The 50,952-nt window shown below is 47.7% G+C and overlaps 1 protein-coding gene across 1 annotated transcript; it reads right to left on the bottom strand.

Moving 5' to 3' along the window:
* Nucleotides 1-20,662: 20,662 nt before the first annotated feature.
* Nucleotides 20,663-46,820, bottom strand: LOC142579971 (arginine kinase Cal b 2.0101-like). The gene is made up of 5 exons (XM_075690663.1): nt 46,413-46,820; nt 38,325-38,551; nt 35,761-36,087; nt 31,437-31,641; nt 20,663-20,887 (listed from the first exon to the last, which is right to left on the bottom strand). The coding sequence occupies exons 1-5, from the start codon at nt 46,579-46,581 to the stop codon at nt 20,742-20,744; spliced, it is 1,074 nt and encodes a 357-aa protein (XP_075546778.1). The 5' UTR covers nt 46,582-46,820; the 3' UTR covers nt 20,663-20,741.
* Between the last annotated feature and the right edge of the window lie 4,132 nt (nt 46,821-50,952).

The following is a 50,952-nucleotide window of genomic DNA, read 5'->3' as shown; positions in this document are numbered from 1 at the left end:
ATTAAAAAATTCACAACGCAAGGTGTCACCCTTAAAAGGAAATTCATGAAGTTTCAAGGCATGGTCCCTTCTACGCGAGATATACGACACTAATGTAATATATTTGCTCCTGTCAATGCCTCTTTTAGAATGGTAAACACTGTGAAAAAATTTGAGCCTGAGGCCCCTTCTTCTGCTCTTTAGATCCTGCCAATGAAGTCTGCGCTTGCTTTCGCTGATACTGAGGTTTTTGTTGTAATTCCCAGAATCAATCGAATCACCCTATTCTGAATGTTTTTCAAGCAAATCGACTAACTGACACGCATAAGGATCCCAGCACATACACGCGCACTCAAGTACCGAGGAATGCTGGGTGAATTCTCGCGCATTAACTCGGACGATCATGTTGAGATGGCTTCTGCCGGAATTTTAACGCGATAACGTTAAGGGCCTCGCGTCGCAGAAAATTCGGTGTCGGCGGAGTTGTCTGTGAGCGAAGATTCAAACATGTATTTAGGTATATGTATATGCCACGCCTTGCTATATGACATGCGGTATGTGCGGGCTATAGTGCCACACCATTCTATGCGTAAAGTTACTCGTACCTGGTCTTACATTTACGGCAAAGTTATTCCCCGGAATTTCGAGAATGACAGCCCACAAGTAAATGTGCAACGAAACATGGACAGCGCATGCCTTTTTTGTTAAATCTTCTCAGACCTAAATGTTAGAAGTGCGAAACAATAACATAAGCCTGAAAACGATGTAAGTTTTGTGGCTCGGCTGTGCACGACCTCGGGATTGGCTCACGCAAGAGGGGGCCTCCTTCTATCAGAAAGTTCGCCTTCGTACATAGCGTTCGCTGCCAGCGTTCACCGGTAAACATTACGACTACATAAGCTGCAGTTGCCTTGTAGCGTGAGAAGCAGCCATGGGCCTATGAATGTTATCGCGTTCCACTCCTACAGGAGAAGCCTAAGCGTCCTCCAACTTTTCTGCAGAACTCGAACTTGGCTTAGTTGGTATTTACTTCATGACATGTTTACCGCTAAATAAACACGAACAACGATGCGGGCGGTTAGTGTCTGTCTTTCTTTAGCAGTAAACATGTCATGCGTCAGTCTTCCTTCCGTGAAACTGAGAAATAATTTGTTGTCCGTTAGTATTCGAAAGTAACGATTAATGAAGAACTTCGATTAGTGAATTGGCGAATCGAGTACAAGTAGAACAGCAAATACTGCTCAAATTGCATTAGAAACTTGTGGATTCAACGCTTATGGGAAAACAGGAAAGTGAAACATTGTTACAGAAAGAGTCACGTAAACAAGAAAATGAGATTACAGTTTATCCTTGTCCGTAGAGCTGTTGCAGCCGGCCTACGTGCACGACTTCTCGCCGTGCGAGGCGCGGTGGTAAGCGGTCGTTCAGACGGAAACGGCCACATTATCCGGTTCACTCATTCGTCGGATAGCACTTTATCACACATATCATCGCAAAAGAGCCGGTATATAGAGCGTGGGCATGGACGATGGATTTCAGAGAAACATGCCAACCACAACGTCTTGAAGTGAGTGAGTGAAGAAACTTTGTTGTGAACGCCTGCAGAACGGTTAGCCTTCCCCTGTTAGGGAGGCGTTACCGTGACGCGGCCATGACGTCTTCGCGGCGTGTGGCGCCTCTACTTCGGCCGCGGCCGCACTATTTGGTCGACCGCGCCTGCCCCTCTTTTGGGGTGGCAGCCACCCTCCGGTTTCGCTCGGTCGTTGCCTTTCAAGGCCGCCAAGATCTCAGCGTCTTAAAGTTTGTATATTTATAAATGTCGATCTTTATGAATTTTTGCAGCGCGGTTTAGCGAAAACTGGCAAATAACGAAGTCTGTACCAAACACGTGCTGTAGATGGCTAAACCTAATTTCTACTAGTAAGGGCAAAAAAGAAAACAGGCAAATTATGGCGTCGTCTAAGCGACTTTGAACTTACGAAGGGGAGGAAGCGCGACCACATTGTTTCATATACACAAACAATGAGATGTAGAAGCTGTGGATTGTTAAGAAACACCGTCATTTATATTGCCGCATCACTATTTGGGCCAGCTGCAGCCTGACGGTGACAAAGACGACGACCGGGCCGCTCGACAGTACGAGCACGATGAAGAGAAGACAAAGACGTTCTTTTGCGCTGGCCTGCATCCTGCACGTCATTTTCGAGTACAGCGCGTTACTGCGACTTGCCGCAATAAATCCTCTGTGCTTTGTGACCTGCGACACTGGTGGAGGTGCTGGTACCATCGCCTCATGATCTGTACTCCTTCGAGCAGCCCTGCGTCCAGCCCCACAAGACATCCACGCCTCGAGACGCCTGTACACAGCACGAGCCGCCGCCTGCAAGGTGTTAGCCCAGAATTTGGTCTCTTACGAGGATCAGCTCTGTCAACCGCCACTCCAACTCAAGAAATGGCACTTTCAAGCAGCCAAACAGAGGTAATGGTCCAATATCTTCGGATTCCCGACACCTTTCCTGGTGGCGTGCACGAGGATGCGGAAGACTGGATTGAGCAGTATGAACGGGTAGCTAGATCTAATCACTGGCGCTATAACCAGACGCTTTGTATTGTCCATTTCGCCCTTGAAGGCAGTGCAAGGACGTGGTTTCAAAACCGCGAGGGAAGTTCGATGATGTGGCATGCGTTTTTCCGTCGGTTACTCGATAAACTCGGGAACACAAATTGACGTGAATACGCACAACGCCTGCTTGAGTCACGCATTCAACAACCAAATGAAGGTGTCACCATGTTTGTCGAACATATGGTGCGTTTGTTTCGCCGAGCAGATCCCAACACGTCCGAGGCCAGGAAGCTGCGCCATCTCATGCGGGGTGTCAAAGAACAGCTGCTCGCTGGCCTTGTGCGCAATCTGCCGAAAACCATGGACGATTTTATTAAGGAGGCCACGATAATCGAGCGGGCGCTACAGCAACGGTACCAATAGCACGATCGCTTGGTCGCTGGGCCACCGACAGGAGCCGCAGCACTCGCCACGGCCGATGACATCTGCTTACACCAACTGATCCGACAGATTGTGCGCGAGGAAATTGCAAAGGAGAACGCTAGGCAGGTATCATCAGCACATGCACCGCCGCCGCAGGAGTTCATGGTTGCCTCCGTCGCTGAAATGGTGCGCCAGGAACTCCGTCAGGTGTTTGTCCCTTTTGCCTGGGCCCAACGGGAACCTGTAAGGCGACTCCAGCTACGCAAGACCGATATATGGCGCACTGCAAATCGGCGACCACTCTGTTCTAATTGTGGAGAGCCAGGACACATTTATCGTTTTTGTCCTCGTCGTCCAGCTGGCTATCAGGGAAGTCCATATGACGCTACGCGCCGCTTGTTTGATGAAAACCGTACCTTCTTCGAGGATAGCCACGCTGGCCGGCAAGTGAGCCCATCTAATCTACGGTCCCGCAACGCCGTCTCCAGTGCGTTTTTCCTCGCCGAGCAGCTGAAGTTTTACTGACGTCGCCAGAGCTCGGTCTCAGCCCACGGCTGGGAAACTGAAAGCAGAGACATCTGGGGAGAAGGTTGCAAGTCCTCATGTTGCCGAAAGTCCCCCATTGTTGCCGAAAGAAGACAACACCGAAAAAACTGTGACTGCTGACCTCGCTGTAACGATTGACGGGCACGAAGTCACAGCCTTAGTCGTCACCGGCGCGGACTTTTCTATAGTGAGCGAGCCGTTGGCAGTCAAACTAACAAAAAGTCAGAATGGAATGGACGGGCCCTTGCATTCGAAATGCTGGAGGCCAGATAATAACAGCTGCAGGCAAGTGTACTGCAAGGCTAACGATCGCGAACGTAGCTTTTGTCGCCACATTTGTGATTCTACTACAGTGCTGCAAATCACTCATATTATGAATGGACTTCTTAAGAAAATACGGTGCCGTTGTCAACATACGCAACGGCCATGTAACACTTTTTTTCTGAAAAAGACACGACCCATGGCACAGAACCCTAACGCCGAGCCTTACGTGTTATTGTGGAGGACGTCTGCATTCCGCCGCTATCATGTAACAAATAAATTTCACAAACGAACGTGGCCACATAAGTAAAGGCACCGCTGTCGCATACCTAGATGAAATCGACCGCACTCAAGACTATTTTGCCATGCACGAAGAAGCCAAGGCTCGTACAAAACCATGTACACCCGCTGTTGACGTTGGTCCGGGCTTACCGCCAACAGAACAACGCCATCATATGGAACTGCTCGAAGAGTTTAAGGACTGCTTCTCATCTACGTCGCGAGTAGGACAAACACCGCTCGCAAAGCATCGCATCATCACGGAGGACAGCAAGACCCATTCGACAGAAACCGTACCGTGTGGCTCAGAAAGAACGTGAGGTGATACAGAAACAGGTCCAGAAGATGCTACAGGATGATGTAATCCGGGCATCAAAGAGCCGTTTACAAGCACCTGTAGTGCTTGTAAAAAGGAAAGATCGTATGTTGAGGTTCCGCATTGATTATCGCAAGTTGAATCATGTTGCAAAAAATATGTTTACCTTCTACCACGGATCGATGACTCTTTGGACAGGCTACGGCATGCGCGTTACTTCTCTATGGACCTTAAAAGTGGATATTGGCAAATAGAGATTGCCGAGTGCGATTGACAGAAGACTTCTTTTGTGACGTCTGGTGGGCTATACGGATTTAAGGTTCTGCCTTTCGGCTTATGCTCGGCTCCAGCCACGTTTCAAAGGCTCATGGACACTGTCCTATTGGGTCTAAAGTGGAAGATTTGCCTGGTGTAACTCGAGAACGTAATTGTTTTTTCTGCCACTTTATAAGAACACCTGAAACGGCTGCTGTCATTTCTTCAAGCCATACTGTTTTCGGGTTACACTGAAACCATAAAAATGTGGCTTTGCGTTTGAAGAACTTCAGTTCCTAGGTCATGTCGTGAGTCAAGACGGTGTTATGCCTGACCTGGATAAAATTGCAGCCATCTCAACGTTCCCAACGCCAACGAATAAGAAGACAGTCAGACGCTTCCTGGGTCTCTGCGCCGATTACCGGCGATTTATCGCGGATTTTGCGCACCTCGCCTCTCCACTCACTCGCCTCACAAGCAAAGACGTTGCGTTTGTATGGGCAGAGGAGCAAGAAGCGGCATTCAGCGTTTTACAGCAACGTCGACAAACTCCGCTTGCGGTCGCTCACTTTGGCGAGGATTCAACAGCGATCCACACAGATGCAAGCAACGTCGGCCTTGGCGCTGTTCTCGTTCAGTGGCAAGACGGTGCCCAAAGAGTAGTTCTCTATGTGAGCAGAACACTGTCAAGTTCTGAGTTCAACTAGTCAACCACGGAGAAGGAATGCCCTATGGGCAGTCGCGAAGTTTCGCCCGTACTAATACGGCCGCGCTTTTTAAGTCGTAAACGACCACAATTCCCTTTGTTGGTTGACCAATATGAAAGATCCTTCTGCACATTTGGCACGCCTGGACCTCACAGCTTCAAGAATATGGCTCCACAATAGTCTACAAGTCGGGAAGGCAGCACTCAAATGCCGACTGCCTGTCGAGATCACCGACTGCACCGCCGAGCGCCGACGAGGTTGAATACGCAGGTCTCTTAGGAGTTGTTGATGCGGCCGCAATCTCTCAGCAACAGGAAGACGACCCGGAGCTCAACTCACTCATAGAGTTCTTGAAAGGACGAGCTATGAATGTGTCAAGATTATTTTCAAGAAGTCTACCTTCGTTCTGTTGCGTAATGGCATTCTGTACAGGAAGAACTTCTCTTCAACAGGGAAGAGCTATCTGCTAGTAGTTCCCGAAAATCTCCGCCATGAAATCTTGCAAGCCTGCCATAATCAAGCCATCTCAAGCCACCTTGGTTACACGTGAACATTGGCACGAATCAAAGAAACATCCTACGGGCCAAGGCTCGTAGCAGAGGTGAAACATAACGCTCGAACTTGCCGTGAGTACCAGCGACGCAAAGTACCACCGACTAAACCCGTTGGTCTATTGCAGCCCGTTGCCGTACCGGTAACGGCGTTTCCTCAAATTGAAATACACCTTCTCGGCCCTATTCCAATATCTGAAAGCGAAAACCAATGGGTGATAGTCGCGACGGACTACCTCACCCGATACGTGGAAACCAAACCGATTCCGAGCGGCACTGCTTCTGAAACGGCACGGTTCTTTATCGAGAACATTGTCCTGAGACACGGTGCCTGGGCGGTCGTCCTCACCGACAAAGGAACCGTATTCACTGCTGAGCTCTTGTGCATTGTGCTCGCACTCAGTGGCACAGCGCATAGGAAGACGACAGCATATCACCACAAACGAATGGGCTCACAGAACGCCTCAACAAGACTATCTCAGACATGCTTCGCATGTACGTCGATGTGGACCGCAAGAATTGGAACATAATATTGCCGTACGTCACATTGCCATATAGTACGGCACGCCAGGAAACAACCAAAATGGCGCCGCTTGCTTTGATCCATGGCAGAGAAGTCACTACGATGCTTGAAGCTATGCTTCCTCATGACTACAATGATTCACACGAAGATGCCGCAGAATTCACTGAGTGCCCCGAGGAAGCAAGACAGCTCGCACTCGTCAGAATAACTACACAGCAAGAACGCGACGCTCGACGATATAATCACCACCAATTCTTCGCATATACACCCGGGGAAAAATCGGGGTTTGGTATCTGGTACGACACCGAGACCTCTCTGAAAAACTTCTACGCCGATACTTCGGACCCTGCAAGGTTCTGCCCCATTTTATCAACGTGAATTATGAGGCCGTGGGTGACGGTTCATGCAGCTCCAGACGCCGTCAACAGGTGCCTCAGATAGTGCGCGTGGTGCTCATGAAGCCGTATCTGTCTGAGTAATGTGGACACCTACAAGCTGTTTATACAGTCTAGCGACTACCATTTGATGAGCATCGAGACAGTGCTCACTCTGGAGGGAGGGTAATGCCGCGTCACTATTTGTGCCAGCTACATCCTGATGGCGACAAAGACGACATGCTCGAGAGTACGAGCACAAAAAAGGAAAGACAAAGACGTTCTTTTGTGCTGGCCTGCATCCTGCACGTCCATTTCGAGTACAACGCGTTACTGCGACTTGCCGCAATGAAGTCCCTGTACTTTGTGACCTGCGACAATATCAAATAGACCGCCCAAGCACTCGCGCGCGATCAACTATTCTCACGAACTTAGACTCTACCATCTACTCCGACTGGCAAATATCAATCCACTGTTACTACCGATTGATAATAAGGATTGATGCTGTTGGACGGTATAGGTTGCTATAGGTTTGTGAAATATGATACCAACGCAAAGTCGAGAGAGACGAGAAGAACAGGCGTTGGCACAATGGCTGGACTAGAAGTTACATGGGTGTAAGACTGGGAAATGTGTCGTGGAAATCATACTCAACCATTATTTTGTTGTGCACGTATGCCACTTATGCACCACGTTTGTCATACTCGATTGAGTGTGAACATTGCAATTTTGTGCTGTTTCTTTTTTGCAGCTGTGCGAGACCAAGCGGAACGTCACCGATTTGCACTACAACATTGTTGCCGACAATATTCAGTTCGAGGACTTCAACGACGTGTGTGGCTATGGCGCGTACAGCCGCCTTCGGATACTGAAGAGACTGGCTGCCTTCCTGGCGGAGAATTACACTTCACCCGATCAAGAACGCTTTTGCAATTTGGTCACGTAGTTTTCGCGGCCCATTGCGTTTCTACTTTTTTTGTACGATCCCTTATGTGTCACCATGTAGTGTCAGTTTACTGTATGTACATGTTTTTGTCGCTCATTTATATCTCATGATTTTGTAAATTATGTCAGCATTCTTTTCCTTCTGATCGACCGTAATGAAATTACTGTGACATGGATATTCCAGCTGCCTATATGAACTATTGCCGTTGGTTTGTGGTCGACTTGCTTAACCCCATCTACTTAGCACCACGAATCAGCCCGGTTCTCTCTTGCTCTATTTCTGCCCAATATCCAGGACTTTATAGTCCGATTATTAGATAGAGCGCACTTCATAGTCCAAGAATATTTATAAATTTGTGTTTTTTATTGAATAGAGAAGGTGGTGTAAAGCATATACAATATTTAATAGTGATGATACGTCTGCATGCTTACTGAGTACAGAGGATAATAGGAATAAACTTTATTTGTCCAATGGTTATTACTGTTGGCGGCCGGGGCTAGGCTGCCAGGGGTCCGCCGCCCCTGAGTACAGAGAATGCTAGGTAAGCATGAGTAACGTATTGGCATCATTTTCTTCAAATTTATTGTGAGACTAATAGCCATAAAAAGAATTATTGCTAATGAAAAAGATACATGTTCTATATGCGATGCCAGTAACGTGTTTGTTTCACGTGTTTTTTTCAGTTTCGAAGTTGATTTCGATCTCGTGTTCATGAACACTAAACTGTGGCGCTGCTGGCTGGAGTATCTCCATTCCCAGCATCTCACATTGCACAGAATATAGTGATAGTCATAGAAGACGTATCATAGCCGTATCCAAGTCGTTTCCCTCAGGCGGTCACATCGCTCATCAGTCACAATAGTTGTATTTCAGTCATCGTTTGTTCCGTCGTTACAACATCTCTTCAACGACAATGAATCGAAGAGCGGTACGTAAGAAGTGCTTGGTATCCAGTGGCCTCACTTGAACCCGCGTTCAGTTTCGAACGCGGATCGCTAAGCACAGCAGCCTGATGTTCTACTGTTTCGTCGATGAGCTACCCAGTGACCTACACTGGCGTGAAAGAGGCCAGCAGTGGACAGGCGAACAATTGAACAGGCACTTGGCAAAAGTTGACGTTCTCAAAGAATGCCATTCGCATGGAACAACAAAAGCGGAGGCCTATTCAACGTCCCGCGAAAATTTTAGAGGCGAGAACAGCAAACGAAGAGGAACGTCACTTATTATAGCTCTTGGTTCATATTATTAAGAAAATCATTGAATGAATCATTACGCGTTACATTTGATAGACGCTTTAGTACCTGGCTTTCGTGAGTGGAACACATGAGGTAGTTTGAGAAGAAGGCGCGGGGTCGAATTCAGCAGATCATGAACAAGTCAAGTTTCGTGGTGCAATACATGTCCAACATCTCTTTAATTTGGGCAAGCGGTGTCTTTGGGCCGTTACAGCACTTCGCGTTAAATACGAAATTAAAGATTTCTCTGGACTTCTAAGATTTTACTTTACCCAAATGCACCCATAGCCCCTAGAAATGCTGTACGGAAGATTCCACGTGGCCGTTAAAGCATTTTTCAGTCTCCCAGCTAGCTGTTTCATGCAGTTCAGGCTAGTGCATGCAATATTGAATGCCGCGTGCGCAAAGCTGTCAAACCTTGTAATCTTTGCCACACTATGAACATGAAAGCATGAAGCTGGAACTATCAAGCTGGGAGTTCGTTTACAACGGTATAGACTCTTAAGCAAATGTGCACTCTTTGGGGTGTATATTTGCCACACAACAATATTCGTCATCTTTGTTCCTTGCGTTTCCTTTCTTAAATAAGCTGCGCTCGCTACTTTCCTGTCGAGAATGCTCTGTTATGCTGATAACGGGCATGCCGTTCGTGATTTGGAAATACCGGGCTCGCCGCGTTAAAGCAAGGAAATGCGGACAAGACAGAAGACGATTATTGTTGCGTAGCAAAAGGGTTTAATTCTGCTTAAGAGTGTAGCTATAAATACGCTGAGTGTGCTCACTTCCACTGATGTAAATGTCCTTTCGTGTTGCAATTAAAAAGAGCACATAATTCTGAGCACCATTTCCGTGGCCCGTGCTTCAAAGAGTTCGACACAACCTGAGAGAAATAAATGAATATTATTGCTGAAACGATTCCTCTCATACTGTTGTGTATGTATGCCTGTATTTATAGATTATACCTGCCGTGAGTTATCCCTTGAAGGTGTTGAATACTTATGTAGATTCTGAAATCCCCGTAGGTACGGTACAGCTCATTTAGTAAGAAAAGCACGCGTGCAGATACCATGAGCGAAAAGATCTGCGTATTCCAACGTACTGCGGTAATCAACGCAAGCGAAGATTTGTATGCTATTTGCTTTGATTGATGATAATGAGCCGTGATATTGGCGGCGAATGGGCAATTTATTGTGCGTTTAGTACAATACGATATTGGTGAGTTGATATTAAATATTACGTAGCGCACACTGCTGCGGTTTGTTTGCGTAGTCCACAGAACACACAGGCCGGCGTGTTTACTTGAGGCATTGTCTTGCGTCATTGTTCATAACCTCTGAGAGTTGAGCATCATCATTGCCTCAAATGGCACATCGTATCGTGGCAGAAGCGTTAAACTGTAATATAATAATGGGGCTGTACGTAATTCAAAAATTATTATAACATTTTACGTATTCATTGCACACATACATTCGCGGTCTGCGTCACGTTTCTCTGCCTAGCGAAAGCGCTCCTTTCCCGCGCGACGCTTCTTTCGGGCCTGGGTGTCCTCGACGCTTGGTGCACGACTTGGAGCCATTTTGCTGGCGCGTTTCACGTGCCCCTTCTGCATACGCGACAATTGCACGCTGTCGACACGCCAGCTCCAAGCACTCTCTTCAGGCTATGGACAATCCTAAGATTTACGCTGTCATATCCAGCCCGCAACATCCGCAGCCCAGCACCTGTATTCTTCTCGCACACCACGTGACATACGCAGAAACTACGAATCCTAGCCCGCGGCGGCGCCGGCCGGGGTAGATGGATGTTAGGAGCGTCCCCTTGGGAACGGGGTGGTAGGTTGCGCCACCGAGCTCTCGCGACTATATTGAATAATTTTCAACCTATATCAAAAACGAAAAACGTAAAGGACAAGAAAAAAGGCCATGAATTTCCATAATCAAAGTTTTTGAACCCCTATTGTAAACTTTGTTTTGGTACGTCTCCGTTGTTTGTCATTTCCCTACTTTTCTTCCACCAATCCTCCAATCTCTTCCTGCTAATCTCTATTGCGGACATGTTTACTTTTCCCCTGCTCCCCCTGAACCCAAGGGCTTCAAGGAGGCCATTGGTGCCTAAATCGACCGCTAGGTAGACATCTTCACATTCTAATAAAACATGCTCCAAAGTTTCCCTAGCCCTACCGCAGCAAGCACATGCTTGTTCTTCCTTATTATATCTAGCTTTATAGGTGCGTGTCCTAAGGCATCCCGATCTCGCTTCGAAATCTAATGAGCATCATAAGTTATCATATATTTGAGTTATCATAAATTGTTTCTTTCCTGATTTCGTTTCTTCCTCTTAAGTAGTTACTCATGGCGGGTTTCATTTCCATTGCCGCCACACATGACATTATTTCAGCCTGTCTGACTTTCCGCTTGACCTTCTTTGTTGCGGCGTTGCCGTGTTGCCGTGTCACCAAGTGCGCGGAGGCGCACGCCAACTGGCGACGTTGCAAGAAACCCAGCTCCACGTGCGGCAAGACCATCAGAGCACCCGGAAAGTAGGGAGAGGAGGCAAAGAAAGCTTCGCTTTAATAGATACCCTTTCATACAGAATTCTTCTCTGGTGTATGACATCGCTATGCTTTGCTGTTGACACACATATCTTGTGGCTGCTATACAAACGAACTCGCCGTGGTTGCTTAGTGGCTATGGTGTTGGGCTGCTGAGCACGAGGTCGCGGAATCGAATCCCGGCCACGGCGGCCGCATTTCCGTGGGCGCGAAATGCGGCGACAACACCCGTGTACCTAGATTTAGATGCACGTTAAAGAACCCCAGGTGATCCAAATTTCCGGAGTCCCCCACTACTACATGCCTCATAACCAGGGACTGGTTTTGGCGCGTAAAACCCCGTAATTTAATTTTTTTTAGCCATACATACGATTGCCTGTTGGGAAGCTTTTGGTCTTGCAGTCACTTGGTTTCTCGTGAACTACGTCGTTTTTCACTATCGTCCACTCTACCATTCCTTTGACAGAGTAGCGAGCGCGGTAGCGCACTCGCGCTTGACGACGTTGTGGTAGGCACCCGGAAACGGAAGCTGTCAGCAGACAGTGAGTAGCGCCCACAGCCTAACATCAGGTATATCTGCAAAAATGAACTGTTACAGTTTCGTTACTGTTCTTTGTCTGCTAAACAAAGTGGTGTGTCGCAAATGATCAAAATTGAAACAACAACAAACGTTTTCGAAGCAATGCAGAAACAAATTGGTTAATGCAGACTTTTTTTTTTTGGTTTTGCAGCTGAAGCCTACGTGACAACCTGTGATTTTTGGTTGTAGACTGTCACTTAGTCTTACTTTTTTTGGCAACATAGTTATGCATCAGTTCTATCTTTTACACTACAATAAGCGATGTTTTTTTGCAAAGGGTCCTATTACACATGTCTACAGCACACAAGTCCTCCAGCAGCTTCTTTTTTCCACTTCTGATATTTTTTAGGCAACCATTTATTCGGCGCTTATGCAAAGTCAGTCATACCGCAGCCATTCATTCTTGGAAATCTTGTTTCCAACTAGGCAATGAAGATTTTCAGACTATTTGTGCAGTTTTCTTAATGCCCATCGTTTTTGAAATTGATCACCCTGGTAGCCGCCTTTTTTTTTTCGCTAGTCAGAAGGAGTATGGTGCCTAGTTATATCAAAACAAATATTGCTGTTGTAAATATATGAGTCTCCATTTGACTAATCTATATTCGATTCGCATCCAATAAAGCTGATATTCACCTACCTCTAAAAATGTGTGCAAGTAATATGCCAATTAAGAGTTAACATTATAACTTTCTTTATGTTGTCATCGGAACAAAGTAGAAACTTATGAAGACTGATGAAATAAGCGCCAAGTTTACATGCACAGCAGTACGTTAACATGTGTTCCAGCAATGTCCCTCATAGCTGTGTGACATTACCTTCATGTAGTTGTCTTTCAGCCTTGTTCAGATTGCTCGACAGGCCACGTGAATGCAGAGTCTAGCCGTCTCAATCCCCACACGGTAAGCCAAGGCAACATCTTTTATGTCTTGCCCGGATGCCAAGTAGCTGGAATGCAAGTTCGATAAATATTAGTACCCATTTCTCAGTTGTTGTTTGCACATTATGATGACATGACTTTTTCTTGATAATGATTTTCATGGTTATGGGGGCACTCTTTGAGTGACATACGATCGAAGTTTAATTTGTGCAGGTTAAATGCCACCTGCATGTTTCACAAGTTGTGCAAGGTCAAAAGCGCTGAGGTAGCTTTTGTGTGATGCCATTCGGTGGCAAAGTTTTGCAATTAAGTTAACTCATAACTGCTACACTGGTGATGCACTAAGTGCGAAGTTTTAATCGCTGTGATATTATTTTGAAGTGTTCCTTTTATCACATGTATTGTCAGTTGCTTCGTTCTTTATTTTGTCTTGCTTCAATGTTTTGTGACCGTCCCTGCTTTGGCTGTCGAAAGGCAGCTGACAATGTTATGTAAACAAATAAAATAAATCATGCAATTTATGACAAAAAAGTGATGTTTTCTCTTTAGGCCGCACATTCCGCATTCCTTCAATCGCATATTATTTCTGCAGGGGCAACCAGCTTTTACAAACCTCAATGCTATAGCAAGTCGTTCTCCAGGCTCCAGGGGTTCTCAAATGTGGTGCTGCCGTGTGAGGTCCTCTGCTACAAAGCTCAAGAACATGTCAAAAAGCGGCGGCGTCATGCGGAAGAACTTATTGAAAAATCTGTGGTCACCCTGACGCATCCGGTGCATGTGTAAAAAAAAAGGTGCATTATTACCTGAAACAAGGCCCGTGCCCTACCCACATACACACGCAAGTATCAGGAGCTGTACACTTTTAACTGACACACATGCTTAGCCACTAGCCATGATTAACCTCACCCACTGCATTGTTTATACGCTCGAATACAAACAGTGTGTCGGCAAACAGGACAACCAGTGAATGTTAGATTAAACAAAAATTGTGCGGCCGTTGCCGAAAAACTTCCGAAAGCAGTGACATAGCACTCTAACATGCCAGGTCACAATTTAATTACATTAAACTTCATATTCTACAGTCACATTTCTGAGAGGCAGGAACTATAAGGAATCATATCTCATCCACAAGTTTAATATTTAACCAACATGTCTAATTTTTAAAAAGTGCTCTTGAATCCATGTTCTATAATAATGGCACAAATATTACTAGCAGTCCTTAACTTTTTTTGCAAGGGTGCGCAAATACCGAATAGTAGATTTAGAACTGAATATCGAATCGAATGAATAAAAGAAGAGGGTGGATAACGAATAAAATATCGCATAGCAGAAAATTTCGTAAAAAACTTAATCCTTACAAATTTTGTGCAAGAAAGGAGGGTGCTATGCAAGCTCTCTATATACAGTATGGTCTACTGTTAATAAAGAGAGCTGCAAATAAGGATTCCAGCACTGGCTACACCTTAGTTCTAGCGTATGAAGGTCTGGAAAATACTTTTAATTATACATTATCTGTTGAATAGAATCAAGTGCTGCTGCCCCTCTGAAGCTGAAGAATTAGTGAAGGTACGTGCAGTCTGTCTCTGTGCCTGCCTAACCCTTGTAGGCATACGCCTACGAGGGTTACACAGAGAGCTGTTGAAGCGGCGTTAAGCATCGTCACCGCGTATCTAACACGCGATCTGCATGCATCCGGCGGTCAATCAGCCTGATCTTCGCCCATGCTTTATTCGCTTTCCGAAATACGCCATGTTCTTGTCGATCCCTCTGTTCGTGTACGTTACGTTATCGCTTCCATCTGTGCTGTCCACCTGGGCGAACCTTGTACCGACGAAGCGGTGCCGTTCTGGAAATAGTGGCGTTCTCGCGCTGTGTGTGCGACCCCCGCATAACTATTTTAACCTTTTTCACTTGCGTTTCCTATGCGCGCACTTAAAACGCTGGTAAGGAAAGTAACTGCTGTCCTGACAAAGACAAAACTCATGTCTAACGCTGGCTCCTTGTCCTACCACTGTAGATAATCGAAAGGAAAGCGTTTACTCACAGCCGCATAGTAAGGTCCTTCTTTACGCCGTTGAAAGACGGGCCGGAGCCACCAACGTCGCTGCAGGCGCTTTCTGCGCTCCTGCCGCCTTTGTGAGAGCAGCAGCAGCAAAAGCTTCTTTGCAAGAAGAAAAAGCTTCATTCTCATGTCGTACATCACGGACAGAGAACGCTGAAGCTGGCGAAGCAAGCGGATAAGAAAAACCTCAACAGCATCGTCGTGCGTGGTCGTGCGCAGATGGTCAACTGCAGTCGTGGGCGAGCAGACGCTATCGTGCATGCGGATCAGCAGTGGTGATGCTGATCATCGATGTAGCTTTGCTTACCGTAACGATGTGTAGGTAAAACGGCGTACATTTCTTTACTTATAAACAATGTAGCAGATCTAACATCGATAAAATAAATAGAAAGGTTAGTCATAATGATATTAAGGAAATATTTTTCTCAAACCCAAACACAAACGTTTCCGCCGACGTTGGTCTGTCAGCCCTGTGCTGCGCCAAAAGCCACCTAGGTGGCGTTGGCTGCGCGCAGTGAGTCGTGCACGTGTGCGCGTATCGTGTGGCTCGTCGCCCTTCTCTTCATCACCCGCGCACGCGCTCAAAGACGCGTACGCGTAGCGAGACACGCATCCCGTGCTACGTGTGGTTGGGCCTTTAGGAGCAATTTGTTAGGAGCCGGTTCCTACCATTAGCGTCGGCGTAATCGGGCGAACGAGAACAGCGAAAGATGAAAGCGAACGTGCGCGCAACGGGGGATGAAAAAAAAACAGCGAGAGCGGAGAGGCACAAGGAAGGAAAAAATAGCGAAGCGGAGGGTGCAGCGGAACCATGAAGCGGGAAGCGGAGGAGGTTATGGCGAAAGCGTGAGGAGGAAAGTGGAGTGCCGCCGGCGACCAGGCATGCAGCAGACGCACAAACAAAGCGCTGTTGTGGGCTTCAGACCCACTGCGCATGCGCTACCTTGCCTACGGCGCCACTGCAGCCAGAGAAGGCACTCCGCGTGAGCCGCGCGTTTTCGTGTGTACGCCTTCTTTCTTAACAGTGAGCGACGCAACCGGTGCAAATGTTTCGTCTGCCGCCGCTGCTAAACGAGCTGCCCGAGCAGGACCCAAGTGCCGCCACCGAGGGGACCCTGTCGTTCAGAATAAATTATTTGCCACAATGTATCGCGAATTCAAAACACCTAACAGCTGCGCTCAAATTTCGCATTACGGATTATTGTAATCGTTGGTGAACTTTTTAAGCCTGCGATTGGGCGGCGAAGCTTAGCTCGCCCATCACTGCACGCAACTTCTCTGGTAGTAGCTTGAGAGAGGGAGAACACTTCGACCACTCACAGTGGCTTGATCCACGGGGAACACGTCGAACGCTCACAGCCATCAAATTAACAGACCTCAAAGAGATGACGATGTTCTTCATCATCCAAAATCATGATTGCTAAGTACTCTCTAGGCACTCTACTCGCCTCGAACACGAGAAAAGATTGCACAAACACAGTGATCGTGCAAAAACGTCCTCGACGGCCACTTGTTGCGCTAAGGCGAACAATAACTCAAACCAGCTCACTTAGAACACATAGGCATACACAGAACTGCAGCGATTGTTGAGAATCATTTACCCTGCAGTCTTGTGGGTTCAAAACTGAGATACCTTCAATGACGGTAGAAGAATGCGCCGTTGCTGGTAATAGCTGCGGCTTGGTCGCTAGCGCGCTCTGACCTGTGCTCCTCCGTGCGTGGTTTAGGCTTTCTGCATGCTCTGCAGCGCTAAGGCGCAACCACTTCTAACATAAAAAAGCGCGGAAACACAGTGCGTGAAATATTTGAAATCCGACTACTGAAATAACTCCCAACTTGTCGCAACCAACATGGCTGTCGCCGACAGCCATTTTGGTCTTGGCAGGCGGCTGAGTTATTCATTTCGCTGTTTGGCTTCTGTCAGATATCGGCGCATTTCAACGCTCCTTATGTAACTTACGGAAGCTATTTTTCGAAGACCCCCACGTAACTGCCGCAACCTCCCCTTAATGTTCAGCTAAATGTAGTCGGGGGTAAAATAATGGTTTCAGCTTCTTATACTTCTTCTCATGAGACAACCTTAAGCTTGAGAAGAAAAAGGGCATGGCAGGCATAAAACGTCCATATGGGCTTATTTGGGCTTGCAATGTAGTGCTTCTGAAAGGCTGATGCTGAGAATTTCTTTTTCAAAAGATGGGTAAGATATTAGACGAAATATAAACAAGAGCTTGGTGGCGCCACCCACCGCCCCGTTTCAAAGGGGACGCTCATAGCATCCATCCATCCATTTCTCTCGTTAAGCCTCGACGCGTTCTCAACGAGAAGCGATCTTGCAAAGTCCATAAAGCTATCCTTAGTACTCGCTCTTCGAAGTGGTGTGAGACTAAGCAGCAGTCCTTTACGCAGCGATTTGCTACAAACGAAGTGAATGCTAAAAAAGCAACGCCAAATTCAGGTCGAAGCGGGCGATCGGGACAGCCACCATGTTTTACGTAAACTGCGTAAACCATGCAATGGCGGTAACGTTAAATCTGAAAGATAGCATGCGTATGCTAAACGCTGTGGGCCACTTAGCATTCTGCGCGTGGGCATTTCGAATGCGCTATATCGCTAAGCCCGCTATTACACTAAACACGCTAAACTAAAACTCTATTTTCACTTTAGTGCGGTATTGCGTGATTCAGCAGCAAACGGGTCCGCGTTTTGGCTTGCATTGTTCCTGGCGCTGCACGAACTTCGCTTCCTTCACACAGTAAGTAGCAAGTGCGCCTCCAGCTGCATTTACTTCGGCGAGTCCACTGCCCAGTCTCCAGGAATCTCAGAAGTCTCCGAGAGTGATCGCTCGAGAATACCGCCCCTATAAAACGACGCATTCAACTTGTGTAGTTTCAGTCCATGATTCGATTAGCGCTGGTTTGCATTGCTCTCAATGACAGTCGTGCCATAATCCAGCGTGGCATGAAAGAGTGAGGCATTCCAGAAGCAACACACGCAGCTCATTTGTTCCAGGCGAACTACAGCAACTAGGGTCTAATACTTGGTCGCATCATATCATCGGAAATAGTCACGCAGCTTCGCCCTCTGACACTCTAACCAATGCGCAGCGACCTGCTACCAAGAAATGAAGTTGCACAAAATCGCAGCAGTTTTTTATAAAGGGTCATGGAGAACAGGACTGCATCAAAAGTTACGATCTTTATAATTGCGCTAGTCTGATTTCCAGTATTTTCTACAAATCCACTGACGTTGCGAAGGGTTGGTGTGTTGTAGCTGTTCTTTATGGTCGGCAGTGCAGATGTAGCTGCACACTTTGTCACCTCTGCATCCAGAAAAATGGAACCACATACACGACAGGGCTCTTAGGTTTCATATACATGACTAGACGGAGTGCTGATTTAGTCCGAGAACGACCGTGAAGCGGTTCGGCTGCAGCAACTGACGCCGGTGGCACCTCAACTACGGTGCGATTATGTGTGGCGTGATTCGGCGACACTGAGCTACGTCATGCTCATCCATCGGCTGGATCGGTAATCGATGCTGTCGTGAGAATCCCACTGTAGTGAAAAAACTTCGTTGCCGTTGACAACATGGCAACGCGAACATCGAAGCAGTGTGCGAGCGGGAGCGGCGGCGAGCACGAATTGTAGCAGACGACGCGCCGGGCCCCTCATACAGTGAATGTTGCTGCGTCCGCGCAGCAACATTTACGAGGCGTCGGTGGTAGAGCTCCGCAGGGCGCTGCCATGGGCTCCCGTGTTCCCGCTAGCAGTGGCCGCACCTGTACTCACCACATCCACGGGGTGGGCTTGCGAAGTTTCGTGACGCGGAATGACTGACAGGCGAAATAGGTGTGGCCCGAAAACATTTTAACGAAACGTGGAAGGCTAAGGGTGACAAGAGCGTAGAATCGAAAAGCTTTTATTTCGTTCTGCATAATCGTGCGTAATCCGTGTGTAGATGTCCTCTCGACATGAGGAGTTTTCACAGTTTTCATGACATCTCGTGACAGAGAGATGCAGTAGGCGTGGCTCAAAATTGTTGCACCCACCCAGCGCGGAGGGCTAGCGAAGACAATGGAAGAGAAACAGATTCGAATAGCTTTACGTTATAGCGCCCCATGTCTCGTTTCTCGTGCATTTTTCACCTGTACCTTCTTTTCCTTTCTTTTTCAACACACAGTTCTCCTTTGTATTATATATCCTGATTTCAAAGTCAATGGTCGACTTGTCTTTAACAGGTCTAGAGATTTTGATTTAGTTTGCAGCCGCATTGCTAAAATTTAGATCACCCTTCTCTGTTTGGGACAAGGCTGAGTACCTGGAGGTGATAGCATGATATGGTGTTTAGCGCCCCAAAACAACACAGACTATGACTGCGGCCGTGGTGGGATGCACTGGAATAACTTTAACTTCCATGTTCTACGCGCGTTCAGAGCTCGGTATTTTGTATAATAGGGTTTTAATGCACCACTCACGTTACAAGACGGCCAGCAATCACGTAGGAGTAGAATCCGCGATTTCGTTCTCTGAAGTGCGACGTTACAGCTACCGAACCGCGGAAGCGCTTACGTGCGAATGTGTCTGTTTAATGACAGAATCGTGAAACGCTAACATAACACGCCTGAAGGAAGGGAAACATGGGTCCGAGAGTATAAGTGCAAGCACAGCCAAATAAATATAGTGTAAGCGAGAGATAACCTACGCCTCAGGCTTTCTACAACCCTCGTCGTTCAAGCAAACTCCTTCGTTGGGGGTTCGCATCGCACGCATAAAGCGAAGACGTGGGATCGTTCCTCACCGGCGGCAAGTTGTTTTTTCATCCACTTTCATTGTCATTGATTTATAATTTCTTTAATTCAATTAAGTACAAGTACTTTCCCCTTTGATTTTATTGGTCTTTTTGTTTATTGGCTTCTCACGATATGAATAATAAAAATCGCGCCCCTCGGCTAACCCCCTCTGTTCTCGTCCTTCGTTGGTGTAACGCTACACGCGACAATATGATTTGTTGAACCTGTCACGGAATCTTTAGGTACGATCTTCGTCAAAAGCTTATGCGGCATGACATCTGCGAAAAGGCTGATTTTATGCGAATTCTAAGCAGGCAGTCTAGAATATAGAATTTCAGCTTGTAGTAGTGCACGCGAACAAGACTATATATTCGGAGGCGTCATGCCTGAACTAAGTAGGAACTGAGGGAGATGGAGTCGCAGTCATGGAATTCCTAGTTGTCACGGCATCCACTGGAGTCATCCATGGAAAGCGCGCTAGGCCATTGGGTTTGTAGGGCCAATGACCACACATTTAAGTCACGTTCTGAAACGTTCCCTTGTCAATAAAGGCCAGAGTTATGCTCAAAACAATCCTAGATACGTCCGGCATAGCTTGGAGTGACTCCATTGGCCGAGACTTTCAGGTCGAAGTCACACTCAGCTAAAGCATAAGCGGCCACTGAGGTTTAACACGCAGCTCAAGCCTAGATACATTTTGGCGACGACTGGAAGAACTGCACATTATCTGCACACAGAATCTTTATATCTAGAAAGACACTCCATAACATGTCGCTGGCCCTTTGAAAGCCAAGGTAGTCGCATCTTTCTTTTTTCTAGAGTGGCGATTTACAAGTGCCCAAGAGGCAAAGACGAAGGCTTTATTTGGAAGCGAAACAAAAAGTATGAAGCTGTTATTTGCAAGACCAGAACACCGCTCCTGGTTCACGGCATGCCCTTCTCAAGTTTGATGAGTTCCAGGATGCCATCCTGCATTTCCTTGACGGCCTGGTACTCTGTCAGTCCCAAGCGGCGTTTGTTCGAGATGTCGTACACTCCACCCTCACTTTCCGTGTGCTCTCCTCTGGTGCCTGGAATGTGAGCGGTTATTGGGAAGCGCACTTACTGATAAACCGGAACATAGATGACGACTGTTCCCTTAAAAAGTACGGGTAAAATCTCCTCTCGTTTATGCAGCGGCCTATTTAGGACATTGTGAATCGTCGTCTGGCCAAGTCAAGGTCTGTGGTCGACATATATTGCAGATTATACGGTAGCCGTTTAACTGCCAAGATACAAAAACATTTTTTTCTGTTGCTTTAATTCTTCTGCATGATGCACAAATACATACCAAATAAAACGTAGAAGCGTTTCTCCATAAGCTAAGCGTGATGCAGTAGGTCAGCAATATTATTGAGCTGCCAGCTACAGATGAATGTATTGTGCTAGACTGGTGTTTTGTGTTTGGCTATTAAAGCCAGAAGCGCACCATTCCTTGCGATAGCAATCATATGGACACTTCAGGCGAATTCCCGCCATCACCGTCGGCATTGCCGTGATGCTCCTTATAAAGTTCAAGTGCGATAGTATCGCGCCTGCGTGCCGTATGCTGTGGGTGCGAGGGTGAGCCGAGGATGGTTACTCGATCTCGCGTGCGCAGGAGAGAAAGGCGGGGCGCGAAAGATGAAAGTGCGCCATCTTCCATCGCATACAGCGGGGCGTTCTACTACGGCGGCGGCTGCGTATAACGCGACTGAGCGCGGCCGCGCGGGCCCAATCTTGAAAGCGATTTGCGATGGGTACAGAGTCTAGGACAATCGAGGACTGTTAGCTTCGTGTGCGCTGTGTTCTCGCTCTTTAGTTCGCTTTGAAGCGACACGCAACACGAAGGCCAATGCGCCCGCCGCTGCTGGCGCTCTTCCTCATGTCAGCGTTATGACAGCGACTATCCGCGGCCATCGAGAGACATGTGTTCCTGTTTGCGTGTGCGCGCGTGACATCATGCTCAATAATTTAATAGGCGTATGTTTACGAGTTTATACGGCCCATAAGACTACTATCCTTGCTGTGCACAGCTTTCTAATAATTGCCTATTCCCCCGTCAATGCTTCCCCTGTCGGCGAAACTGTGACGTTTCCAGCTACACTATAACGTGGAAAAGTAAAGAAATAGTTGTTCATACTCTTCAAGCACGGACACGTATTCCATCTAGAATGTTTGAAACGAGAAGCGCCTCTGTGTGCCAAAGGTCACAGTGGCCTCTCTGCTACATACCGGCTGGAGGGGAACTGAAGGATTACTCTGCTGCCCCGACTACACTACGTACCACAACTTTTTTGGACATAGGAGACTAGCAAATTCTGTTTTGTTTTATGTGATGAGTTTTGTATGATGAGTTTGATGAGGCGCTTTTCTTGCAATAATGTTTAGGTGGCAGCGTCGACGACAGCCTCAGGGAATTAGACAATATCACACGTTGCTATATGCATCAGGATCTTCACATCTTGCTGGCCATTGTAAACACTGGTGTTTAGAAACACTCATTTTCTGATATCGAGATCGACTAAGTCTTGAGCTCGTAGAATTATGTCTTATCAAGAAATGGTACGAACCGTGCGTTAGTTCAGCCAGAATAATTTTGCACAATCAGTCCTCCTAACTCGATAATTAGCATTTCACTTCAGTTTGCGTTTATATTGTTCGCCACTTTCTGTCACTGTGGTTCCGTTAATTTAACCTGTGTCTAAGCTCTGCTGCGAGTGGGCATGAAAATCGTGTAACTGCCTATGTAGTTTTCCGTTCAATAAAGGTGCTCCGTTGTGGAGAAAAATATAGGCGCTGTCCTGTCTGCTTTGCTATAAAATTTTGCCGGTGTTCCACCCACTGTGCTTATTTAGTGGCTATAGTGTTGGGCTGCTGAGCGCGAGGTCGCGAGATCGAGTCCCGGCCACGGCGGTCGCATTTCGATGGGGGCGAAATACGAAAACACCCGTGTACTTAGATTTAGGTGCAGTTTAAGGAACCCTAGCTGGTTAAAATTTCCGGAGTCCCTCACTACGGCGTGCCTCATAATCAGAAAAAGGCTTCGGCACGTAAAACACCATGCTTTAGTTTAATTTTTTGTCAGTGTTCCAGTGCGCTTCAAGATCTATTCAACATGAAATTTAACGACTAGCCCGACTACCCAACTAGCCTTCGTGCCTTTCCCCTTTGTGGTTCTCCGTGGCATCATCAGCAACGGGGATTAATACAAAACCTTAGCAGTTTGGCGTAGTTGAAGTAGTATAAGTTGCAGTCCAGTGAGTGAGAAGCATGGCTCCGAAGCGGCCCACTGATTCCGCGCCAAACGGCTTGAGATATCCTGCCAGAGGACAACTTCGAAGCAATCGATGAATGTGATATGGCATACACAGAGAAGTAACAGGTTAGTGCAATGAATGTATGAACGTGACCGTGAATAAAGACACATAGAATGTACACAGAGTCCCTCGTTTACTGCAAGCACCTTTGGGTTATTCAAAGGGATATAGGCGAACACTGTGGCCATTCCACTGGGGCGCAATGTACAACATCGTATGTGCAGTGGGCTGACCACAAGGCTTTCGCCAAGCACACTTTAGAATTTCCAAAGTGTCTTCGGTAATTTCTGCGCAGGCACTTGCGCTTAAAAGAGCACACCAGCGGAAGCACCTCTGTACCGCTATTTACACAATCAAAGCCCGGATGACCAATGACAGCCACGTGTTTCCAATTGCATGTGCAGAAGACCTTGGTATCATCCACTAGATAAGCTGTCGTTTCTCCTTTTAAACCGACCTTAAATCACTATGGCTATCTACACATGCCAAGAAATGACAGATCTGCTACACGAAAAGTCACCAGCCTTATCTCTTCAGCACTAAACATTCGTAGTCATTGAAAACACCATGACGATCCTGTTCAGTTCCTATCTTTACCTGATCATTCATTCTCATCATATGTTTGTCTGAAACATGGTTATCTGGCAATAAAAGCAACTTGTATGGATAACCAGGTTATGGTTCTGAATATCGTAATTGCGAATTGTGTCGCGATGGTGGAAGTGCCATACTTGTAAACTCGTTCTTAACATACACGCGTCATCTTGATATCACATTTAAAAATATTCCCTGTGAATCTGTTTGGCTCGAATTTAACCATAGTGTTATACCAATTAACAGTCGTAACACCATCGTATCCTCCATTTATCCGTTACCTTCCCCTTCGTATCCAGAATTTCGCAGTCAGTTAAGCAAAATTCTTAATACCTTGGCAGTAGAAGATAAGAACATTGTTATATCTGGTGATATTAACTTTAACATCATCAATCCTGATAGTGCATCATGTTTAGAGTTCATTCCGCGTTTATACAGCTTTGGCTTTTCTTCGCATATTTCACCTCCAAGTAGGAACCATTCACTAGGCTCCAGTACACTAATAGGTCATATTATCTTGATAATTTCATGTGATCGCATTGCAGAAGTGGTAGATCATTGCATCACAGACCTTAATCCTACTTTTTTAACCTTAGGCTTTAAATATATACGGAGTAATAATACATTGACAAAGCGGCAAATGACTCCGTCCAAATTTGCGCAGTTAATTTGTGTTAGAAGAATTCAGCAGAAAAAGCCTTTGTGTCGTTCTAGGAAACAATAGCTACGGGCATAGAAAACTGCACCACTTGCACTACTGTGGCGAATTGGTTTTGTTCACCTAGAGATCAATGGATTACTAACTCAATATTAAAGTCCGCTAATAGAAAGAATAACCTTCGTACTAAACTAAAGCCGCAGCCTTTTAACCTTAAATTAAAATCCCGCTTTCAGAAACATTCTGCAACATTATCTTCTTCATTAAGGCGCGCTGAGCGCAATTACTATCAGGATCTTATTGTAAAAACAGAAGCGACCCGACGTGCTGTTGTAAAATTATTAAAGACTTTCTCAACAAAAATGATTGCTCTGAAACCACAATAAAAATAAAGCAACGCGCCGAAATATATACTGATCCTCTTAGAATAGCTAACGCATTTAGTGAGCATTACCGCGCGTCTACAGATACGCACCAGCCGGCGGTTCTTTAACCTGGGTCATCCGAGGCATAGCCGTAGAGGACTCCCCGGAGGAGATAGCCAAAAACATCGTGAACCCGTGCAACCTCCTAGCGGTGGAGGCGCACAAAATCGGCAATACAACCACGGTGATAGTACTCTTCGCAGGACAGAAAGTACCGAACTACGTCAAGTATGGCTCGATATTAGTCAGGTGCGGGCTTTACCGCAAGCACTTTGACGTGTGCAGGCAATGCGGCAAGGTCGGCCATAGAAGAGACGTATGCCCGAATCCCAACACCAGAGTGTGCTTCGGCTGCGGAATCGTGAACCCCAGCGAGGATCACAAACACGAATGCAAGCCCAAGTGCAAGCTCTGCGGGGGACAGTATCCAACGGGCGAGAGGGAATGCAAAAACAAGTACAAGATGCGTACGTGGTCAAAAAACGGCAATGGGAACGCAAGATGAAAGCCATGCAGCAACAACCGGATCCGGAAAGCTTTCCGCCGCTGCGAGCGCCGTCTGCCGAGAGACCCCGCGGGGAATCGAGGCAGCGCGACAGCAGCCGCAAGAGGGACCACAGCAAGGGAGGCAGGAGCGCCAGCCGCCACAGACCGTCGCAGTCGAGGGAGAGAGTCGCCTGGGCCGACGCAGTCAAGGCAAACATAGCAGATAAGAGACAACCACCAGCGCGAAACGCCGCGAAGAAGATCCAAGAAGAGAACGGGGTGGTAAAAGCCCTGAGAGACGAGAACGAGATGCTAAAGCGGAGAATCGCCGAACAGGACGCAACCATCATGGAAATCAACGAGAAGCTAACGACATTAATTGGGTTGCAGCAACAGCAGCAGCTGCTGCCGAAGCCCGCACAAGAGAGGAAACAAGAAGAGATAACCGAGGATGAACCAGAGGTCGAGGTGGACCCGAGAGCCACGAAAGAGGCAGGACCGGCTCCCAAGAGGAGAGCCATAGAGGGCGCCAAGGAACGAAAGATAATGGAGAGAATCGAAAAACAGGACGACAGACTCGACCGTCTTGAGGCGACCAGCAAGGTAACCAACGAACGCCTCACTACGCTCGCGCAAACAGTTCAGCAGATGACAACGAACATACAAAGCACGATCCAGAACATGATGGCGCAGATGCAAGCACAGCTGCAGACGCAGATACAGGCACAAATACAAGGCATGGAAGCACAGATCATCGCCAAACTGCAGCAATCATGGACGGGACAGCACGTACAGCAGCATCCACAGCACCAGTGAGAGACCTCTTGGTCTGGCACTGCAGCTGCAACGGCTTTACCGGCAAGAGAGCGGTGCTGCAGCAACACTTGCAGCAACTAACGAGGAAACCAGACGTCATAATGATTCAAGAAACACACAGCGAAGAGACGCCGAGGTTACCTGGCTATCGGTCGCACGACAGCCCGCCGAGCAAAAGGAACACGTCCAAGGGCAAGGGCAGAGGGGTCTGCACCTTCGTTAGGAAAGGGATCACCTTCATGGAACACGAAATGATCGGCAAAAGCGCCATCGAACACTGCACGGTGGAAGTAATCACGGGCAAGAGGAGGGAGAGCACTTTCCTGGTGAACGTCTACAGTAATCCGTCCCACGGACAACAGAAATTCAAGGCACTCTTCCACAAAGCGAGTTCAGTCGCGGGGAGCAATACGCTCGTAGTGTGCGGAGACTTTAACGCTCCAAGCCAAGACTGGGGCTACCACAGAACGACAGTCAAGGGGAGAGAGCTCATGCAAGACGCCACTGACGTGGAACTGAACCTAATCACGGATCCGGCCTTTCCCACCAGGATTGGCACATCGGTTACGAGAGACACCACTCCGGACCTTACTTTCGTCAAAACCGACGGAGGATCGAGAGACGCAAAATGGAGAAACACGGGCCAAGAGCTGGGCAGCGATAACTACATCGTGGAGGTCGTCGTACCGCTCGAACGCCAAGGCAACAGCGGCATAAGGAAGCATCGCATTACGGACTGGGACGCCTTTCGAAAGGCGCTACCCGCGGTGCAACTGGACATTACGGACATCGAGCAATGGGCGGCCAACGTCGTTGAGACGATGGAAGGAGCCACCAAAGAGCTGGAGACGTACGAACGGATAGACAAGATGGACAGTCGGCTGGCCCACCTGATAGAAGCCAAGCAGTCCATAAAGGCGAGGTGGCAGAAGCGACGAACCAACCGCAGTCTAAGGAAGAAGATCGCCGAGCTCAACAGGCAGATCGAGGTCCACTGCAGTGTGCTATGCACCCAACAGTGGAGCGAGGCCTGCAACGAAGCCGACGGACAGATGCACAAGGGCAAGACGTGGAACATGCTGCGGCACCTCCTCGACGAAACCAAGACCAAGGGCCACCAACACAACAACCTGGCCAGAATCCTACTTGGCCAGAAGCCATGATCTTACTGAAGAACGAGATCATCGACGATACGAAGGGCACCCAGGACAACAGAGCCATACTCGGGCTGGACTTGCACAGCGCCTTCGATAAAGTGAGGCACTCGGCTATCCTGGCCCAAGTATCCAGACTAAACATGGGCAGAAGGACATACCAGTACATCAAAGACTTCCTGACGGAACCGACCACCGAAATCTGCGCGGGAGACCTGCAGCTCGAAGAGAAGAAGCTGGGCAGCGTCGGAACTCCGCAGGGCTCGGTGATCTCCCCGCTTCTCTTCAACCTCGTGATGATCGGGGTGGCCAACCGGCTAGAAAGAGTAGCGGGAGTCCGGCACACCATCTACGCCGACGACGTTACGCTATGGGTACCGGGAGGAAGCGACGAACACATCGAGACAACGCTGCAAGAAGCGGTCAACGCCATCGAGGAGCAGTTGGGTGGGTCTGGACTCGTTTGCTCTCCGGCCGAGTCAGAACTGCTGGTGATTCCACCGACAGGAGCGGGCAGGAAAAGAAAGAACATGGAAGTCAAGTACGAGCGGCCCAAGGTCACGGTCAAGACAGCGGGAGGACAAGTAATACCGGAGGTCGAGAAGATTCGAGTGCTCGGGCTGCTCATCCAGCGAAATCGAGTCAACGGTGAAACGGTCAACAAGCTCGCGGGCAAAGCGGCCGCGGCAATGAGACTCATCAAGAGGGTGTCCAATAGAAGAGCGGGGATGAAGGAGGAGAGCCTGACTAGGCTCGTTCAATCCTTCGCAGTTAGCCACATAACGTACGTGGCCGCCTTCCACAACTGGAGGCCGAGCGAACGTAACAAGATAGACGCCACCATACGCAAGGCGTATAAGGCGGCACTCGGCCTCCTCGGGAGCACGAGCACCGAAAAATTCATGGCGCTGGGAGTCCACAACACGCTGGACGAAATAGCCGAAGCACAGAGAACGGCGCAACTCGAGCGTCTCTCTGAAACAAGAACCGGAAGAAAGACACTGCGGGACCTTGGCCTCGAGCCGAGGGAAGGCGAGCAGCAGAAAGACGTACTTATACCGGATAGCATCAACAGAAAGCTCAGGGTCTGCCCGATTCCGAGAAACGTGAACCCGGAGCACAAGGAGCGGAGGTTGGCGAGGGCCAGGGCTCTTGTGGACCTCCACGCCAGAGAAGAAGGCGCCATCTACGTGGACGCGGCGGAGTATCGAGGGAGCAGCGACGCATACGCGGTGGTGGCTGTCGGGGCATCGATGGGTGCAACGAAGACCGCGGCGAGCGTCCGGACTCGAGAGGCACACCGGGCGGAGGAGGTGGCCATCGCCTTGGCCGTCTCCGACCCCGGATGCACTAGTGTTGTGTGACTCTAGAACGGCCGTGAAGAACTACGCCAAGGGTAAGGTATGTAGGGAGGCTGCGCGCATACTGCGCAAGGCCGAAGACATCGGACGCAAAAGCGCTGTGGTGATCAAGTGGTTTCCGGCCCACATGGGCAGTGACGTGTCGAAACGCGGGAACGTGAACCACAACGAGACGGCCAACTCGGCCGCGCGAGGACTAACCAACCGCGCAGCTGCAAGCACGGACGACTGGGAGTGTTGGTCGCGGTGCAGTGCCAAGGACAAGATGACCACCTTCAACGAAATAGTGAAGTGGTACAGACTTAACAGACAGACTATGCCGCCACCTCACCCGGGGCTTACCCGGGGGGAGGCAGTGTTATGCAGGCAATTACATATGGGGTCCCTGCTCACCCCGGTGCTAGCTAAGCACGTGTGTCCGAGCGTGTACGCGAGTCACGTGTGTAGACTGTGCGCTAAGGAGAGAGCCACCGCGGCTCACATCCTCTGGGACTGTAGTGTAAATCCACGAGAAGCCAGTGAGAAGACGACGATCCCGCCGCAGCTAGAGGCTACAACGAGGATCTATGACCAAGATACGCAGCTAAAGGCCGTCCAGCAGGTCTCGGCAGCTCTCGAGAGGCAGCGACCTCGCGAAACCGAGGAGAAGGGGGGCAGCACCCCCAGGAAGGGGGTGGCGGCCCTCTCGGATCCGCGGAAGTAGCGAGGAACCAAGACCTCGAGGAGCACAATGCACGAGACTGACGTAGCGGCCACGTCGCGGTAAAAGCTTGGCCTCCCTGCGTGGAAGGAGCCTAACCGACTCTGCAGGCATATTTACTAAAGTTGTTCTCGCTCTCTCTTATTGATCCTTGTAAAGTAAAACTAATTTCGCATGAAATATCGTAAGTTCTGACACTAATCCTTAACAAACTGTTATCTGCTGGGGTGTTTCCGATCTGTCTTGAAGCTGGTAGACTAGTTCCTGTTTTCAAGAAAGGTGACCAGACTTCAGTTGCGAATTACAGACCATTTTGTATGCTTCCTTTTTTTTGGTAAAGTGATTGAAAAGCTATTCCACACTCGATTAATGCGATACTTAAAGAAATATAACCTTTTGTCTCCTCAGCAATTCGGATTTCGCCAAGGATATTCCGCAGAACTGGCACTTATTACTTTAACAGAAGAAATGAAGCAAGCTATTGACAGAGGTGTAATTGTGGGTTCTGTATTCATCCATCTGACGAAGACATTCGACACGATAAACCTTCGCATACTACTTGTTCAACTTCAATCATTTGGTATATCTGGTCCTCCAATAAACGTTATTACAGGCTACTTGAGTAAGCGGTCTCAAATGGTACAGATTAACGGCCATTTCTCATTATCCAAGCTAATTAGCGTAGGAGTCCTACAGGTATCAATTTGAGGCCCACTTTTATTTTTTTTATGTTCATCATTGACCTATCCACTATTCTTGCTAAGAGCAAATGCATACTTTAGGCTGATGACACGACCGTTTTTACATTCAGTAAGTCAATTGCCACGCTCCAGTCTAACCTTAACACCGACTTAAGCAATATTGCTTTATGGTGCCATAATAATCATCAACAGATTAATCCCACTAAAACCACATTTATGGTGTTCCATTCCCAGCGAAATTCAATCGACGTCCCACCTTCTGTTGACATTGGTGATCATGTCATACAGGTTTGGAAGGAAGCGCAGTTCCTGGGCGTCATCTTTCATGAACAATTTTATTGATACGCCCGATCACTTGGGACAAAGATTGCACTTGGCATCCACATTATCTTCAAGACAAGAACTTTTTTTTTACCTCACATCGTACAATCTTTGTATATTGCTTATGTTCAAAGCCATCTTTCGTATTCTGAATCTTCATCGGCCAATACGTATTCTACGCATATTGAAAGTCTGCAGTGACTTGAGAACTAATCTATAAGACTAATGACTTTCAGCCCATTTGATTTGTCCTGCAGGTCACTGTTTTCTGAACATTCTCCCATTACCACAATTATTCCGCCAGAAACTATTCATAATAGCATATAGGCTCATCACACACGACCTCTTCATTGAATGTATTGGTCCTGAACACATTACTAACAACAGTACCCGGTTTTGCCTACGCAATAATCTTCTTTTACCTGCCGTAGCGGCGTATTATGGCAAATTCCGAGCCCTCTTCTCTGGCATAGCAATATGGAATTCATTACCTTTCGAAATGAAATACTCACACAACGTTCACACATTCTCCACCCGCACCAATAAATATTTCATTCAATAATTAACCGACTCACCTTAATTTCTTAATTAACTGTCAGTTTGTGTGTCATTTTGTTGCCTACCCTTTGTTTCTGTATCAGTAAATAATATTATTGGCAATGAAACGAGCTTCGCCTCTCATGTTGGGTTGATTATTCTTGTTAATATCGGATGTTATTCTGCTTCTTCACATGTTTTCCATTATTTTTATGTTTTTTGAATAATTAGCATTAACATTAACTTATGTATCCAATTTACTGTTATAGATAATCAACTTGCCGAATTATTATTCTTATTGTTTAAAATACCGTGCTTATTTGCTGTTTTTGTTTAATAACCCTATTTATGAAATCATAGGAGGTCCCCCTGGCAGGTTTTTTTCAGTACTCTGGGACCTCCTGCTGTAATACTATTACCATGCAACCCGAGCACGATTGCTGCAATAAACCTGACTTGCTTAAGAAAATATGCGCGCAGTCATGCTGTGCGTCCTCATAAGGGCGCTTTGGCCATTCTCAAGCGCACCTCGAACTTGCAAGTTGTACTTGGCGGCGGTGGAGTCGAGGAAAGCCTTGTCGGAGGCCAACTTGGGCAGCTTGATGTGCACACTGGCTCGGATAGTGGTGCCCAGGTTCGTGGGGCAGAAGGTCAGGTAGCCCAGGCGGCTGTCGCGGGAGAAACGGAGCTTCTTGCCGAGGATCTGCACCCCTCGCACCATGCGGCCGTACACCTGGACACGTAACGTTGGAAATCGTCCCTATAATTTACTGTACATGAGGACCCGATCGGCGATATTTCGAAGAAGATGAATGAATGAAAAGAAAGAAAAGAAAGGTGAGCGATCCATTTAACAAGAATCAGTATTGTTAGAGATGTAGAGGAAGGAAACAGGCGAAAACCAACAACAGAAACGTTTGGACAGTCGTTTTCCATTTGCAGTACAGGGAAAGCTACCGGAGGCGTCAATAAAGTAAACCTCAAATAATATTAGACACAGCGAGTAACAAGATTACGTATAGTTATCAGTTATGTATTCTTTAGCATAACGCTCGACAAGGACTGGCTCTGGTAAACTCTTCCAGGCTTCGACAACGTTGGGGAGGAATTCGCTGAACGTAGTGCTTTTGTCATAAAGACGACCACAGTTCGTTGAGTTCAACATGCGACGAGAGGTGAGATTAGGGAGAATTAGTATTTAGCCATGGAAGTGAGGAAAATCGTGATATAATTCAAAAACAAACACTCTTCCGAGATTTGTGGTCTAAAAGCTAGAAACTAAACATATCGCGATTATGTTATGTCACCTATCTTACATTATTTACTGACGTAATAGAACGCGATGGACGTGGCGGCGTGAGTCTGGGTGTATACCAGAATATTAATTAGGTAAGCTTGATGGGGACTCCATGTGGACCATGCCTGCTGTAATTTAGTGCGAACAAATGAGGATATCCAATAATTGTGAGCACTTCTTTGAAAACGTTGACACAAACTTTCCTAACGTATGAAGCATTTCAGTCTAAAGGTTCGCGCACCACTCCTAAAAGTACGGACGTCTTACAATCCGTACAGTTGTGTGTTCTCATCCGCGAGTCAAGAGACAAGCACAACGTTTCCTACGAAGTAAGCTCTCTCGTATATTATTTACCTTAACTAACCCTCACACAGTGGTAACACTACAAATCTCGTTAACTGCTCCAGGAGGCGTGAGAATGGATGGGCGAAGGCGCGAAATAAACGAACCTCCCAACCCCAGTTAGTATGCGCGCCAAAAGCCGTCGTTACAAGCGCTGATGTGGCAACCACTCAGACAAAATGTGATTTTGTGAAATCCAATATCTCGGCTTTATAGGTGCATAAGTGCCAAACTTCTCACATTACATTTGCGAAGAGTGGCGCTTGCCTCTTAGAACTGAGATTCCGAGACTACGTTTACATTATTACGCTCAACGTAGCCTATTTGAAAACAGGGGCGCAATACCATAAAGCTATTTCAAACTTTTGTAGTGCATTTCTGCAATCAAACCTCCACGATTGATCAAAAACTTTCGTGCCACCTTCACTTTGCCTGTCTGTCACGCGACGTTGCGAAAACAGCGAAAACTTCACATCAGAAATGACGTGTACACTCTGATTATACACGATTTGACCGTACCAAAGGAAAAGATTTCTGAGCGATTCTACGCCTTACTGACAATTACCCTTCCGCAAGTTGGTTATGTTTTCGGACTGCGCCCACTTTGCCTGTGAGTCATGCAACGGCACAAGACCTCGAATACTCACCGCTTCAAAGTGACGTGTACCCCTTAAAGATGCATTAATATACCGAACAAAGCAGATTTTTTTATACAGCCGGAGGCTGCCCCGTTCTGAAAGGAATAGAGGATGTCTGCGCACCGATCGTTCTGGCACTCGGTATTCTGACATTCCAGGGAGAGTATATTTATTTGAATGCAAAAAAAAACTTATGTTGGGCAACATAACATTGTCGACCTTTTTCGGCATATATACAAGATCCCTATGCCGATACGCGTCCGCTGAAGATCGGTTTCAGCGCCATTCTAAATTTCCGGTTGCATGCCACCATCATTTTCGACTAGCCACAACAAACTAAGAAGGAAAAGCGGCCCGATAGCACATGCCAGCACCACCCTCCTCATCAGGTTGATACTTACGCAGCGCATCTTGAACTAACGCCCCGCCTCTCTGATTTCAACTTCATACAAACTTCTTGATCACAGTATGCATAGCACATTTCTGAGTTCATTTCAAAGTATAGGGTAGTATCACGTAATCAGCAATGGTTCAGAAAAGGGTCTTTTACGTGCACTCAATCCGTAACTTCGATTTCCCAAATTTCCTAAGTCAATAAATTCAGGTAAACAGGTTCATTCAATCCTCATAGATTTCGCCAAATCACTTCAGAGGAGGTTTCCACAAAAAGTTACTCCATACTCTTCACATTATTGATGGATAATACCAAAATTATAAAGTGACTTTTAGCTATCTTTCAAACCGGTAACAATACGTTTCGTTCAACAATCATTCCTCACGAAAGCTTCCTGTTGACTCTGGCGTTCTCCACGGTTTTGTACTCGGATCCCTCTTGTTTCTTCTGTTTATTAATGATATTCATCATGTCATTCCGGTGCAAATTAAATTGTACGGCAGATGATTGCGTTATGTATTCAAACATAGATTGTGAGAATGACCAGCTACGTTTAAATCAACATTTGCAAATATTATCAAACCCTGTAATGCATGCCAGATGGCTAACAACTTTAATAAAGTAGTTATTATGAAAATCTCAAGCAAGCGTAGTCCTCTGCACTTCCAGTAATCAGCACGCAAAGTCTTCCTCTCTGAGGTCGAGCACATAAAATATCTTCGTATTTTGATTTCAAGTGATCTGAGACGGAACAAGCACATCAATTCTGCACAGAATTCTGCTAAGCAAAAGCTTTTCTCCTTCACTGTCGGGTTCGAGGCGGAGTACTCCTAAAGTTCTCTTGCATTTAACCCATTGGTACAGCCTACATTACACTACGCTTCTCGGACTTGGCATCCTTATAATAAAACGAACATTGATAGAATGGAAAGTATTCAAAAGCGGGTAGTTCCATATATATGTGTGTGTGTGTGTGTGTGTGCGTGTGTGTGCGTGTGTGTGTGTGTGTGTGTGTGTGTGTGCGTGTGCGTGTGTGTGTGTGTGTGCGTGTGCGTGTGCGTGTGCGTGTGCGTGTGCGTGTGCGTGTGCGTGTGCGTGTGTGTGTGTGTGTGCGTGCGTGTGCGTGCGTGTGCGTGTGTGTGTGCGTGCGTGTGCGTGCGTGTGCGTGCCCCGTTTCATACATCAGGTGCCACGCTGTGGAACCTTTGCAAGAAGTCCGGTCATCAAAATTTATCACTCCGCGCGTTCCCGTCTATGCTTCGCTGTGTGCCAGGCGGCGCTTGCTCGCGCGAGGATGCACATGAGGCTGCCGCGACGGCTAACGAAAAGCAACAACGAAACGCAAGTTGATTTAAAACAACGTGTTATCAACCTTATTAGTACATGGTGTGTTTGTTTCGAAGAGCAAATTCTTTCTTTTCTTCATTCAAAACAGCTTATATAAAGAAAAGTTTCACGAAAATCGGATCAAGAAACACCGAGCTCTTTCTAAGTGCGAACGCAGCCACTGCAAGAAGTATCTCTAGCTTTCCCAGCGTTGCACCTGATGTTTGTAACGGAGTACAGCAGCTTTCGGACGGACGTCGATTACGGCCTTGCTAAATAGAATTAAGCGGCAACCATAAGTCAGAGTAATCGTCTGTTCAAAATAAAATTCCTGTTTCAACTAATTACATTCCATTACAGCCTTGTTATGCTACTAAGCAAAGGCACTAATCAAGCAAAGACAAGCAAAGCTAAGGAAAGATACACTAATAACCACGCCCTTCACCAACCGCATTAACTTTTTCAAATACTCTTTCTTCCCCAGGAAAATAACTAAGTGGAATCGACTATCAAATTATGTGGCGTCACAGCCTTCCCTGAAATTGTGTATATATCATATTTGCCAATGACCTTTTGTATGTTTGTTTAGCTGTTGTACTTGCACTCGACGCGTATTTTCTACCTTACTATGCCTTGTTTTTGCAAGTGTACCTGTAGGGCGTTTTCTGCCAAACTAGTCATATCAGAAAATTGCATCATCACCACTCTGCGAAAATCAAATCCCATTCTGGGATGGGAGTAGTTGTAAATAAACAATTGAATAAAATTATTATTGTTGTTATTAGTAGCATAATAGTAGTAATAACTTAGTATTATTCAATCACTCTTATTGTAAAAGCACTTCACAAAGCTCACCTCCTTCAGGTTCCCGCCCATCTGCATGGAGATGATGCGCAGGTGGTCCTCCTCGTTGACCCACACCAGGAACGACTTCGCGTTGTTGTGGAAAATCCCTCTTCCGGTCGGCCAGTAGCGACAGGCGTTGGCGGCCTGCAGGAAGCGGTCGCCCTCCTTGAACAGGAAGTGATCGTCGATGAGCTGCTGCTGCGTCTCCTTCGTCATGCCGGTCAGCGGGTAGTAGGTGCCCTGGTGCTCGCCGTCCAGCGAGTTGAGCACCTCGACCACTTTGTGCTCCATCTCCTTGTACTGGGACTCCGTCAGGCACGGGTTGAACGGGAAGCCCTGAGAAACATAAGCGCTGGACGTCGCTGAAGGCGCAAGGTGCCGATCCATCTGGCACCCGTTCTCGAGATTGCCCGTTTGTACCACTCACTTTGTAAATCTCGCCCCTTTCGTAAGTATTGGTGCCGACGTCTGAAATTGCGATGCCTCGAGCCTAACGACAGCCCGCGTCAAGCTTAAACCACTTCGTGGAATCAAAAGTGCAAGAATATGACAGGCATTTGGAAACAGTATCGAGATCCTGGTGTATTGTGTAGGGTTGGCTGTGCCGATATAATAATGGAAAACGGAGTTTCTTGACCTCGTGTAGTACATTTGTGCAAATTTTTCTGCTGCGATTTATTTTTCGCATAACTGTTGATACATTCTTTTTATTCCATTTTGATTGCGCGTACTCAGAAAGCCATTTCTGGTGCTGTCACTTATAACTGTTGAAAAGAAAGATAAATCTACAATATATGATTCTGAGACATACGATAGTCGTTCATCTGTCCTTTTTCGCCACCAGTATATTTCTTTTATTTATTGAATACGGGCATCATTAGGAAAAAAATTATGAATTATGTTTGCCATTTTTAGATTAAAGGGGCTGCTTTCACTGGGAAAGATGTTATTACGTAGAAAAATATCCAGTTCTGTCGCTTGCGTAATTATCTTTATTGTGACAGCAATTATACCGATAGGAGAGGTGGCTTCTAGCCGTCGGCACCGCTGTCACAGTATCTTCTCGCAAGCCCAGCCAGTTTGGGGAGATGCTTCAGAGAGGTGCAGTCGGTTCGGCTGCAAAAGCGGCGAAGTGGACGCACCCTCAAGCTCCACTCCATCGGCTCTGGTGTAACCAGGGCTACGTCATCCCTTGCGCTGCTAACATTAACGTTGCGCACTAGTGTTCGTGCTGAATACCTGGAACGTACACTGTTATATGCGGAACGTGAAGGTCAGGCTAAAGTAATGTACTCATTTCTCTGGATTTGTCTGTCTCACCCTCCAGTGTTCCCTTGGTTTGCGCTACCATTCTCTACGGTACACTAATCTCACTGGGAACCCGAACAATGCCGATGGTTCTCGGCCAGCTTCATCTAGGGCACCAACGAGGTGCGACGCTTCTGCTCCGCTGCGGGCATTCCTCACTGCATCAGCGTCGTGGCATGCCTGGTTCGGGCGAGGGTGCTGTTCCTCCTTCGCAGCAGTACAGTTGCCTCTATTATGCGCCGTCGCGCCATGTCTTCGCCGCGTATTTCTGTAAAACACAGTGCGAGGAGCTCGAGCGCCACGGTAAACCTTCCTGTCGCGCTCACTGCTTCGCCTTCGGGGCACAACTGACACTTTCTTTTCCCAGCTTTACTCGGACAGCGTGAAATACGAAGATCGCTGCGCGATTACGGACCCACCCGCCGCGACGCCAGCGGTTCAGTATCCCAGAAAGCATAGGCAAGCAATGCTTCACTTTAAAATTATTTTAATTGTGACTCCACCTATGTATAAGTTACTCTCACCAAAGAACAGCAACAGACTTGCTAGTGACCGGCAACTACGGTTAAGCAGAGCCGAGCTCATCATTCGAGCAACAATCGGACGTCCAATGAAACAAAATTGTGTATTCACGCATGCCGAAGGCGCACATTGGACGATGACGGACGGCGTAGTAGAGGCCACTGGATTCATTTTTACTACCTGGGGTCCACAGGCTGCGCAAAACACGAGCATGTACATTTCTGCATTTGGCTACCGTCGGAATGTGGCGACGGAGACCGTGAGCCCTACGCGCGACAGCCCAAATATGCTATGCCACAACTGTTGAGGTACAAGGGCGTGTAAACCACTAATTTGCCTTCAGTAACTATGTAGGAGTAATGTTTGCCGTGTAATGAACAAGAATAGCACACGGACGAGGCCAGTCAAATAGTCTTTTCGATGCCTGCCGTGCGGCCACTAAGCCAGCCGGATCGCCTGTGCTTGGCGCGAGTGTGAGCATATGGGACTTCCAGCTGTTCCCTCTCTATGTCGCTTGACTGGCAGCTTATGCTTGGCGCTACCTGCAGAACTGTTGAATGCACCCCTCTAGAGTCATAAATATGATCCCGCATTATTTATGTAGCGTGCGCTGTTGCTGAACCAATTGTCCTGGCTCGTTACGAATAGATACAAAATAAACGGTAACAAATGTCTACGTTCCTATAGAGACAAGCTCCACACGCTCACGGTCTTGAACATGCTCGAGCGTGTTGCAAGCTTACCTCCAGCGACCGCCCGCAGCGCGTCCTTGTCGAAATGACGAACTCTCCGTCGGGGTCAACGTTGACCAGCGAGTTGAGGTCCCCGAAGTCCGAAGGCGGGTGCCTGTCGGTAGGCTTGAAGCCCTTGTGGTACTCCTCGATGATGGGGTTGAACAGTTCGGCGAAGATCGTGTACGCCTCGGCGTCAGGCGCGTAGATGCCGATTCCGCTGTCCAGGTTCTCAACACCTGCGTTTGTTTCATGAGGCGCCGCTTTGTAACTTCCCACAGAAGATTTCCGGGCGTGCTCCACTATAGAGGCTAGCAGATCATCATAATGCGTGTTTATCTATAACACGCTGATGAAGTGAGGAAGTACACGGCTCCACTTTTGAGGGAGGGAGCAATTTTCTTTCGAAAATCAAGACTCAGAAGACAATATCTGGGATCATACTGGTATTAAATGTTTACTCATTGCGCTTCACACAGAGTACAGGTCATTATTGCTTCGTGGACATCGGAAAGTGCGCATTCTGTAAGATCAGTGCCATCCTCTCTGTGCCTTGGCAGGCGGAAGTCTAACCCCCGTATGCAAAAATGCAACTTAAGTCGAAGCCCATGCTTGACTTGATTTAGATGACGCCTGGCGTTAACGTGCCCAAAGACGCTCACTGCGTTTCCTTCGGCGGGTTCCGGATAGGCGTCACTCAGATCAAGTCAAGCATGGGCTTCAACTTGAGTTGCATTTCTGAATACGGGGTTGTCTTCAATTATGTAACTCGGCGTCCGCATTGAAGCTGCCACAGTTACGCCATCAGAACGTGGGCACACAACCACCATATGTTTAACTTATTGTCGCTAATACTTATGAAGTCTGGCTCTTCGACTTTTTCGCAGTTTCGTGCAAAACAACACTGCTCATTCAGTAATTACAAAGGGTATGGCTGTTTTAACACGGAATGACATGTGGGGGTATTTTATTTTGTCACTTTTTGCCAAATTTAAATAGCCAGTTTACTTTCCCATTCCTCCGCAACGCGGCATCTGAACTAAGACATAGAACCTCAAAGTTCCTAACTAAGACACCAAACGTCGAAGTTTCCAACTTGGAAACCAAACATCGAAATTCCTGCGATGACAGCACCAGACATAATCCGCCGCGTTCAAAAAATTGGTGAATTTAGTAAGTGATGCGGCTAAGAAATAGATGCGCGGGGACGGGGCTCAGGGTTACGTTAGTTTAAGGTTTTTAGGAGCATTGAAAGAACAGGCAATAGTTAACACCTACACAGGCTGCACTAAGTTTGCTGGCAGGAGGCAGTTTCAAAGCTTATCTGAGTTTCATCTCCCTAAACAAACAGTCAATGCTTCTATGGCAGATTCACATTTTTCTATAATGAGGTGCTCCTTTTGCAGCGAAGTTGTTATCGCGGCAGAAAATTGCTCAAGAACATTCTATGACAGTTTCTGTGGTGTCCTCAAAGAAATATATCAGTTGATATTTTCAAAAAAGGCAAGGAGGTTGCTAGAGGTTGTGTGCAGAAAATATTTCAAGCGTGTGGGATAACAAGCAGTTAAATGAACATTCATAAACCCTAGTCTTGGGCCTATTTAAAAGCGTTATATGGGAAGCTTACAAGGCTTTCCTCCTGCCCTGCTGAACCAGGAAAGGCAGCGCTTCATTTGTACAGAATAGAGGCAATGTTGTGAGTGCCGTGCGCCGAAAGCTTGAGGCGTGTATGTTGGTCACGTGCTTTGAAAATATTGACCTAATACTTGCTATATCTATATTTTACGGGTTAAGCAACGCGTGCTTTATTTTCCCCGGTCTCGTAGGTGCGCTCAACGAAGCATGTTGAAGTAAGAAGCATCTTGTAGGTGATGTACGACATAAGCTAAGACGGCGGAGACTAATCACAGTCTTTGTAGGAAATAGTTATTGCATTGTTTCAGAATTTTAGAGGCGCATTTCACAGACCACGTAGGAAGTTAGCCAAATGCTCTGTAAGGAATCAACGTGTCATGAGGTAGACAATCTGAGTAAATCGAAGACACCTTATGCCTGATGCGCGGGCAGCGTTTAAAAAACGAGTCCCTTGTGACATCTTCGGCCGGTCGTTTGGGAGCACACCATTCTCATGACCAGAGTTTTCTTTGAGTGGTCGAATTAGAGGGGGAGAGAGTGATGGCGAGGAGGAGGACACTTTCTGCAGCCCTTCAGGGAGCATGACTCGGTGCACGTGCTTTGCGTTCGACTGGTCCTTCTTGATCGCTCTCCTCTCGCGTCGAACTCTCTCAGGAGCTCCTAAGCCCTGTCCTCGGAGCAGTCGACGACATAGAGAGCGTTTCCCGCCACGTCGTCATAACACAGCGTCGCCACTGTTGGCGACCACCCGCCTAGCCACCACTTGCTGGCGTCTCCACGGACGTTCGTCCCAATGGCGCGTCCACCGTGTTTCGCATCAGCACCGGGAGCTTAGGCAATACTCGTGGACAACTTTCTGTGGCAATGAAGGGAAGGCTACGGGCGCGTGGCTGCTGCACATGTGTTACTGCGCCAAGTAGTCCGCCAGCGTTTACAGCGCTTCTTGTCGCTCGGAACAAACGCTGAATCGATGCAGCTTCACGCGCGACGGTTTCGCGTTTGCCCAGACGCTGAAGGGAGAAGCCACCAAAATAAGTGAACTTTTACGTTCAGTGGTGTGTTTTGTCTTATTTAACTGTTGCTAACAAGGTGTTTGTTTTCTCTTTCCCAGATTAAACTAACGTGGATGATAACACGGGACTCTTTACAGAAGCGCTCTCCCTTGTGCGCGCTTTGCCTCCGTAGCCTTCCCTTCATTGCCACTGAAAGTTGTCCGCCAGTATAGGCGAAATCTATTGAGTCTCATACAACTGCTACAGGTAAATGTGGCGCAACACTCTAAGAAAAGTTTACACCCTTTGGGGTGTATATTTGCCACACAACAATAATATCCATCTGTCTTGCCCGCATTTCCTTTCCTGAAAACGTTGCACTCGTTACTCTCCTGTCGAAAATGTTCTGTCATGCTGATAACACGCATGTTATTCCTGACTTGGAAGTACCGGGCTCGCAGCGCTAAAGAAAGGAAGAAAGGAAATGTGGGCAAGACAGATGACGGTTATTGTTGTGTAGCAAATATATCCCCCAAAGGGTGCAACTGTCTTTACACTCTAAGAAAAATTTACACCCTTTGGAGTGCCCCTTCTGCCACACAACAATAATCGTTATCTGCCTTGATGCGTTTCGTTTCTTCAAAACGCCGTTCCCGCAACTTTCCTGTCGGGAATGCTATCATGCTGATAATGCGCATGCCGTTCGTTAGTGGAAAGTACCGGTCTCGCAGCGTTAAAGAAAGGAAACGCATCAAGGCAGGTGACGGTCATTGTTGTGTGGCAGAAGGGGCACTCCAAAGGGTGTAAACTATAGAGTGGAGTGTCTACGGGAGCTGCAAGCAGGCCAATTCAGCCAACACTGGAATGATGGGTAGCACATGGATTTGTCTAAGCTTCGTCCTTATGACTTTAAATGGGTTCGAGATTTTAGTGATAATTTTTAAGAAAGTACCGCGTTATACATATTTAAATAAACATTATTAATATTGCCCGACGGCCGGATTCAAACACAGGACCTCTAGCATAAGTGCGCGATACTGAAACCATTACGGCATGAGCGCATGGAAAAGTGGAACCACTGCAATCAGCAGCCATTATGCCTGCTTGCAGTCTTATTGGCCTCTCCATTAAAAAAGGCATAAGGTTGTTTGAAATTTAGGCCAACTTAGGCATATGTAAAGCGTTATAAACAAAGCCACAAGAACGTCTGATGCCCCAAGCGCGAAGATCAGACAAATCCATACACTACCCATCATTCCCACGGTGGCTTAACGATTGCACCGCCAGAGTCCTGTCCAGTCATGGAGGAAGGAAAAAGTATGGAGGGAGCATCGCGCAACGCGACTGAAGCCAAACCTGGTGACCCAGCACGTGGTCGGACGACAAAGTGAGTGGTTGGTTTTGGTGTTCCCATTCTGCAGGCAGAGCCACGGCAGGGCAGCCGAACAAGCGCGCACCAAATAAAAAATACTGGCAAAGCTATTGGGCAACAAACGTCTGAGAAAATCTCGATTCGTGTTCCGTGATCTCGACGCAAGAAGTTCGCCATTCGCTAACTGCATATGCTAGCTTTCTGTTGAATCGCATTAAATACGTGCAATAGAGGCGAATAAATTACGCCGTGTTCCTGAAGCGCATTTGCCAAAGCGCATTTCAAATTATTGGTACCTGTAACCTACACTTCCCTCTGCGAATGCAATACATGAAACTAAATTATGGGCTCTTACGTGCCAAAACAACGATATCACTACGAGGCGCGGCGTATAGTGAGAGACTTCGGATTTATTTTGCCTGCCGGGATTCCTTACCACCCGCCCAAATCTCAAGTGCACGGGCACTTGGCTCACTCTGGCTCCTTGGAAAGGCGGCGGCCGCGGCCCGGATCGCAAGCGCACACTTGGACTCTGCAGAACAATGCCATAGCTACTGGGCTGCTGCGGCGGGTATCGCCAAAGCAGGGCCAAACTAAACAGGAAGAAAGCTTATCTATAGCGCCATATGATAAATACGAATGAACTACTTTAGTGGCCGCTGCGACTACTCTTGTTGGGCCTATAAGACATAACACGGTAATAAATACCGAACATGGGCAGTGCCTATTGCTCAAATTGTGATAACATTATAGAAGACATGTAATTTTGTTTGTTTCTTTTTTTCTGTTTATACGGAGAGCAAGAAGCTAAGGCGAATTTGGGTCAAAACAGAATGGCCCCGTACACCCTCACGCAAAAATACTCTATAGTGGCAGGCAGCTTTCCGCGGTAATGACGAGAAAGCAAGGAGCTAAGGGGGCAAAGCGGGCACAATAAAGTCAAACCTCGTTATAACAAAACGAGATACACCAATACAATGAATGTTGGGAACTAAGTGAAATTTCCCTTGAAATCTTTATAGAGATTCGGGCATTTGAAACCGAGTTTTACCAAAGATGCCATGCCAATAAATTTAACGAAGTACATTTGCCTCCGAAACTAAAAAAAAAAAAACGGGATTCTTGCATAGCGAATATATCCCTTTTAGTATTGGTAATACCGATTAACGATTAATGGATTAATCGAATAAAAGTATTCTGCCAGACGACTAATCATCGTCGATTCCCACCTTTCATCTAATCGAGTTAAGCGACTAGACATGTTCGATTTTTGAGAGTTTAAGGAGTGGTGCGAAAATATTTAGATCGTGCTATACTGGTTGTGCACTACCAGTGATTGTGCGGCTGTGGTAAACCGACTGTCCACTGCTTTAAGGCGAAAGTCTTAAGTGGCTCGTTGTCCTAGCTCACACCTAAAAAACGCGGCTTCTAGTCGAGTGGTACAGAAGATATCATCATCAGTAATGGCTTACACCCCTTTAAAGCCGAAGCTGGAAGGGCGCAGCAGAGTGAAGCGAGTAGTGCATAAATTCACTGAAATCACCCGTGCAACCCACAGAACAGCAAACCAGAAGAAACACCCGAACCATCAATAAAGCATTTCATGCCTCTTCGGAATTACGCCACTGCCGAGGATGCTCGCCAGGCGAGAAACGAGGTGCGGAGCGACAGGGGGGAGCACGGTGTTCGACCGCGAGTGCTGCTTTGCCCTGCTGAGAGGGTGCAGCGTAAAGCCGAAGAGAAACGTCGGTGGCGCGCGTCTGACCACGCTATACGACCGCGTGAAGCCGCAGCTAAGCTTCCAAAAACGAGCCCAAGAAGCCGAACTGCGAAAACACCAGCGCCACGGTGCGAGACGGCCACGAGTGGAGGCCGAAGCCCGCACAAAACGACCTGCCACACGTTTGCTTCACATTGCGGCTCGTTATGTCTTGCAAGAAGTCTGACCCGTCCGATCGTTTAACAGGCTTTCGCCTTCACGTGTGACAGGAGCGTAAAATGCTGCCGAATTTTTTTTTTCTTTTCCGAGTCCCGAGCGATGTCTAGCCGAGCGCTTCCTCTCTCTTACCCCACACCCCACATTCCACCACGCCGCGCGGAGCCGCAGGCTTCAAATGCCTTCGCAGTTCACGGCATAGTGTTGCAACAGAATCTTTGACTGTCGTGTCCCTCCCAGTCCACTAAAGACATGACACAGCGTTCGCGCAGGTTTGGAGCTCGAATTTGAAACAGCGATGGAGTTCGTGTAGATTCCAACAAATGTATAGCTTCTGTTCTATAATCCAATCTCGCATGCTGGCTGTTTGAGCATACGAAGACGACGTCGGTTTCACCCAAACATCCCAGCCAATTGACGTTCCTTCCTTCTCTAGAAAGGGGCATGTAGCTTAAAATCCTAAACCAATCATTTTCTTTTCCCCTGTGCTCATAGCAGTTTCTTGCATGTTTCAGTTGGGATTCACGTTTCACTTTTGCGATTTTTTCTTATTTCTTGTTCAACTGTACTGTACAGAGATTCGCTAGTGCCACGTATCTTCTTTAGTTCTGCTCTATGTGCCACTTTATAACATACGTATATTGTTTTCTTTTTCTTTTCAAAGACTCACTAGTGCGACTCTATTTAGTCTTTAACATAGTAACGATTATTCTTCATCAAACTTCATACGCATTAGTATAGGATTCGACAAAACTAGATACCTTTGGTTCAAGCATATTTAATGTACCTGGAAATAAATTTACTTAATTAATTAAAGGCTTAATAGTCCATGGTTATTCATTATCCGATTAAAAAAGTTAATCAATCATCCCTAATTGTTTTCTGCGGGACTTGGCACTTACTCGATGCATCGCGTCCCAGCGATGAATTTATCCTTTGAGCAACACTGGGGGGCCTTTAACTGCGCATAGCTGCGCATAGCTGTAAGAAGCGGCTCATCACCGCCACTGCACTTTTTCTCCATCACACTGCCGCACAGTTCATGCTGGCGCAGCTAGGCGTGGCCTCCGAGCTTGAACCGATGCAATCTCTGAGGTCACGCCTGCTAAGCAAGCTATTAAAGATGCGGTGCGTCGCGCATGCTGAAGATTCTTTTGCCGTTTTATTAAAAATTTCATCGCATGCGTGGCCGTGGTGTAGCCATTCCGCGGGCCTCCAAGCCGTTTTCTTCTATGGACATTTAATCTTGTGCGCCCCCACTGAGCGTATATTGCAATGAAGCGCAATAATGGATATAATCGAGTAAAAGACATAACGAAGCAATTTCCGCTCCACATTCAACTTCGTAATAACGAGGTTTTACGGTAGACTCTTCTGAAAGAAATGTCATTTTCTCATTCGCGTTAGTTTAACGTACAGAATATAGAACAGAACGCCTTATTTAGAATACAAAATACGATTAAATACGCCAATGAGTGCTCAATTTCACATATTTTCTTGCTTTTCTTTTCCGTGTTGGAGCAAACGTGACACCGTGGCACTTGAAAGCTACGTTGATTCAGTAACTGTCCAAAGAAACTAAAAGCGCTCTCAAATACTGTCGCAATACTGGATGCAATAATGGATGTTTATAAGTCTCCGCCCCCCCCCCCCTCTAGCTTTCTCATCATTGCAGTAGAAAGTTCCCCGCGAATATACATGGGACGTATTCTCGGACGGTCACAGTTCGCGATATCACTTGCAGTTACGCTTAGTTGCTGGTTGAGAAAAACCAGATGAGCTGATTCGCTGGTTGAGCACAACGTCACGCGAAAGCAATCGTCCGAGAATGCGTCTCCATAGCGTGTCTCACGCGATCGGCGAAGCTCAGTCTATCACACGATGGTCCTACAGTGGCCTCGGCTCCAGACGCCAGCAGCGCTCTGAGCGCGTCTCACGACATCGTAGGAGGTCACCCGCCACAGTGAATACGCTAGACGCACGTGATTCTAGCGGCCACGTTAGAGGACTCCCACAGTGTGAAAGTGCGTCCGCGACGGCATGCTAAAGCTACCTATAGCTACGCAAGCCATGCAAAAGCCGCAACGCCAACTACGAAAGTTCACGTGCTTACGCAAACCGCTAGGTCTTCATTGCTCTGACCATCCCCTGTTCTTCGAGCTCACCAGACTGGATGACGTCGAGCAGAGTGGCGCCCATCCGGGTCTTGCGGCTCTTGAGCTTGTAGAAGACCTCCTTGGTCAGGTACTTCTTGAGCAGCGAGTGGCAGTCTTGGGCGTTCTCCAGCTTCGCGAAGCCTTCTTCCAGCTTCATCAAAGTCGCCTTCTCCGCCATGGCTTGGAGGTTGCTCGCCGAGCGTAAGAACCGTAGGCGCGATATTTTCTCACAGCCGCATGGGACGCGCCGAGCGCCAACGTGCGTCCGATTGTTCGCAAAGCAGCAGGAAAATTCCGGAGGCAAGACGCGACCAGGCGCCTGGTAGAGAGGACCGCGGGCGTTGGCTTTTGTCGGTGAACGGCGTGATCTCACGAAGGAAGCGATTGAGTATGTGTTGTAGGCGAGGGCTCCACTGGCTTCAGAAACCTATTTGGCGCGGGCTCTCGTGACAGTGAGAACGATGCAGATGATGATGATGATGATCGCTCTGATTTGGCTTGACAGAACTAAAAGAAGCATACAGTTAAAAAATAGGGCACCAATTCTTACCGCTGCGACAATTTTAAAACCACTGTTTCACTGTGTTGCAAGGAATATTTTATACCTAATGTGCTGACTCTTCGAACAAGAACGCCTGTTGTCCGAGTTGCTCGTGCGTGTGGAGGTGGCGTGGCGGGTGTCACCGTCCCCTGGATGCCGTGAATGTTACGCGCCACAACCCTCTATGGGACATTGTCACAGGGATGTTGGCGCCACCATTGACAAATTCATTTATTTAACGCGATTAGCATTCTCGGGGTCCATCACAGACATTTCGGAGGCTATCTATTCATCTATCTATCCATCTACCTATCTAATCTATTTATCTGTCCGTTGTCCCGCTATCCTGGGTCTTTGGGTAGTCAATGGTTGAATGGGCGGCACCTTCGAATGCTGTGACGCGGGAACATTGGTTCAAAACCAATTGCCTGACCAACTTAGGTCTCTGCGTATGGGACATTGCACACATGAATGCCGTTTTTCAACGGACCTCTTGGACACCGACAAGGGTCATTGGGAGATTATGAGACTAGGCGTGTGGCATGCATATTTACCACTCTTCAATAAATATCTTTCACGCTGACTTCGAGCACAGTGCTTGTACCACTCGGTACATGCTGCTCATCAACGAACCTCTTTGATACCAACTTGCGCCACTGAGTATGTGCTAGTAAGTGTGTTCCGCTCTTGAAAATTATGGGGTTTTACGTGCCAAAACCACTTTCTGATTATGAGGCACGCTGTAGTGGGGGACTCCGGAAATTTCGACCACCTGGGTTTCTTTAACGTGCACCTAAATCTAAGTACACGGGTGTTTTCGCATTTCGCCCCCATCGAAATGCGGCCGCAGTGGCCGGGATTCGATACCGCGACCTCGTGCTTAGCAGCCCAACACCATAGCCATAAGCAACCACGGCGGGTTGTTCCGCTCTTCAATGAATGTCTGCGAGGCCAACTTCTGTAACCATTTGCCTCTGTGAATGTGCCACTCTAGAATTACAAAAAAAGATAACTTTAATTTCTTTCATGCTCGGCGGAACCTAACCTACGCCGAGCGTGTACTTTAAGGTGGCACGGATAGACGGTGAAGTACACGCAGTGAGAAACAGCGTGTAGCAGTAGTGTAGCGAGAGAGGAGAGGAGCCGGGCTTCATTTCGAGCAGCCGAATATGCCATCAGAAAACGTTTGAATGTATAGCGTGCTGGGGTGGAATAGAGCCCGCTTCACACAGGTTCTTCAAGGACAGCAGCCCGATGCTTTAGCAAGCTGCGCCACAAAGGTAGATGTAGAGCCTAGATGTTAGTGGCACATACTCACTATGGAGGAGTGGCCAAGAACCGTGTAGTCAGAGTATAAGAATAAGAAAAAAAGACACTGAGTGTTTGGCCCTTTTCAATGAACGTCTTTCACGCCAACATTGTAACAAGCGGCGCCATTAAATGACTGGGCTTCAACGAGCCTCTCGCCAACTTGAGTCAACGAGTACGTGCCAATTGGTGTGGGGCCAGAAAGGGAACGATTCTCAGCGATCGCACACACGGCCGCGCCACGCATCTTGTCTTGGAGGTCACGCGCGGCCTTCTCGGTGGTGCCACTAGATGGCGCAATTTGTCCAGAAAAAAAAATAAAGCTCGAGAGGAGCCCGGCCGCCACATCATGCATTTCGCAGCACCATGCACGGGCGCAACATGCGTGTCAGCGGCCACGCGCGGGCTTCGCGGCGGTGCCACGAGATGGCGCAGAATGTTGATAGAAAAGTCAGAGAAAGGACTCTCTTTGCACTACACGCTTCATACATAAGGCGATTCCACGGTGGCAATAGGTTGAGTCGAGATATTGCTTCAGTGCTGAGTGCATTATCGCCGACAGTGATCGCGCGGTGGGTTCTGCCGAATTTTAATATGTCAGCATTCCTAAGATACCTCATGGACTCTAGGGGCGCTATCTGTTTTGCTATCTGTGTATGCTTGTATCTATGTATATTTTTATCTAACCGTTTTCGCACCTACCTTAGTCAGTGGGTAATGCGTGGCCCAATGGTTAACGCATCGGGCTGTGCTGAGGTAACCGGGTTCTAAACCAACCATCGAACCATCTTGGGGCAATACGTATGTGTCAATATACACAGCGAGCCCCTTTCACGCTGTCATGTGTCACTGTAGATGCGGGACTGTTCGACGCAGAATCGAAGCGCTAGGTATGTGCCACTCGGTCCGTGCTGGTTCTTTAATGAACCTCTTTAATGCCACCTTCTGTCACTGGGTAAGTGCCAGTAGGTGTTTACCGCTCTTCAATAACGCATTTGACGCGGACTTGGGTAACTAGGCATGTGTGATTGAGAATTTACCGCTTTACTACGACGAAAAAGATTCCTTAAATTATCTGCGACGCTGAGTGGAATGATACCCACGTCACAAAGGTTCCCCAATGACAGCAATCCGACGCATTAGCAGGTTGTGCCTCAAACGCACTGGGTATGTGCCGCTTTCACCTCATGCCTGTGAGGCCAACGCTTTAGCGAGCTGCGCCATCACTGCATTGTGTATGTGCCGCTGTTCAATGAACCTCCCAGCAAGCTGGGTCATTGACTATGTGCGACAGAGTGGGCAGCAAGCGAGCGAATAATTATCAGCGTTTGCAGGAACAAGCACCGCGCTTTTAGTCTCAGAGGCCACGCGCGGGTTTCTCTGCAGTACCACTAGATGGCGCAGCGTGACCAGAAAGAAGCGCATCATGCGCCCGGTGGCCGCATGACGCGTTTTTCTGAGTTCGCATGCCACATCGCGCCCATTCCCCGCAATATGCACCCCGCAAACAACGTCGCCAGAGGTCGGGCCAGGGTTACAGCTTTACTCGAGCATGCCCGCAGCAACCACATTGAGGCAAGCTTCGTGGATACCGTGGCATGTGTCCGTCAAAAGGCATTCGCCGTCTCCATCGTCGACTCCGATTCCAGTCTCACTTGCTGCGCTACGGTACGCACTTCGAGGCCCGTGGTAGCCGAACAGGTTGCAAGCGCGCTGGCTGTGCTCGATGGTCGCAGAGAGGCAATATATAGCGATTCCAAGGCAGCCATTAAGGCCTACCAAACCTGGATGGTCTCCCCTCAGGCCCTCCGCATTCTCCAAAGCGCTAAAAGTATCTCTCCGCATTCTATCACTTGGTTTCCCGCTCACTTGGGGTAGACTGAGGGCTCTCCTTCTAACCCTAACGAGGGTGCGCACGAGGCCGCGCGAGGACTCACTGACCGCGCCGCCTCCGTGGTCCCCCTGCCCCGCGAGGAACGCTTGCTCACGTTCCATGAGGTTACCTCACACTACTACCTGTCAAGACGGGCGTTCCCTCTCCCGCAACCCGCCTTATGCAGGGCGCGGGCGGTGACCCTTCGACTTTTCCAAGCCCGTGCGCTTCCTAACCTTGCGGTTCTTCATGCAATATACCCTGAAAGGTGTCCCAGTGCGGACTGCCCTGCCTGTGGACTAATGGCAACATTGGACCATGTGATGTGGGAATGCGAAGCCATCGGTTCCTCCTTCAGCGAGCATAGGTGGGCTGCGCTCTTTGGCAGCCTCGAAATCAACGACCAAACACTGGCCGTCCAGAGTGCCCGCGATCGGGCCGTCAAGCTCGGCTTGGCGGTCCCTACGTGGGGCTAGCCGGGTGGCGCGGAGTCTCCCCTGCGTCTTCTCTGGACCTACTAAAGTTATTTCACTCACTCACCGGCGCGCCATGGATTTCGGAGGCCACATGCAGGCTTCGTAGTCGCGGCGCTATGGCGCCGAGTGTTCCTAGGGAGGCGCGAACGGGAAAACTCGCAGCAGTACACGCCTCATACTTTACTCATGACATTATGTTGTGTCGCTAAATTGATTCATTGCTAACGCTCGACCGTCTATAGCCATCATGAGATGGGTTTCGCCGCTTTCCTTAATTTTATTTCTTTGGCAATACAGCCAGGCTATATTATATACATAAGCTCAGAAAATCACATTATCTCACTGTTCATT

This window comes from Dermacentor variabilis, chromosome 4, assembly GCF_050947875.1.
Source record: "Dermacentor variabilis isolate Ectoservices chromosome 4, ASM5094787v1, whole genome shotgun sequence".
Classification (NCBI taxonomy): Eukaryota; Metazoa; Arthropoda; class Arachnida; order Ixodida; family Ixodidae; genus Dermacentor; species Dermacentor variabilis.
Note: the sequence above shows the minus strand (reverse complement) of the source record. Positions and strands in the feature narration are given on the sequence as shown.

What these genes read in the sequence shown, in the direction of transcription:
- LOC142579971 (XM_075690663.1), bottom strand. Translation starts at nt 46,581, where the DNA reads ATGGCGGAGAAGGCGACTTTGATGAAGCTGGAAGAAGGCTTCGCGAAG. An exon ending in GCTCGACGTCATCCAGTCTG is followed by an intron (nt 38,552 to 46,412) that starts GTGAGCTCGAAG and finishes AAACAAACGCAG; the next exon opens with GTGTTGAGAACCTGGACAGC. An exon ending in TGGGCGGGAACCTGAAGGAG is followed by an intron (nt 31,642 to 35,760) that starts GTGAGCTTTGTG and finishes TTACGTGTCCAG; the next exon opens with GTGTACGGCCGCATGGTGCG.